We start from the raw sequence: 72089 nt of genomic DNA on the forward strand, positions 1-72089 counted from the left end.
TCCTCTGTTATTGGGGTTCAGTAACGTCAGCTGTTTCCCAGCTGTGTGTGTGGCAATCCCTCCTATCTCTTCCACCTCCTCCTCCTCCTGTCCCTGGGCTCCAACACCGCTAGTTGTTGCCTGGTAGTGCTGTACGCACAGTCAACAGTCCCTCCTCTGTTATTGGGGTTCAGTAACGTCAGCTGTTCCCCAGCTGTGTGTGTGGCAATCCCTCTTATCTCCTCCACCTCCTCCTCCTCCTCCTGTCCCTGGGCTCCAACACCGCTAGTTGTTGCCTGGTAGTGCTGTACGCACAGTCAACAGTCCCTCCTCTGTTATTGGGGTTCAGTAACGTCAGCTGTTCCCCAGCTGTGTGTGTGGCAATCCCTCCTATCTCCTCCACCTCCTCCTCCTGTCCCTGGGCTCCAACACCGCTAGTTGTTGCCTGGTAGTGCTGTACGCACAGTCAACAGTTCCTCCTCTGTTATTGGGGTTCAGTAACGTCAGCTGTTCCCTAGCTGTGTGTGTGGCAATCCCTCCTATCTCCTCCACCTCCTCCTCCTCCTCCTGTCCCTGGGCTCCAACACCGCTAGTTGTTGCCTGGTAGTGCTGTACGCACAGTCAACAGTCCCTCCTCTGTTATTGGGGTTCAGTAACGTCAGCTGTTCCCCAGCTGTGTGTGTGGCAATCCCTCCTATCTCCTCCACCTCCTCCTCCTCCTCCTGTCCCTGGGCTCCAACACCGCTAGTTGCCGTCCAGAAGTGCTGTCCGCACAGTCCCAACAGTCCCTCCTCTGTTATTGGGGTTCAGTAACGTCAGTTGTTCCCCAGCTGTGTGTGTGGCAATCCCTCCTATCTCCTCCACCTCCTCCTCCTCCTCTTGTCCCTGGGCTCCAACACCGCTAGTTGATGTCCAGAAGTGCTGTCCGCACAGAGCCAAACACCTCGCCAATGTGTTAGTGGGGTTCAGCACCGCCAGCTGTTCCCCTGCTGTGTATACGGCAACGTGTCCTGCGACCGCCACGCAGGCACAACAAGTTAAATTTAAGGGAACCTGTCCCACCCCCCCAGGCGTTTGTTACTGAAGGAGCCACCTTGTGCAGCAGTAATGATGCAAAGGGAAAAAGTGCCTCTTTTCGTGGTGCTCCTTGCACATGCTGAACCTAACACTTATGAAATGTGTCCCCTCCTACCGTGATACCGTCCGGTAGGTGGAACTTTCCTTTGTGATGTGACGCAGCACAGCCGTCATTCTTACCCCCTTGGCGCCGTGCGCCGCCTCCTCAGCGTTGTTTGAATCAGTCCCGGAGCCTGCGCTGTTAGGTTAGCCCTTGGCCATGCACACATTTTGCGCTGCCCGTCTTCTGACATCATTTGGTGTCAGGCTGGCTGCGCCTGTGCGGCCGCGCTGGACGAGATCCCGCCTCGTAGTGTCTTCTGATTTAATCCCACTGGGGGCCTGAGATCCATGGACATGCGCAGTGCATATCTGAACCTCCACCTCTCACTCATCTCCCTACGGCTTCTTCAGACTGTGCGGTGTCAGCTGATCCCTAATAGCATGCCACGGCCGTGACACCGCACAGTCTGAAGAAGCCGTAGGGAGGGGAGTGAGAGGTGAGGATATGCACTGCGCATGGCCACGGATCCCAGGCCCGCGGTGGGATTACATTAGACGACACTGCGAGGCGGGATCTCGGCCAGCGCAGCCGCACAGGCGCAGCCAGTCTGACACCAAATGATGTCAGAAGACGGGCAGCGCAAAATGTGTGCATGGCCAAGGGCTAACCTAACAGCGCAGGCTCCGGGACTGATTCAAACAACGCTGAGGAGGCGGCGCACGGCGCCAAGGGGGTAAGAATGACGGCTGTGCTGCGTCACATCACAAAAGAAAGTTCCACCATTTGGACGGTATCACGGTAGGAGGGGACACTTTTCATAAGTGTTAGGTTCAGCATGTGCAAGGACCATAATTAGAAGAGCTAAGTTTACCTTTTCCAGCATTAGTGCTGTACACGATGGCTCTTTCAGCTACAAACGCCTGGGCGGGGGGGTTAAAGTTTCCCTTTCAACTTGCTCCAGTGCAGGCTTCGGCCTACACTCTGCTCCCTCTCCTCCTCTTGCTGACCCTGGGCTCTAACACCGCCAGTTGGGGCCCAGATGTGCTAGCTGCACAGAGCCAAACACCAGCCAATGTGTCAGTGGGGTTCAGCACCGCCAGCTGTTCCCCTGCTGTGTAGCCGGCATCGTGTCCTGAAACAGCCACGCAGACACAAAGCTGCCACCAGTGCAGGCTTCGGCCTACACTCCGCTCCCTCTCCTCCTCCTGCTGACCCTGGGCTCTAACACCGCCAGTTGGGGCCCAGATGTGCTGGCTGCACAGAGCCAAACACCTCGCCAATGTGTCAGTGGGGTTCAGCACCGCCAGCTGTTCCCCTGCTGTGTAGCCGGCAACGTGTCCTGCGACAGCCACGCAGACACAAGAACTGAAATTGAAGGAAACCTGTCCCCCCTCCCCCAGGCGTTTCTACGTTTTACAGCCACCTTGTACGACAGTAATGCTGCATGTGTGCAAGGTGGCTCAGAAACTTATTCTCCTTGCCCATGTTGAACTGAACACGTCTAAAATGAGTCCTCTGCGACCATTAAAACGTCCCTCAGGTGTGATTTTCCTTTCTATTGACACGCAACAAGCTCCTTGGTAGCGCTGCCCGTCTTCTGGCAACATTGTTTGGCTGCCTGCGCCTCTGCGGCCGCCTTGCCCCACACAACGCCCCTCGGTGTCTTATTTATTTGGACTGCGAGGGTGTGATTGATGGGCATGAACGGTGCATTTCTTCGCCTGTCCCTCATCTCCTTCCGCCTTCTTCGGACTGTGCGTCTTCATGGCCGTGGCATGCGATAAGGGATCAGCTGACGCCGCATAGTCTGAAGCGGGTGTAAGAACCCAAGCGAGAGGCGAACATATGTACTGCGCCAGGCCATGAATCCCAGCCCCGCAGTGTTTTAACAATGTTAAGACACTGCGGGGCTGGGATTCATGGTCATCGCAAACCGCAACGGCCGACATTACATGATGTCAGAGGATGGACAGCGCTAACAGCGCAAGGCCAAGGGATAACAGGAAAGCGCAGACTCCTGTGCAACAAATAACGATGCTCAGGAGGCCGCGCAAAGCACCAAGGTGGCATTTTTGCCAGCTGTACTGCGTCTCTTTACAAAGGGAACTCACGCCTCAAAATGAGTTTGACTGTGTAAGGGCCTAAATGTTATACGTGTTCCTTTCAGCGTGTGCAAGGAGCAAAATTAAAAGAGCAACCTTTGACTTGTGCAGCATTACTGCTGCATAAGCTGTGGCTCTTCTAGTTTGTAACACCTGAGGGGGGGTTAAAAGTTACCTTTGAAATTGGTTCAATTAGGCTTCGGCCTACACTCCGCTCCCTCTCCTCCTCCTGCTGACCCTGGGCTCTAACACCGCCAGTTGGGGCCCAGATGTGCTGGCTGCACAGAGCCAAACACCTCGCCAATGTGTCAGTGGGGTTCAGCACCACCAGCTGTTCCCCTGCTGTGTAGCCGGCAACGTGTCCTGCAACTGCCACGCAGACACAACAGACCCAAAGCTGCCACCAGTGCAGGCTTCGGCCTACACTCTGCTCCCTCTCCTCCTCCTGCTGACCCTGGGCTCTAACACCACCAGTTGGGGCCCAGATGTGCTGGCTGCACAGAGCCAAACACCTCGCCAATGTGTCAGTGGGGTTCAGCACCGCCAGCTGTTCCCCTGCTGTGTAGCCGGCAACGTGTCCTGCAACAGCCACGCAGACACAAGAACTGAAATTGAAGGGAACCTGTCCCCCCTCCCCCAGGCGTTTGTATGTTTTACAGCCACCTTGTACAGCGGTAATGCTGCATGTGTGCAAGGTGGCTCATAAACTTATTCTCCTTGCACATGTGGAACTGAACACGTCAAAAATGTGTCCTCTGTGACCATTTAACCGTCCCGGAGGTGTGACTTTCCTTTGTAATGACACGCTGCAACCCCCTTGGTAGCGCTGCCCGTCTTCTTGCATCATTGTTTGGCTGGCTGCGCCTCTGCGGCCGCCCTGACCCACACAACGCCCCTCGGTGTCTTATTTATTTTGACTGCGAGGGTGTGATTGATGGGCATGAGCAGTGCATATGTTCGCCTGTTGTCACTCATCTCCTTCCGTCTTCTTCAGACTGTGCGGCTTCATGGCCGTGGCATGCGATAAGGGATCAGCTGACGCCACACAGTCTGTAGCAGGTGTAAGGACACGAGCGAGAGGCGAACCTATGTACTGCGCCAGGCCATGAATCCCAGCCCCGCAGTGTTTTAGCTATGTAAAGACACTGCGGGGCTGGCATTCATGGGCATCGCGAACCGCACCAGCCGACATGAAATGATGTCAGAAGATGGGCAGCGCATGGCCAAGGGATATCGCAACAACGCAGACTCCTGTACAGCAAAATGCGATGCTCAGGAGGCCGTGCCACGCACCAAGGTGGTGTTTTTGCCAGCTGTGCTGCGTCTCATTATGAAGGGAACTCCCGCTTCCAAGACAGATTGACTGTATAAGGGCCAAAATGTTGTACGTGTTTCATTCAGCTTGTGCAAGGAACAAAATTAAAAGAGCAACCTTTGACTTGTGCAGCACTACTGCTGCATAAGGCGTGGCTCTTCTACTTTGTAACACCTGAGGGGGGTTTAAAGGTTACCTTTAAAATTGGTTCAATTAGGCTTCGGCCTACACTCTGCTCCCCCTGCAGATCCTGGGCTCTAACACCGCCAGTTGGTGCCCGGTACTGCTAGCTGCACAGAGAAAAACACCAGCCAATGTGTCAGTGGGGTTCAGCACCGCCAGCTGTTCCCCTGCTGTGTAGCCGGCAACGTGTCCTGCAAATGCCACGCAGACACAAAGCTGCCGCCAGTGCAGGCTTCGGCCTACACTCTGCTCCCTCTCCTCCTGCTGACCCTGGGCTCTAACACCGCCAGTTGGGGCCCGGTACTGCTAGCTGCACAGAGAAAAACACCAGCCAATGTGTCAGTGGGGTTCAGCACCGCCAGCTCTTCCCCTGCTGTGTAGCCGGCAACGTGTCCTGCAAATGCCACGCAGACACAAGAACTGGAATTGAAGGGAACCTGTCCCCCCTCCCCCAGGCGTTTGTATGTTTTCCAGCCACCTTGTACAGCAGTAATGCTGCATGTGTGCAAGGTGGCTCATAAACGTATTCTCCTCGCACATGTGGAACTGAAAACACGTCTAAAATGTGTCCTCTGTGTGACCATTTAACCGTCCCGGAGGTGTGACTTTCCTTTGTAATGACATGCTGCAACCCCCTTGGTAGCGCTGCCCGTCTTCTGGCATCATTGTTTGGCTGCCTGCGCCTCTGCGGCTGCTCTGACCCACACAACGCCCCTCGGTGTCTTATTTATTTGGACTGCGAGGGTGTGATTGACGGGCATGAGCAGTGCATATCTTCGCCTGTTGTCACTCATCTCCTTCCGCCTTCTTCAGACTGTGCGGCTTCATGGCCGTGGCATGCGATAAGGGATCAGCTGACGCCGCACAGTCTGAAGCGGGTGTAAGGACCCGAGTGTGAGAGGTGAACATATGTACTGCGCCAGGCCATGAATCCCAGCCCCGCAGTGTTTTAACAATGTTAAGACACTGCGGGGCTGGGATTCATGGTCATCGCGAACCGCACCGGCCGACATTAAATGATGTCAGAAGATGGGCAGCGCTAACAGCGCTAGGCCAAGGGATAACACGACAGCGCAGACTCCTGTACAGCAAATAACAACGCTCAGGAGGCTGCACCCAGCACCAAGGTGGGATTCTTGACATCTGTGCTGCGTCTCATTACGAAGGGAACTCGCGCCTCCAACACAGTTTGACTGTATAAAGGGCTAAATGTTATATGTGTTTCATTCAGCGTGTGCAAGGAGAAAAATTAAAAGAGCAACCTTTGACTTGTGCAGCACTACTGCTGCATAAGCTGTGGCTCTTCTAGTTTGTAACACCTGAGGGGGGGTTTAAGGTTACCTTTGAAATTGGTTCAATTAGGCTTCGGCCTACACTCCGCTCCCTCTCCTCCTCCTGCTGACCCTGGGCTCTAACACCGCCAGTTGGGGCCCAGATGTGCTGGCTGCACAGAGCCAAACACCTCGCCAATGTGTCAGTGGGGTTCAGCACCGCCAGCTGTTCCCCTGCTGTGTAGCTGGCAACGTGTCCTGCAACTGCCACGCAGACACAACAGACCCAAAGCTGCCGCCAGTGCAGGCTTCGGCCTACACTCTGCTCCCTCTCCTCCTCCTGCTGACCCTTTGCTCCAACACTGCTAGTTGGGGCTCTAGGAAGACAAGCTTGAATAGGTCCCCATCCTGGTTCCAGCACCGTCAGCTGGTTCCGGGCAGAGCCTTTGGCTTAGGTGCCTCCTTCTGGGTATCCGAGTTCCACCAACGTCAGGTGGTCCTTGGTAGTGCTTTCAGGCACGGGTACCTCCTACTTAGTAACCGGGTTCCAGTAACGTCAGCTGGTCCTCGGTAGTTCCATTGGCTCTTGGACCTTCAGCTACCCATCCGGGTTCCAGCACCGTCAGCTGGTTCTCGGCAGTGTCTTTTGCTCTTGTACCTTCTGCTCCCCATCCTGGTTCCAGTACCGTCAGCTGGTTCCGGGCAGAGCCTTTGGCTTAGGTGCCTCCCTCTGGGTATCCGAGTTCCACCAACGTCAGGTGGTCCTTGGTAGTGCTTTCAGGCACGGGTACCTCCTGCTTAGTAACCGGGTTCCAGTAACGTCAGCTGGTCCTCGGTAGTTCCATTGGCTCTTGGACCTTCGGGTAGCCATCTGAGTTCCAGTTCCATCAGCTGTTTCTCGGCATTTTCTCAGCCTTCTTGTACCTTCTGCTACATTTCCAAGTTCAAGACCCTAAAGACGATGACCCGGAAGACCACCCCTAAGATGACGACAACACCAGAGACGACACCCACTGAGATGACGACGACCCTGGAGACGATGACCCTGAAGACCACCCCGATGACGACGACCCCGGAGACGACGACCCTGGAGACGACGACGACCTGGAAGACCGAGAAGCAAAAGAACAAGAGGCTGCAGAACAAAGAGCAGAAGAACATTAAGCATAAGACTAAATATCAGAGCAAAAGATATTATCTAAATTATAAGCAGAAGAAGACTAAGCAGTGTATGGGGGTGAGTCCGTTCCTCCTCGTGGTGCCCCTGGATAAAGCCTGATGCTGCAGGCCAAACTGAACGCGGACAAATGTAACTTTTTTGTGACAGGCAGAACGGAAGGTGTAATCTTCAAACTTTTATAGATAACAACTACGGGAATGCCTGTCACAAATAAGAATATGATGAAGAAGTTGAATATGAAGAAGATAATAGTTAAATAAAAAGAATATGAACAATGTAACAAAAAAATAATAGGTAGAAGATGAAGAAGAAGATGAATAAGGTGAAGAAGTTGATGTCAAAGAAGCTGATGATGAGGATAATGAAGAAGAAAGTGTGGGAGAAGTAAAAAAGAAGGTGAAGGGCGTGGAAGTAGTGAAACATCAATATCTGACAAAATAAATAAAAAATTAACATAGTCAAAATCTTTCTAACGCCGAACGTCATAAAAAAAAATAAAAATCCTGCTATTCTATTTGATTGGGCTAAAACCTCTGTGCCTTTAACCCCTTCACCCCCAAGGGTGGTTTGCACGTTAATGACCGGGCCACTTTTTACAATTCTGACCACTGTCCCTTTATGAGGTTATAACTCTGGAATGCTTCAACGGATCTTGGCGATTCTGACATTGTTTTCTCGTGACATATCGTACTTCATGATAGTGGTAAAATTTCTTCGATGTAAGTTGCGTTTATTTGTGAAAAAAACGAATATTTGGCGAAAATTTTGAAAATTTCGCAATTTTCCAACTTTTAATTTTTATGCCCTTAAATCACAGACATATGTCACGCAAAATACTTAATAAGTAACATTTACCACATGTCTACTTTACATCAGCACAATTTTGGAACCAAAATTTTTTTTTGTGACGGAGTTATAAGGGTTAAAATTTGACCAGCAATTTCTCATTTTTACAACACCATTTTTTTTTAGGGACCACATCTCATTTGAAGTCATTTTGAGGGGTCTATATGATAGAAAATACCCAAGTGTGACACCATTCTAAAAACTGCACCCCTCAAGGTACTCAAAACCACTTTCAAGAAGTTTATTAACCCTTCAGGTGTTTCACAGGAATTTTTGGAATGTTTAAATAAAAATGAACATTTAACTTTTTTTCACACAAAATGTATTTCAGATCCAATTTGTTTTATTTTACCAAGGGTAACAGGAGAAAATAGACCCCAAAATTTGTTGTACAATTTGTCCTGAGTATGCTGATACCCCATATGTGGGGGTAATCCACTGTTTGGGCGCATGGCAGAGCTCGGAAGGAAAGGAGCGCCATTTGACTTTTCAATGCAAAATTGACTGGAATTGAGATGGGACGCCATGTTGCATTTGGAGAGCCCCTGATGTGCCTAAACATTGAAACCCCCCACAAGTGACACCATTTTGGAAAGTAGACCCCCTAAGGAACTTATCTAGATGTGTGGTGAGCACTTTGACCCAACAAGTGCTTCACAGAAGTTTATAATGCAGAGCGGTAAAAATAAAAAATCATATTTTTTCACAAAAATGATATTTTCGCCCCCAATTTTTTATTTTTCCAAGGGTAAGAGAAGAAATTGGACCCCAAAAATTGTTGTGCAATTTGTCCTGAGTACGCTGATACCCCATATGTGGGTGTAAACCATTGTTTGGGCGCAGGGCAGAGCTCGGAAGGGAAGGAGCGCCATTTGACTTTTCAATGCAAAATTGACAGGAATTGAGATGGGACGCCATGTTGCATTTGGAGAGCCCCTGATGTGCCTAAACATTGAAACCCCCCACAAGTGACACCATTTTGGAAAGTAGACCCCCTAAGGAACTTATCTAGATGTGTGGTGAGCACTGTGACCCAACAAGTGCTTCACAGAAGTTTATAATGCAGAGCGGTAAAAATAAAAAATCATATTTTTTCACAAAAATGATATTTTCGCCCCCAATTTTTTATTTTTCCAAGGGTAAGAGAAGAAATTGGACCCCAAAAATTGTTGTGCAATTTGTCCTGAGTACGCTGATACCCCATATGTGGGTGTAAACCATTGTTTGGGCGCAGGGCAGAGCTCGGAAGGGAAGGAGCGCCATTTGACTTTTCAATGCAAAATTGACAGGAATTGAGATATGGACGCCATGTTGCATTTGGAGAGCCCCTGATGTGCCTAAACATTGAAACCCCCCACAAGTGACACCATTTTGGAAAGTAGACCCCCTAAGGAACTTATCTAGATGTGTGGTGAGCACTTTGACCCAACAAGTGCTTCACAGAAGTTTATAATGCAGAGCCATAAAAATAAAAAATCATATTTTTTCACAAAAATGATCTTTTCGCCCCCAATTTTTTATTTTCCCAAGGGTAAGAGAAGAAATTGGACCCCAAAAATTGTTGTGCAATTTGTCCTGAGTACGCTGATACCCCATATGTGGGTGTAAACCATTGTTTGGGCGCAGAGCAGAGCTCGGAAGGGAAGGAGCGCCATTTGACTTTTCAATGCAAAATTGACTGGAATTGAGATGGGATGTCATGTTGCGTTTGGAGAGCTCCTGATGTGCCTAAACATTGAAACCCCCCACAAGTGACACCATTTTGGAAAGTAGACCCCCTAAGGAACTTATCGAGATGTGTGGTGAGCACTTTGACCCAACAAGTGCTTCACAGAAGTTTATAATGCAGAGCCGTAAAAATAAAAAATCATATTTTTTCACAAAAATGATCTTTTCGCCCCCATTTTTTTATTTCCCCAAGGGTAAGAGAAGAAATTAGAGCACAAAAGTTGTTGTGCAATTTGTCCTGAGTACGACGATACCCCATATGTGGGGGTAAACCACTGTTTGGGCGCATAGCAGAGCTCGGAAGGGAAGGAGCGCTATTTTACTTTTCAATGCAAAATTGACTGGAATTAAGATGGGATGCCATGTTGCGTTTGCAGAGCCCCTGATGTGCCTAAACATTAAAAACCCCCACAAGTGACACCATTTTGGAAAGTAGACCCCCTAAGGAACTTATCTAGATGTGTTTTGAGAGCTTTGAACCCCCAAGTGTTTCACTACAGTTTATAACGCAGAGCCGTGAAAATAAATTCTTTTTTATTTTCACAAAAATGATTTTTTAGCCCCCAGTTTTGTATTTTCACAAGGGTAACAGGATAAATTGGACCCCAAAATTTGTTGTCCAATTTGTCCTGAGTATGCTGATACCCGATATGTGGGGAAGAACCACTGTTTGGGCGCATGACAGAGCTCGGAAGGGAAGGAGCGCCATTTGGAATGCAGACTTAAATGGATTGGTCTGCAGGCGTCACGTTGCATTTGCAGAGCTCCTGATGTACCCAAACAGTACAAACCCCCCACACGTGACCCCATATTGGAAACTAGACCCCCCAAGGAACTTATCTAGATGTGTTGTGAGAACTTTGAACCCCCAAGTGTTTCACTACAGTTTATAACGCAGAGCCGTGAAAATAAATTCTTTTTTTTTTTTCACAAAAATGATTTTTTAGCCCCCAGTTTTGTATTTTCACAAGGGTAACAGGATAAATTGGACCCCAAAATTTGTTGTCCAATTTGTCCTGAGTATGCTGATACCCGATATGTGGGGAAGAACCACTGTTTGGGCGCATGACAGAGCTCGGAAGGGAAGGAGCGCCATTTGGAATGCAGACTTAAATGGATTGGTCTGCAGGCGTCACGTTGCATTTGCAGAGCCCCTGATGTACCCAAACAGTACAAACCCCCCACACGTGACCCCATATTGGAAACTAGACCCCCCAAGGAACTTATCTAGATGTGTTGTGAGAACTTTGAACCCCCAAGTGTTTCACTACAGTTTATAACGCAGAGCCGTGAAAATAAATTCTTTTTTTTTTTCACAAAAATGATTTTTTAGCCCCCAGTTTTGTATTTTCACAAGGGTAACAGGATAAATTGGACCCCAAAATTTGTTGTCCAATTTGTCCTGAGTATGCTGATACCCGATATGTGGGGGGGAACCACTGTTTGGGCGCATGACAGAGCTCGGAAGGGAAGGAGCGCCATTTGGAATGCAGACTTAAATGGATTGGTCTGCAGGCGTCACGTTGCATTTGCAGAGCCCCTGATGTACCCAAACAGTACAAACCCCCCACAAGTGACCCCATATTGGAAACTAGACCCCCCAAGGAACTTATCTAGATGTGTTGTGAGAACTTTGAACCCCCAAGTGTTTCACTACAGTTTATAACGCAGAGCCGTGAAAATAAAAATTCTTTTTTTTTTTCACAAAAATGATTTTTTTAGCCCCCAGTTTTGTATTTTCACAAGGGTATCAGGATAAATTGGACCCAAAAAGTTGTTGTCTAATTTGTCCTGAGTATGCTGATACCCCATATGTGGGGGGGAACCACTGTTTGGGCGCATGACAGAGCTCGGAAGGGAAGGAGCGCCATTTGGAATGCAGACTTAAATGGATTGGTCTGCAGGCGTCACGTTGCATTTGCAGAGCCCCTGATGTACGCAAACAGTACAAACCCCCCACAAGTGACCCCATATCGGAAATTAGACCCCCCAAGGAACTTATCTAGATGTGTTGTGAGAACTTTGAACCCCCAAGTGTTTCACTACAGTTTACAACGCAGAGCCGTGAAAATAAAAAATCCTTTTTTTCCCACAAAACTTATTTTTTGGCCCCCAGTTTTGTATTTTCCCAAGGGTAGCAGGAGAAATTGGACCCCAAAAGATGATGTCCAATTTGTCCTGAGTACGCTGATACCCCATATGTTGGGGTAAACCCCTGTTTGGGCACACGGGAGAGCTCGGAAGGGAAGGAGCACTGTTTTCCTTTTTCAACGCAGAATTGGCTGGAATTCAGATCGGATGCCATATCCCGTTTGGAAAGCCCCTGATGTGCCCGAACAGTGGAAACCCCCCAATTATAACTGAAACCCTAATCCAAACACACCCCTTACCCTAATCCCAACATTAACCCTAACCACTCCTCTAACCCAGACACACCCAACCCTATTCCCAACCGTAAATGTAATCCAAACCCTAAGGCCGGAGACACACTGGTGCGAGAGACGGCCGAGTCTCGCTGGTTAAAAGCAAGCTGTGGCACCTGCATTCCGGAGCTGAGCATGCAGCTCCATGTATTGCTATGGAGCCGCACGCTCCGCTCCAGAGTGCAGGTGCCACAGCTTGCTTTTAACCAGCGAGACTCGGCCGTATCTCGCACCAGTGTGTCTCCGGCCTTACCCTATCTTTAGCCCCAACCCTAACTGTAGCCCCAACCCTAGCCCCAACCCTAGCCCTAACCCTAGCAATAACCCTAGCCCTAACTCTAGTCCTAACTCTAGCCCTAACCCTAACCCTAATGGGAAAATGGAAATAAATAAATTTTTTAATTTTTTTATTTTTCCCTAACTAAGGGGGTGATGAAGGGGGGTTTGATTTACTTTTATAGCGGGTTTTTTAGCGGATGTTTATGATTGGCAGCCGTCACACACTGAAAGACGCTTTTCATTGCAAAAAATATTTTTTGCGTTACCACATTTTGAGAGCTGTAATTTTTCCATATTTGAGTCCACAGAGTCATGTGAGATCTTGTTTTTTGCGGGATGCGTTGACGTTTTTATTGGTAACATTTTCGGACACGTGACATTTTTTGATCGCTTTTTATTCCGATTTTTGTGAGGGAGAGTGATCAAAAACCAGCTATTCATGAATTTCTTTTTGGGGAGGCGTTTATACCGTTCCGCGTTTGGTAAAATTGATAAAGCAGTTTTATTCGTCGGGTCAGTACGATTACAGCGATATCTCATTTATATCATTTTTTTAATGTTTTGGCGCTTTTATACGATAAAAACTATTTTATAGAAAAAATAATTATTTTGGTATCGCTTTATTCTCAGGACTATAACTTTTTTATTTTTTTGCTGATGATGCTGTATGGCGGCTCGTTTTTTGCGGGACAAGATGACGTTTTCAGCGGTACCATGGTTATTTATATCAGTCTTTTTGATCGCGTGTTATTCCACTTTTTGTTCGGCGGTATGATAATAAAGCGTTGTTTTTTGCCTCGTTTTTTTTTTTTTTTTCTTACGGTGTTTACTGAAGGGGTTAACTAGTGGGCCAGTTTTATAGGTCGGGTCGTTACGGACGCGGCGATACTAAATATGTGTACTTTTATTGTTTTTTTTATTTTATTTAGATAAAGAAATGTATTTATGGGAATAATATTTTTTTTTTTTTTTCATTATTTTGGAATATTTTTTTTTTTTTTTTTTTTTTTACACATTTGGAAATTTTTTTTTTTACTTTTTTACTTTGCCCCAGGGGGGGACAATACAGATCGGTGATCTGTCAGTTTGCATAGCACTCTGACAGATCACCGATCTGAGAGAAGTGCAGGCTGCTTCACAGTGCCTGCTCTGAGCAGGCTTCTGTGAAGCCACCTCCCTCCCTGCAGGACCCGGATCCGCGGCCATCTTGGATCCGGGTCTGGAGCAGGCAGGGAGGGAGGTAAGACCCTCGCAGCAACGCGATCACATCGCGTTGCTGCGGGGGGCTCAGGGAAGCCCGCAGGGAGCCCCCTCCCTGCGCGATGCTTCCCTGCACCGCCGGCACATCGCGATCATGTTTGATCGCGGTGTGCCGGGGGTTAATGTGCCGGGGGCGGTCCGTGACCGCTCCTGGCACATAGTGCCGGATGTCAGCTGCGATATGCAGCTGACACCCGGCCGCGATCGGCCGCGCTCCCCCCGTGAGCGCGGCCGATCGCGTATGACGTACTATTCCGTCCTTGGGAAGTAGGGCCCACCCCACATGGACGGAATAGTACGTCTAATGACAGAAAGGGGTTAATGTCTCCGCCACCTCCCCCAATACATCCTACATTATTCTTAGTTGTTTTTCTTCATGTAGAATTAACCTACAAGGAAAGAAAGGGTTTATTTTAATTCCGATATTTTCGTCCCATTGACTTGCATTGGGATCGGGTATCGGTATCGGATTAGATCCGATACTTTGACGGTATCGGCCGATACTTTCCGATACCGATACTTTCTGATATCGGAAGGTATCGCTCAACACTAGTAATAACCTATCTTGGTATTGCAGACCCCCCAGTCCTCTAATGACCTTGGTCGCTCTTCTCTGCACCCGCTCCAGTTCAGCTGTCTTTCTTATACACCGGAGACCAGAACTGTGCACAGTATTCTAAGTGTGGTCGAACTAGTGACTTGTATAAAGGTAAAATTATGTTCTTCTCATGAGCATCTATGCCTCTTTTAATGCATCCCATTATTTTATTTGCATTTGTAGCAGCTGCCTGACACTGGCCACTGAATATGAGTTTGTCATCCACCCATACACCCAGGTCTTTTTCAATGATGGTTTTGCCAGAGTTTTAGAATTAAGCACATAGTTATACATCTTATTGCTTCTACCCAAGTGCATGACCTTACATTTATCCCCATTAAAGCTCCTTTGCCATTTATCAGCCCAAGCTTCTAGTTTACATAAATCATCCTGTAATATAACATTGTCCTCCCCTGTATTGATTACCCTGCAGAGTTTAGTGTCATCTGCAAATATTGAAATTCTACTCTGAATGCCCCCTACAAGGTCATTAATAAATATGTTAAAAAGAAGAAGGCCCAATACTTACCCCTGTGGTACCCCACTGCTAACCGCGACCCAGTCCGAGTGTGCTCCATTAATAACCACCCTTTGTTTCCTATCCCTGAGCCAGCTCTCAATCCACTTACACATATTTTCCCCTATCCCCATTATTCTCATTTTATGTAACAACCTTTTGTGTGGCACCGTATCAAAAGCTTCGAGTCCGGAACTTACCTCTTCATAGAAGCTGATCAAATTAGTCTGACATGAACGGTCCCTAGTAAACCCGTGCTGATACTGGGTCATGAGGTTATTCCTCTTCAGATACTCCTGTATAGCATCCCTTAGAAAGCCCTCCAGGATTTTACCCACAGTAGAGGTTAAGCTTACTGGCCTATAATTACCGAGTTAAGTTTTTGTCCCCTTTTTGAATATTGGCACCACATTTGCTATACGCCAGTCCTGTGGTACAGACCCTGTTATTATGGAGTCTTTAAAGATTAAAAATAATGGTCTATCAATGACTGTACTTAATTCCTGCAGTACTCGAGGGTGTATCTCATCCGGGCCCGGAGATTTGTCAATTTTAGTGATTTTTAGACGCCGCCTTACTTCCTGCTGGGTTAAGCAGGTGACATTTAATTGGGAATTTTTATCACTAGTCATTTCGGCTGCCATGGGATTTTCTTTTGTAAATACTGATGAAAAAAAGTCATTTAGCATATTGGCTTTTTCCTCATCCTCATCCACCATTTCACCCAGACTATTTTTAAGGGGGCCAACACTATCATTTTTTAATTTCTTACTATTTATGTAGTTAAAGAATATTTTGGGATTATTTTTACTCTCTCTGGCAATGAGTCTCTCTGTCTCAATGTTTGCTGCCTTGATTTGCTTTTTACAGAATTTATTAAATTTTTTTGTATTTATTTAATGCCTCCTTACTACCTACTTCCTTTAATTCTCTAAATGCTTTCTTTTTGTCACTTATTGCGCCCCTTACAGCTCTATTTAGCCATATTGGTTTCCTCCTATTTCTAGTATGTTTATTCCCATACGGTATATACTGTGCACAAGTCCTATCCAGGATGCTAAGGCGCCTTTTATCCTATATAGAGCAGAAGACAGCCAGGGACCTCTAGCCCTGACGAAGAAGGTCCGGTGACCTTCGAAACGCGTAGGCAATAGAGGCCCTGTTCGGCATCCGTCTTCTGCTCCATTTTTTCGTAGCTCCGGGTGACGTCACCCAGACCACGCCCCCCTATTCCTCGTTGCAGTGTAACGGCATCCCTGGCCAGGACGCCGCTTGTCCACACTCTCGGCGTGCACGCAGCAGCTTGGCGCCCATAGTGAGGACGCTCCCCCCCAGGTCTGCCACCTCACGCTGCCGTCCGGACTTCCCCATCTTGGACTCACGGAGGAGCAATCACCTTCACCTTTGCAGCGCTCCACTAAACGCCCGCAGTCCAAGTTTTTTGGCACTTCAAATAATTGGTAAGTGCTTTATTTTATCCCCTTTGTGGGTACCTTGCAGCTTCTTATATTTATTATCTAGGAGATAGGTAGCGCGGTGACCTAATTCCTAGTTTCACCCTCTTTTGTATATATATGACAGGCTTGACGCAGTAGCCGTCTAGGCACCAGCAGCTTCCCCCACTCCTATATCCAATAACTTTTGGAGCGCCGGTGTATCTACTATTTTATTTTTTAATATTAGGTCTAGCAGTGCCCCCCTTCTTGTTGGGTCCTGAACCAGTTGTGAAAGGTAATTGTTTCTCATAGTTGTCAAAAACCGATTACCTTTGCTGGAACTGCAGGTTTCTGTTCCCCAATCTATTTCAGGGTAGTTGAAGTCCCCCATAATAATGACTTCTCCTTGTGTCGCAGCTTCATCTATTTGCTTTACGAGGATATTCTCCATTGCTTCCATTATTTTTGGAGATTTATAACAAACCCCTATCAGTAATTTATTATTTTTACCCCTCCCCTTATCTCCACCCACAGGGACTCTACATTTTCATTAAATTCACCTATATTATCACGCAGGATGGGTTTTAAGGACGATTTTACATATAGACACACCCCACCCCCTCGCTTATCTGTACGGTCATTTCTGAACAGGCTATAGCCCTGCAAGTTAACAGCCCAGTCATGGCGCTCATCCAGCCATGTTTCAGATATCCCCACCATGTCATAATTATGCTCCAACAACATTAGTTCTAATTTGTCCATTTTGTTGGCGAGGCTTCTGGCATTAGTATACATGCACTTGATGTTCCTCTCTGTACCTCTATTCTTTCTTAAATTATTAACTGTTCTAACACCACCTCCCATGCCACCGCCACCTGCAACTTCCTTATTTGTGCCCAGGTTTCTATCTGCACTATCTTCCCCTCCTATAAATTGAATACCCTCCCCCCCAAAATCCCTAGTTTAAACACTCCTCCAACCTTTTAGCCATTTTCTCCCCCAGCACAGCTGCACCTTCCCCATTGAGGTGCAGCCCGTCCCTAGCATAGAGCCTGTAGCCAACTGAGAAGTCGGCCCAGTTCTGCAGGAACCCAAACCCCTCCTTCCTACACCAATTCTTGAGCCACTTATTAACCTCCCTAATCTCCCATTGCCTCTGGCGTGGCACCTGGTACAGGCAGTATTTCGGAAAATACCACGTTGGAGGTCCTTGCTTTCAGCTTGCAGCCTAATTCCCTGAAATCATCTTTAAGGACCTTCCACCTACCTCTAACTTTGTCATTTGTGCCAATGTGCACCATGACCGCTGGGTTCTCACCAGCCCCTCCCAGTAATCTGTCAACCCGATCAGCGATGTGTCGGACTCGAGCGCCAGGTAGGCAGCACACCGTTCGACGATCCCTGTCTTTGTGACAGATTGCCCTATCTGTTCCCCTAATAATTGAGTTTCCCACTACCAGTACCTGTCTGGCCTGCCCTGCTCTCCTATTTCCCTCCTTACTGGAGCAGTCACTCCTCTGGCTTTCAGAGGACATGCCTGGCTGCAGCAGTGCTACCCCTGTACTGGCATCCCCCTCATCTGCCAACTTAGCAAACTTGTTAGGGTGTGCCAGATCAGGACTAGCCTCCCTGGCACTCTTCCCTCTACCCTGCTTCCTAAATGTCACCCAGCTTGCTACGTTACTGTCCTGTGGCTTCATCCTACCAATCCCCCCCTCATCTATCCCATTGAGCGTCTGCTCAGTGAGCAGAAGACTCCTTTCCATGTTGTCAATGGATCTCAGTGTTGCCAGCTGCACATTTAGATCCAGAATCTGGGCTTCCAAATGCTCAACGTGCTCACATCTCGCACAGCAGTATGCACCCTCGACCGGCTGATCAAGGATTGCATACATGTGGCAAGATGTGCACCGGATGGCATTAACAATAGTGGAGCACATTTTCTAATGGGGATTGCACCACACAGAAATGTTAAATAAAAAGTAAATACAAAGTATTAATAAAAAACAGACAGCAATTCCTCCCTTGGAAACTCCCTGAATCCAAAGTCACTGAATCACAAGTCACACTTACCGCCGTTCACACTTACGCTCAGGTCACACTCAGCTCGCTCACACTCGCTATGCTGAAGATTTATAGATTTTTTTTCTCCATTTCCGCTCAACAGCAATCCACCTTGCTGTTCAAATGCACTTCCAAAAAGGACTTGAGCCCCAAACAGCTGCCCCTTATAACCCCTTAATTATGAGCCCCCACCCTAAGTTAACCCCCTGTGAATATAGCTACTCCCAATTCAGCAACTCACACCAATTCACACAAGTATTTGTTAAAGGCTTTCCAAATACCTCTTCACTGAATCACAAGTCACACTTACCGCCGTTCACACTTACGCTCAGGTCACACTCAGCTCGCTCATACTCGCTATGCTGAAGATTTATAGATTTTTTTTCTCTATTTCCCCTCAACAGCAATCCACCTTGCTGTTCAAATGCACTTCCAAAAAGTACTTGAGCCCCAAACAGCTGCCCCTTATAACCCCTTAATTATGAGCCCTGTTGTGAATTCCGTTCTGGAGCTCCCTCCTGTGGTTGCTAATGGTATTTTTGTGAGTTCTGCCCTTGGGCTCCCTCTGGTGGTTTCGAGTGGAACTGCTGCTCCTTTGGGTAGCTGTAGCAGCTGCCTCCACTGATCGCCTTGCCTGGGTTTGTTATTTAAACCTGCTCTGGGCTTTAGTTCATGCCTGCTGTCAATGTTCTGGGTTGGATTTGGTTCTCTCCTTGGATTTCTCATATGCCCTGTCCTTGTCAGCAAAAGATAAGTTCTTGCTAGTCCTTGTTTGTCCATTTGTTTTGGACTCTATTGCTTTGCAAATATGTCTCTTTTTGTCCAGCTTGTCACTATGTCATATTCAGGCTAGCTGGAAGCTCTGGGAAAGCAGATTTGCCCCTCCACACCGCGAGTCAGTGTGGAGTTCATTTTTGTAAACTCTGCGTGGATTTTGTAGTTTTTAATACTGACCACACAGTATCCTTTTCTCTCTATCAAGTTTAGTATTGGCCTCCTTTGCTGAAGTCTGATTTCATTTCTGTGTACGTCATTTCCCTCTCATCTCACAGTCAATATTTGTGGGGGGCTATCTTTCCTTTTGGGGTTTTCTCTGAGGCAAGATAGCTTTCTATTTCCTACTTTAGGGGTAGTTAGTTCTTAGGCTGTGACAAGGTGTCTAGGGAGAGTCAGGAACATCCCACGGCTATTACTAGTGTTGTTGTTAGGATTAGGGACTGCGGTCAGTAGAGATACCACCTTCTCAGAGCTCGTCCCATGTTGTGTTTTAGCCACCAGGTCATATCAGTATGGCCTCTTAACCACCAGGTCATAACAGCGCCCCCACCCTAAGTTAACCCCTTGTGAATATAGCTACTCCCAATTCAGCAACTCACACCAATTCACACAGGTATTTGTTAAAGGCTTTCCAAATACCTCTTCACTGAATAACAAGTCACACTTACCGCCATTCACACTTACGCTCAGGTCATACTCAGCTCGCTCACACTCGCTATGCTGAACATTTAAAGATTTTTTTTTCTCTATTTCCCCTCAACAGCAATCCACCTTGCTGTTCAAATGCACTTCCAAGAGTTGTTGAGCCAGCATCATCGTCTGGCTACACAAGGCCTCGAAGGCTCCCTTATCTGGGAGTAGGAAAACCGCTGTTAAAGCCGGAGCAGCAGGAACAAGTTTTGGCTTTTCTTGCTGACTCGGCCTCTAGCTCTTTAGCCTCCTCTTCAGAAAGTTCCAAATATAAAAGCAGCGAGTCGTCAGTGAATGCTCCCGGTCAGGAACAAGTCGCTTCCTTGTGTCCTTCACCCAAACCAAAAGTGAAGGATGCGTCAGGCGACACTACAGGTTACTCCATGGAGCTCTTTACACATACCGTGCCTGGGTTAGAAAGGGAAATTGTTAACAGCCCATTACAAGATGAATCGGACATGGAGTGCACTGATGCACAGCCACAGCTAGATTATTATGCTGTTCCATTGACTCAGATCACTACATTGCCCTCGCAGTGTACTGAGCCAGAAACTGACCCTGATGAGACTATGGTGCCCCGTCCCGAATGCTTTAGCACCTTACACGGTGACACAGAGAAAGGTGCACATGACATTGAAGAGGAGGTGATAGATGACCCAGTTGATGACCCAGATTGGCAGCCATTGGCAGAAGAGGGTTCCGCTGACAGTAGCTCAGAAGCGGAGGAGGATGATCCGCAGCAGCCATCAACATCACAACAGCTTTCATCTGGCAGGCCCGTCTCAGGCCAAACACGTTTGTCAACAAAAAAACAGATTTAGGACAGCGTGGCCATCTGGTGAAAGTAGCTGTTAGGGGTCGAGTTCCCGCCTCTGCACAGGGGGAATCTCGGGCCATCTTCGCTGTGGTCTCCCATTCTTCTTCTGCCGCAGTGGAGTCTGCTCAGCGGAGACGTCAGTCCCAGTGTCTCGCTCAGTCTGACTCTGTACAGAGAGTAACTGCTGCTTTTCCTGCTTCTGCCATTGAAGTCAGTGCTGGGCAGTGGCGAGCAGACACTTCTGGGACTAAGTCCTGCTTTTCTCGTTCTGAGCATGCCCAGAGTAAGATCTCTCAGTGGAGATCGAGGGTCACATGATCAGACACTGCAGCTAAGGTCCTGTACGTGCTCACGCTCTGTGGCAGCCTCTCATTGGTCCTTCCAGGAAGGTCCTGTACGTGCTGCAACTATTTAACCCTCCGTCAGGGGCAATATGTTTCATAACGAGTTTAGGGGCATTGCGTCTGTCCGGCACAGGCTAGAAAATTGGCTATATTTTCCTTTTTTAAAAATTTCAATGCTCTAAAAGTGATCAGTTACCTTAATAGGAATGTAATAAATGAGAATACACATAATCAGGTGGAAAAAATTGTTTAATAACCAGAAAAGTAATATGTTTCTATGTCTTGAGCATCCTCCTCACTCTCTCCATCTTGATCTGTATCAGACACATCTGGACATTCTTCCACATCATCTTCTGAATCAATGTCACTTTCTTCCCCTAAATCTTCTAGCTGTAAGGGGTCTGTCTCATCATCAAGCAGTATATTTTGCACTTGCTCAACATGAAGGGCATTGGACAAGTCAAATATTCTTCTCGCCATTTCAGAAGAAAAGCTGAAGCAAGAGAGAGAACATGTGTTAGGGCACAATGTGCCTGAGAAGCACACTCTTATTTCTAACAAAACCTTCTATGACAAATCCACAAATTTAACACTAGCTATTCATAAAACAAGCTAAAAAAACAACTGGGATGAATAAAAACAGCAAATTCTAACCATCAAAGGTGTGACGCATTCAGGGGCAATGAGTCAGAGAAGCCAAAACACTGATATCTGATCTCCTGCAGCTCTGCAGCACAAGAGGCTTCTCAGGTTTCACACAGCCTTTAAAGTTAGGAAGGTACTGGGAGGAGGGTGTTTCCCAGACAAACCACTGAAAATAGAGAAATGAAACTAAGTTAGCTGCGCTTGTCACATCAGTTGCCCCTGACAGAGGGTTAAGGCTCGCATGGCCGCACGGCCATGCTCTAGTATTGCTCTTTATATATGTACTTTGCGCCAGTGTGTTCTTGTATGAGTGTGTTCAGGGACCCGGCTGAAATAAACCCCTAGAATGCTGGCACCTCCAGCGAGGAGTTTGTATGCTTGGGTATTCAGGGACCTGGCCGAAATAAGCTCTTAGAATGCTGGCACCTCCGGCGAGGAGTTTCGTGTGCATGCATGACCACTGACTGCTCTTGTTTAGGCAGTTAGCCTGTGCCTCTGTGGAGTCTAACAGGGCGCAGTGCTTTGGGTTCACGGCTGCTCTGTGAAGTAACAGAGTTAGCTAACACCGTCATTTAGTTCCGCTATTTGCTAGCAGCAGGTTCTCCTGCACGGTGGACCCCGGGCTGCGAACGCATCTTTCATAATAAAATCTATATATTCATTTGGTGCATTCCTCTAGCCCTAACAGAATACTAGCGCCAGGGTCTGGCTAGTAAATGGCGGACATACAGCAATCTTTGCGGTATATCCAGCAGCAAGAGGGTAGGTCGGCGGCTCTCGAGAGCTCAACCTCAGCTGTGGATATTTCCGCAGTTGCTGTGCAGGCTGCTAGCATGGCTGCAGCAACCTTGTCCACTGCCACCCCTGTTCTGACATTTTCGCGCCTCCCGCTGCCAGAAAAAAATTTCTGGAGAAAGCAGATCTTGTAGGGGATTCGTGAGTCAGTGCTCTATTCACCTCGAGCTACTGGCTGCACGTTTTCCCACAGAGCGGGCTAAGGTGGGATTTATTGTGTCCCTCTTGTCGGACAGGGCGTTGGAATGGGCTACGCCGCTGTGGGAGCCTGACGATCGTGTGGTGCAGAGTGCTCCGTTGTTTCTGAGCACTCTGAAACAGGTCTTCCTAGGACCTCAAGTCACCCATGATATGGCGCTCCAACTGCTGGCATTAACTCAGGGTGAGTCCTTGGTCAGCCAATTTGCCATCCGTTTCCAACCTTAGCTTCAGAGCTGGAGTGGTCAGATAAAGCCCTTACCCCCATATTTTGGAGGGGGCTGGCTGATCACGTTAAGGACGCTCTGGCCACTAGGGAGATTCCAGCCACACTGGAGGAGTTAATAACTGTCTCTACCCGTATTGACCTCCGTTTTAATGAGCTGAGGTTAGAGCGAGCCCAGTGTAGGCAGAGGTTTCGGCTGGCTCCCACCTTCGCCAAGCCTCTGGAATTTCCGGTCCAGGTTCCTGAGTCACATGAGTCCAGGGAGGTGTCTCGACTCTCGAGCGAGTTCTAAGTCCCGGACCGCTTGGGCACCCAAGGTCTGTCATGTTTGCCAGCAGTCTGGACATCTTGCCATCAGATGTTCCCAGCGATCGGGGAAACGACAGCCTCTAGTGGTAGTCGGTGGAGGTACACTAGATATGGCGACGTTTGCCTCAAAATTGTCCATTAAGGGGACAATTATTATTGGCTCATCTTCCCACTCAGTAGGGCTCTGCGTGGATTCTGGGGCGGAGGCCAATTTTATGTCTTCCGCCTTCGCCCAACGTCACGCAATACCCCTGGTTATGCTAGCGCAACCAGTTACGGTACGAGTGGTGAATGGGTCGACACTACCCTCACAGATAACTCACCAGACCATTCCTTTTACTCTGTCCATGTCGCCATCCCATCAGGAGACAATATCTCTGCTCGTCATACCTGAGGGAATTGATGAGGTCCTGTTGGGAATATCTTGGTTACGGTACCACTCTCCACATATCGAGTGGTCCTCAGGCAGAATTTTGGGATGGGGTGAGTCTTGTGAGGGTAGGTGTCAAAGGGAGTGCGTTCAGGTTGCTACTACAGAGGTACCCGCAGATCTATCCTCTCTCCCCAAGCAATACTGGACCATTCCGCCTCACCGCTCCTATGATTGTCCTATTGACCTCTTGCCTGCTGCTGAGACTCCCCGGGGTCGCGTTTATCCGTTATCTCTCCCGGAGACGGAGGCTATGTCTCAGTACATCCAAGAGAATCTGGCAAGAGGGTTCATCAGGAAGTCCGTGTCGCCTGCTGGGGCTGGGTTCTTCTTTGTGCAGAAGAAGAATGGAGAACTGCGTCCATGTATTGATTACAGGGGTCTTAACTCCATCACCGTTAAGAACAAATACCCATTACCCCTGATATCTGAGCTTTTTGATAGGCTACGGGGAGCAAGGGTATTTACAAAATTAGATCTGCAGGGTGCTTACAACCTGATTCGCATCCGTGAGGGGGATGAATGGAAGACGGCTTTTAACACCAGGGATGGGCACTATGAGTATCTGGCGATGCCCATCGGGCTCTGTAATGCCCCAGCCATTTTCCAAGACTTTGTGAAAGACATCTTCCGGAATATGTTCACCACCTCGGTCGTAGTCTATCTGGATGATATTCTCATCTACTCTCCAGATATTGACTCCCATCGGAGAGATGTTCACAAAGTCTTTGACCTCTTATGAGCAAACTCCCTCTACGCCAAGTTGGAGAAGTGTGTGTTTGAGCAGGAGTCCTTGCCATTTCTTGGTTATATCATCTCTGCCCAGGGTTTGGCTATGGATCCTGCCAAGCTACAGGCTGTGATGGACTGGCAGGAACCCCATTCTCTTAAAGCGGTGCAGCTCTTTATGGGGTTCATTAACTACTATCGACAGTTCATTCCACACTTCTCAACTTTGGTAGCTCCCTTGGTTGCCCTTACCAAAAAGCAAGCAAATCCAAAATTGTGGTCTGAGGAGGTCTCCAAGGCCTTTAATTCCATAAAGTCACACTTCGCTAGCGCTCCCATCCTACATCGCCCCGATGTAGACAAACCATTTATCATGGAGGTGGATGCCTCATCTGTTGGTGCTGGAGCAGTCCTCTTCCAAAAAGATGCTTAAGGTTGGAAGCATCCTTGCTTCTTCTTTTCTAAGACCTTCTCACCAGCAGAGAGGAATTATTCCATCGGGAACAGGGAGTTGCTGGCCATGAAGTTGGCTTTCTCGGAGTGGAGACATCTCTTGGAGGGAGCTCGTTTTCCTTTCCAAGTCTTCACAGACCATACAAATTTGGTGCACCTGCAGACAGCCCAGCGGTTAAATTCTCGCCAGGCTAGATGGTCCTTGTTCTTCTCCCGGTTCCATTTCATCCTCCATTTTCTTTCGGGGGAGAAGAACATTCGTTCCGACGCTCTCTCTCGCTCCGTTGTGTCATCTGTGGAGGAGGAAGAGGAGCCTCGGCTTATTGTCCTCACTGAGAGTCTGAGAACCATAGCTCCAATTTCGCTAGAGTCTGTGCCTCCGGGCAAGACTTTTGTACCCATTAGTTTGCGACCGGAGGTTCTCTTGGGGCTCATTCGTCCAGGGTGGGTGGACATTTTGGGACAAAAAGGATATCTGAGCTGTTGGCGAGGACGTACTGGTGGCCACATATGGTCCGTGATGTCAGGGATTATATTCAGGCGTGTGTCTCCTGCGCCAAAAATAAGTCTCCTCCACAACGGCCAGCTGGGTTACTCTATCCATTGCTGGTGGCAGACAGGCCCTTAGAGATGGTCGGGATGGACTTTGTGGTGGGTTTGCCCACGTCTCGGGGCTGTACCATCATTTGGGTTATCACTGATCATTTTTCCAAAATGGTGCATTTGGTGCCGCTTCCACGGTTACCTTCGGCATGGGCCTTGGCAGCTTTGTTCATAAAGCACATCTTCCGCCTACATGGTATGCCAGACAAAATTGTCAGTGACCGGGGTCCCCAGTTTGCGTCTCGGTTCTGGAGAGAGCTTTGTCGTCTTCTCAGCATTGAGATAAATCTCTCTTCCGCATATCATCCCGAGACGAATGGATTGGAAGAGAGGGCCAATCAGACCTTGGTCACATATCTGCGACATTTTGTCTCAGCCAGGCAGGATGACTGGGCATCCTTGCTACCGTGGGCAGAGTTTGCGCTGAACAATGCGGTAGCCGACTACACTGGACAAACCCCATTCCTCCTTAACTATGGTCAGCATCCGCGGGTACCTGTGCCTATGCCCGTGTCTTCTGCCGACTCCAGGGTGGCAGACTGGGCTGTGGAAGCACAGGATATTTGGGACCACACTCAGGATGCCATTCTGGCCTCCAAGGAGAGAATGAGGTCCTCCGCCGATGCACATCGGCGCCCCACTCCGACCTTTGCTCTTGGCGACTTAGTGTGGCTCTCCGCCCGTGACATCAGGCTGCTTGTTGAGTCCACTAAGTTTGCACCTCGCTACTTGGGTCATTTCAAGGTCCTCAAAAAGGCTAACCCTGTGGTCTATCGTTTAGCCCTTCCGCCACGCCTGGTTTTTGTTAAGAAACACTGTATGTAGGTCAACATCAAGAATAGCCTCACCAACCCTCTCTCAATCCGCCATGTCCACCACCACCACCGCTAGTTCCACTATATGCACCTCTCCAGTGAAGCTCACCCTACAAGAGACTCTCGTTAGGAAAATAAACTACTCATCCTCTCATCCGCGTTCACAGGGTTTGAACGCCCACATTGCTAGACTAATCTCGTTAGAGATGATGCCCTACCGGTTGGTTGAAAGCGAAGCTTTCAAAGCCCTGATGGCCTACGCAGTACCACGCTATGACCTACCCAGATGGCACTTCTTTGTGAGAAAAGCCATCCCAGTCCTCCACCAGCATGTCAAAGACCGCATTGTCCATGCACTGAGGCAATCAGTCAGTAGAAAGGTGCACCTCACAACAGATGCAAGGACCAGTAGGCATGGCCAGGGACGTTATGTGTCCATCACGGCACACTGGGTTAATGTGGTGGATGCAGGGTCCACAGGGGACAGCCATATTGGGACAGTTCTGCCTAGCCCACGGTCTAGGAAACAGTTGGCTGTAGGCGTTCGCCAACCCTCCTCCTCCTCCTCTAGCAGAAGCGAAAGCTCGTCCACAGAGCGCAGTCGCACGATCACTACATCCACAGCTGCCAGTGTTGCACACGAAGTGTCCCATTATGGAATAGCTAGTGGTAAGCGTCAGCAGGCTGTGTTGGAAATGAAGTGTTTGGGCGACAACAGACACACCGCGGAAGTACTGGCCGAGTACTTGCAGCTAGAAACTCAGTCATGGCTGGGCATTGTATATCTTGAGGCAGGCAAGGTAGTCAGTGATAACGGAAGGAATTTTATGGCTGCCATAGCCCTTTCAGAACTGGAACACACACCTTGCCTGGCTCACGCCTTGAACCTGGTGGTGCAGTGCTTCCTGAAAAATTATCCGGGGTTACCAGCCCTGCTCCTGAAAGTGCGAAGACTTTGCTTTCACATCTGCCGGTCGCCCGTACACTCCAGCCGTATGCTGAACCATAAGCGATCGCTGAATCTTCCCCAGCACCGCCTAATAATCGACGTTGCAACAAGGTGGAACTCCACACTGCACATGCTTCAGAGGCTTTACGAACAGAGGCGTGCTGTAATGTATTTGTGGGAGGATACACATACACGGGCAGGCAGTTGGATGGCAGACATGGAGTTGTCAGGTGTACAGTGGTTGAAGCTATAAGACCTCTGTCAAGTCCTTCAGTGTTTTGAGGAATGCACATGGCTGGTAAGTGCAGACGACGCCATCATAAGCATGAGCATCCCACTAATGCCTCTGCTAATGCAATGTTTGATGCACATTAAGGAGCAGGTGTAGACCGTTTGGTTCAGGCATTCCCAGCACACAGTGGCGGTGATGGTTCTCACACGAGCTGTAGGGGGCAACATGGCAGAGGTGTTAGAGGTGCACAAATCAGAAGTTGCATTGGACAGAGGGGTTTTATGACCAGGTTGTGGAGTGATTTCGCAATGACCGCAGACACGAAAGGTACTGCTGCATCAATTCAAAGCGACAGGAGACTGCATTTGTCCAGTATGGTTAAGAACTATTTTTCCGCCCTTATCTATGTTCTCCCTCACAGGTCATTCCCCTTTGATTACTGGTCATCTAAAATAGACACCTGGCCTGAATTGGCTGAATGAATTGGCATTACTGGAGCTCGCTTGCCCTGCTGCTAGTGTGCTATCAGAAAGAGTCTTCAGTGCTGCTGGTTCAATACTGACCGAAAAGAGGACTCGTCTGGCTACCCAAAATGTTGATGATCTAACCTTCATTAAAATGAACCAATCATGGATTTCAAATTATATTGCCACACCCTCCCCTGCTGACACGTACCTTGCCTGAAAAATGTCTTGCTTTTGGCCTCGTCTTACTGACTGCTCCAATTCCTCCATTTGCAGCTGCTGAATGTCCACCACAGGCCATTTTTATACCTCCCTAAATGGGCTGACTCCCCCCACAGGGCCGTGGTCACCACTTGGCGCAAGCACCCGTGCGAGTGGTATTTGCCTGGACAGGTGAGTGTGCCCACTCTTGGGCAGTGGCATTGGCACAGGATCGCTCATAGTACAAAGAAGTGTCTCTGACGGTGGTGGTACACAACCAACGTCAGACACACCGTTGTAATATGAGGGGCCCTGTGCCAGTACCGCCGCCCACGAGAGAGTGTTCCCCCTGTTTAAACAGTGCTCTACCACTTGCAATACTTACCTCTCCCTGCTCCACCACGATGTAGTCTGTGCTGTTAAATCGTTCAATGGCACTGCCAATACAAATTTGTTGAAATGATAGATGATAGTTAAAATACACAGGGGCCCTGGCCTCCATTTAGACCAGTTAATACTTTGCGTCTACTACCACTGACTGCTACTCAGCAGAGGAGCCTACCACTGTACCTAGCTATGCCACCATTTTACTTATGAACAATTTTTTGGCAGACATTTAGCCCACTTTATTATTTGGGCCTACTAACTTAGTCTTCTACTCATTACAATTTTCCGACACTGAACAAAGCAATGCCGCCAGTTTACTCCAGTTACCAATTTTGAACTGCATTTAGCCTACTTTTTTATTTTAGGCCTACTACATGTGTCTGTCTGTGCCACTCAATACAGCTGTCCTCCACTGAACAAAGCTATGCCGCCTGTTTACTCCTGTTACCATTTTTGAACTGCTTGGAGCCTACATTTTTAATGCGGGCATCCACAAACTGTGTCTGCGCCACTCCTTACAATTGTCCTCCGCTGAAAAAAGCTATGCCGCCTGTGTACTCCTGTAACCAATTTTGAACTGCATTGAGCCTACTTTTTTATTTTAGGCCTTCTAAGTCTGTCTGCGCCACTCCTTACAATTGTCCTCCGCTGAAAAAAGCTGAGCTGCCAGTTTTATCCTGTGTCAAATATTAAACTGCATTTGGCCTACTTTTTTGGTTGGGCCTACTAACGGTGTCTGTTGCTCCTTGCTTTTCTCCTCCACTGAACAAAGCTGAGCCGCAATTTTCATCCTGTGTCGAATATTAAACTGCATTTGGCCTACTTGTTTGGTTGGGCCTACTAACGATGTCTGCCGCTCTTTGCTTTTCTCCTCCACTGAGCAAAGCTGTGCCACAATTTTCATCCTGTGTCGAATATTAAACTGCATTTGGCCTACTTCTTTGGTTGGGCCTACTAACGGTGTCTGCTGCTGCTTGTTGTTCTCCTCCACTGAACAAAGCTGAGCCACAATTTTCATCCTGTTTCGAATATTAAACTGCAGTGGCCTACTTGTTTGGTTGGGCCTACTAATGGTGTATTCCGCTGCTTGTTGTTCTCCTCCACTGAACAAAGCATTGCCGCCTGTTTACTCCTGTTACCAATTTTGAACTGCATTTAGCCTATTTTATTATTTGGACCTCTATCTCTGTTTTTCCTCCTCATCCTGCCCATTGCCCAGCTACTGCTAGATGAGTCTGCTGGTACATTGACCCAGACCACTACTGTTATGATCCTTAGTGGTTGAGGATCACAAATTACTCCAGCTAAGTAACAAACATAGGACAAGCTCTAGGGAGGTGGCAAACTGGACTGATCGCAAATCTGAACCTATCCAAACACACTAGAAGTAGCCGGTGAACGTGCCTAAAAATCCTAGACGTCTCGAGCCAGCCTGAGGAACTCACTACCCCTAGAGAGAAAGAAAGACTTCTCTTGCCTCCAGAGAAATAATCCCCAAAGAAATAGAAGCCCCCAACATATAATAACGGTGAGATAAGAGGAAGGCACATACACAGGGTTGAAAACAGGTTCAGCAAATGAGGCCCACTAATACTAGATAGCAGAAAATAGGAAAGGGGTCTGTGCAGTCAGAAAAAACCCTTACAAAATATTCACACTGAGATTTCAAGAACCCCCGCACCAACTAACGGTGTGGGGGGAGAGCAACCTGTCCCCTAGAGCAACCAGCAAGCGAGGAAATCACATTTTAGCGAGCTGGACTAAAAACATAATGAATGCTGATAATCAAAAAATGATCAAACAAAAACTTAGCTTGTCTTGGAGAGACTGGGAGCAAGGTAGTCACAAGGAATCTGAAGAGCACTGAATACATTGAGAGCAGGCAAGGAACTGAGTATCCAGGTGAGCTAAATAGGAAACCAACCAAGGATAACGAACCAGCTGATGCTGCCACCTGCAGAAAGACAACACTACACAGTACCGCTTGTGACCACTAGAGGGAGCCGAAAAACAGAGTTCACAACAGTACCCCCCCCCTTGAGGAGGGGTCACCGAACCCTCATCAAGACCCCCAGGGCGATCAGGACGAGCCGCGTGGAAGGCACGAACCAAATCGGCCGCATGAACATCAGAGGCGACAACCCAGGAATTATCCTCCTGACCATAGCCCTTCCACTTCACCAAATACTGGAGCCTCCATCTAGAGATACGAGAATCCAAAATCTTCTCCACCACGTACTCCAATTCGCCCTTGACCAGCACCGGAGCAGCAGGCTCAACAGAAGGAACCACAGGTTCCACATACCTCCGCAACAAAGACCTATGGAACACATTATGAATGGCAAACGATGCTGGGAGATCCAAACGAAAAGACACCGGGTTAAGGATTTCCAAGATCTTATAAGGACCGATGAAGCGAGGCTTGAATTTAGGAGAGGAGACCTTCATAGGAACATATCGAGAAGACAGCCACACCAAATCCCCAACACGAAGTCGGGGACCCACACCGCGGCAGCGGTTGGCAAAGCGCTGAGCCTTCTCCTGTGACAACCTCAAATTGTCCACCACATGGTTCCAAATCTGCTGCAACCTATCCACCACAGAATCCACCCCAGGACAGTCAGAAGGCTCAACCTGACCCGAGGAAAAACGAGGATGGATGAAAACCAGAATTGCAGAAAAAAGGCGAAACCAAAGTAGCAGAACTAGCCCGATTATTAAGGGCAAACTCGGCCAATGGCAAAAAAGTCACCCAATCATCCTGATCAGCAGAAACAAAACATCTCAAATAAGTTTCCAACGTCTGATTAGTTCGCTCGGTTTGGCCATTAGTCTGAGGATGGAAGGCCGACGAAAAAGACAAATCAATGCCCATCTTAGCACAAAAAGTCCGCCAAAACCTGGACACAAACTGGGATCCTCTATCAGACACAATATTTTCAGGAATGCCATGCAAGCGAACCACATTCTGAAAAAATAGAGGAACCAAATCGGAGGAAGAAGGCAACTTAGGCAAGGGCACCAAATGGACCATCTTGGAAAAACGATCACACACCACCCAGATGACAGACATTTTCTGAGATACCGGAAGATCCGAAATAAAATCCATGGAAATGTGCGTCCAAGGCCTTTTCGGAATAGGCAAAGGCAAAAGGAAACCGCTGGCACAAGAACAGCAAGGCTTAGCCCGAGCACAAATCCCACAAGACTGCACAAAGGAACGCACATCCCGCGACAAGGAAGGCCACCAGAAGGACCTAGCCACCAAATCTCTGGTACCAAAAATCCCAGGATGACCCGCCAACACCGAAGAATGAACCTCGGAAATAACTCTGCTGGTCCATCTATCCGGGACAAACAGTCTCTCTGGTGGACAACGGTCAGGTCTATCCGCCTGAAATTTCTGCAGCACTCGTCGCAAATCTGGGGAAATGGCAGACAAAATCACTCCCTCTCTGAGAATACCAGCCGGCTCAGAAACTCCCGGAGAGTCAGGCACAAAACTCCTAGAAAGTGCATCAGCTTTCACGTTCTTCGAACCAGGCAGATATGAGACCACGAAGTTGAAACGGGAGAAAAACAACGACCAACGAGCCTGTCTAGGATTCAGGCGCTTGGCAGATTCAAGGTAAATTAGATTTTTGTGATCAGTCAAGACCACCACACGATGTTTAGCTCCTTAGAGCCAATGTCGCCACTCCTCAAATGCCCACTTCATAGCCAACAACTCCCGATTACCAACATCATAATTCCGCTCGGCAGGCGAAAACTTTCTTGAAAAGAAAGCACATGGCTTCATCACAGAGCCATCAGAGCTTCTCTGCGACAAAACAGCCCCTGCTCCAATCTCAGAAGCATCAACCTCGACCTGGAAGGGGAGAGAGACATCTGGCTGACATAAGACTGGAGTTGAAGAAAACCGGTGCTTCAGCTCCCGAAAGGCCTCCACGGCCGCAGGAGACCAATTAGTCACATCAGAGCCCTTCTTGGTCAAATCCGTCAAAGGTTTAACCACGCTAGAAAAATTAGCGATGAAACGACTGTAAAAATTAGCAAAACCCAAGAACTTCTGGACACTTAACAGACGTGGGCTGAGTCCAGTCATGAATAGCCTGGACCTTGACCGGGTCCATCTCCACAGTAGAAGGAGGAAAAATAAAACCCAAAAAGGAGACCTTCTGTACTCCGAAGAGGCATTTTGAGCCCTTCACAAATAAAGCATTAGCACGCAGGACCTGAAACACCATCCTGACCTGCTTCACATGGGACTCCCAATCATCAGAAAAGACCAAAATGTCATCCAGATAAACAATCATAAATTTATCCAGATATTCTCGGAAGATGTCATGCATGAAGGACTGAAACACAGAAGGGGCATTAGAGAGTCCAAAAGGCATCACCAAGTACTCAAAATGGCCTTCAGGCGTATTAAATGCTGTTTTCCATTCATCTCCCTGCTTAATGCGCACAAGGTTATACGCACCACGGAGATCTATCTTGGTGAACCAACTGGCACCCTTAATCCGAGCAAACAAATCAGACAATAGTGGTAAAGGATACTGAAATTTGACTGTGATTTTATTCAGAAGACGATAATCTATACAAGGTCTCAAAGACCCGTACTTCTTGGCCACAAAAAAAAATCCTGCACCAAGAGGGGAAGAGGATGGGCAAATATGTCCCTTCTCCAAAGACTCCTTTATATAACTCCGCATCGCGGCATGCTCTGTTATAGACAGATTAAAAAGTCGTCCCTTAGGGTATTTACTACCAGGAATTAAATTTATAGCACAGTCACAATCCCTATGAGGGGGAAGGGCACTGGACCTGGGTTCATCAAATACATCCTGGTAGTCAGACAAAAACTCAGGGACCTCAGAAGGAGTGGAAGAAGCAATAGACACCAACGGAGCATCGCCATGAATTCCCTGACAACCCCAACTTGACACAGACATAGCTTTCCAATCTAAAACTGGATTATGAGTCTGCAGCCATGGCAGACCCAAAACGACAACATCATGCAAATTATGCAGAACAAGTAAGCGAATCACCTCCTGATGTATGGGAGTCATGCACATGGTCATTTGCGTCCAATACTGAGGCTTATTCTCAGCCAATGGCGTAGCATCAATTCCCCTCAGAGGAATAGGAAATTCCAAAGGCTCCAGGACAAAACCACAGCGCCTGGCAAACGACAAATCCATCAGATTCAGGGCAGCACCCGAATCCACAAGAGCAATAACCGGGTAGGATGACAAAGAACAAATCAAAGTAACAGACAAAATAAATTTAGGCTGCATAGTACCAATGGTGACAGGTTTAGCGATTTTTTTTTAAGCGTTTAGAGCATGCTGAGATAACATGAGTAGAATCACCACAGTAAAAGCACAACTCATTTTGACGTCTATGACTTTGTCGCTCAATTCTGGTCAGAGTTCGGTCACATTGCATAGACTCAGGTCTCTGTTCAGAAAATACCGCCAAATGATGAGCAGATTTGCGCTCCCGCAAACGCCGATCAACCTGAATGGCTAAAGCCATAGAATCACTCAGACTTGTAGGGGTGGGAAACCCCACCATAACATTCTTAAAATTTAGAAACCTAGATCTATCCCCAGAAAACAACTCAGGAATGGGTATCTTTGGTTCAGACATAGGGCTATGAATAACAAAATCCTGAATACTTTGCACTCGTGCAGCAAGATGATCCACATTAGAAGCCAGAGTCTGAACATTCATGTCTGCAGCTGAGCTCAAAACCACCCAGAGTTCAAGGGGATGAAAGAAGCTAAACAGACTGCAGCAAAGGAAAAGCGGGAGGGAAAAAAAAAAAAAATGTACTCAAGTCTTCTTTTTACCCCACTTCTGCGATGCATTAAACACTTTTTGGCCTGCTCTACAGTTATGATCCTTAGTGGTTGAGGATCACAAGTTACTCCAGCTAAGTAACAAACATAGGAGAAGCTCTAGGGAGGTGGCAAACTGGACTGACCGCAAATCTGAACCTATCCAAACACACTAGAAGTAGCCGGTGAACGTGCCTAAAAATCCTAGACGTCTCGAGCCTGAGGAACTCACTACCCCTAGAGAGAAAGAAAGACCTCTCTTGCCTCCAGAGAAATAATCCCCAAAGAAATAGAAGCCCCCAACATATAATAACGGTGAGGTAAGAGGAAGGCACATACACAGGGTTGAAAACAGGTTCAGCAAATGAGGCCCACTAATACTAGATAGCAGAAAATAGGAAAGGGGTCTGTGCGGTCAGAAAAAACCCTTACAAAATATTCACACTGAGATTTCAAGAACCCCCGCACCAACTAACGGTGTGGGTGGAGAAACTCAGTCCCCTAGAGCAACCAGCAAGCGAGGAAATCACATTTTAGCGAGCTGGACTAAAAACATAATGAATGCTGATAATCAAAAAATGATCAAACAAAAACTTAGCTTGTCTTGGAGAGACTGGGAGCAAGGTAGTCACAAGGAATCTGAAGAGCACTGAATACATTGAGAGCAGGCAAGGAACTGAGTATCCAGGTGAGCTAAATAGGAAACCAACCAAGGATAACGAACCAGCTGATGCTGCCACCTGCAGAAAGACAACACTACACAGTACCGCTTGTGACCACTAGAGGGAGCCCAAAAACAGAGTTCACAATACACTACATTCCCCTTGCACTCTACACAGCCAGAATCTGACCCTGCTGAAAGTCAGGTTCCCCTTCCCGCATACTATACCACATTACACGGGGACAAAGAGGAAGGTGCAGATGAAAGTGCAGGTTCCTTCATCAGGTGGGGGGGCATACTCGTTGGTGACGTCACTGGCACAGGGCCCCTCATAGTACGCAAAAGTGTCTCTGCCGGTGGGAGGCACCACCACCATCAAACACACCGTTGTACTTTGAGGGGCCCTGTGCCAGTGCCAATGTTAACGAGTGGGCCCCCCTGCTTGCTCAGGATCACAGCACTTGCAAAGTTGAAATACTTACCTCTCCCTGCTCCACCGCCGTGACGTAGTCCGCGTTTCCTGGGCCCACAAAAAACTTAAACCAGCCCTACCCCCCCACAACTTTAGCCAAATGACCCCCAATTTTCAATGCCTAACTATTATTATAAGGTAAATTAAGATTGACAAGCTTAAGTAACAAGAATTGATGTTTTTGGCATTAAAATGGGCACCGTAGGTGTTTCCTGTCCTCCACTCACTGCCGACTTTGATTCCCCATTCACTTGCATTGGGTTTCGTGTTTCGGTCGGCCCCCGACTCTTCGCAATAATCGGCCGATTTCACCCGACCCGACCTTTGAGAAAGTCAGGTTTCGCGAAACCCGACTCGATCCTAAAAAAGTAAAAGTCGCTCAACTCTAGTATGGGATGTTGTTGTTTTTTTATTTTGGAATTTTTTACAGGAGAACGAGGGATTCACTTGGATTGAGAGTGCCATAAAGATGTTAAAACCTGTGTGCTTAATTATTTCATTAAAATACTTAATTCCTAATGTGTGTATTTTTAACCCTTTCATACTAATAGATTAATAATGGATAGGCGTCTTATTGACACCTCTCCATTATTAACCAGGCTTGATGTCACCTTACAAAAGCAAGGAGACATTAGACCCTTATTACCCCATATGCCAATGTTACAGGGCAGTGGGAAGAGAGACGCTAAGTGACAGAATAGGCACATTTTACAGGAGAACCTTTTCTGGGGTGGTTGGGGCAGATGTTTTTAGCCAGGAAGGGGGGCAATAACCATGGTCCCTCTCTAGGCTATTAATATCTGCCCTAAGTCACTGGCTTTCCCTCTCTGGCGGAGAAAATTGTGCGGGAGCCCACACCAGTTTTTTTCCATGAATTAATCCTTTAATTTAACACCTACAGCTCCAAAATATTACACACACACACTACTAACATTGTTAGGGAGGGATATATAAAAATATAATGGATATGCAAAGGTTTGCTGTATGTAAACCATGTATCATATCCTTGTTGGGGTCTGCAATGATTTTACAGAACCCGACAATTGAATTATCGGCTATTCTGCTATCTAACTCTCTATGTGTATATATATATATATATATATATATATATATATATATATATATATATATATATATGTATATATAGTTGGAGCGCCCCCAAATGCAGGGCCGCGGGGTACTCGGTACCGGGCCTCTCAGTCTCGGTCCTGGGGTTGTCACGGTGGCTAGACCCGGTCCGTGACCCTGCTAAGGGGCGTCCAATGAAAGGTGATGGTGTGTGGTGCGAGGCGTGATGAATAACGAGGACACAGGGTTGCAGTCTCTTTACCTCTTTACTGTAGGCTTCGGGATCCGCAATCCAGAGTACTGCTAACAGGGCTGGCTGAGACCGGCCGGTCCGAAGGCACATCCAGAGTTTCCTTTGCAGGTGGAAATCAGTGCCTACCTTCTAGCACCTGTGTGTTGTAGTACCTCCCTGCTGAGCACCACGGGATAGTCCTCACAAGTGTTGTGTCTGTGTCTGATGTTCTTTCTCACAACTCGTATCTGTTCTGATGTTCTTCTCCGTCCCCCAGATGATATGGCTAGGACGCACCCGTATGACGGGTAGGCCTGGAGTTTTTCCGGGACCCTAGCGTCGCCCCTCTCCCACAATTGCCCCCTATGTCTGCTTAGGTGTTTTAGGTGAGACAGCCAACCTATAATCAACTGTCCTGCCACTGTTTGAAGTACTGCTTGGAGCCCAATACTTCCTCGGCGTTCCGGCCACCGGCTACGCGCCTCAGTAGGATGTTGCCGATCTCGGGGCAAGACTCCTACTGGCTTTATCTCCTTTTTGCTGCGATCTCGTTTCTCACTTCTCCACAACATATCTCGCTTCGTATCCTCTCTTAAGATGCCGCCGCATTCAAGTGCAGGTGCGGCTCCGTAACGTTCTGTCCTGTTCGCTAGGTCACTGCCAGTGTCCCACCCCTGACAGAGACCCCCTGAATCTTCACCCGCAACACCCTCTGCCACAGGATGTTGCCTGGATCGAACCCAGTCAGCTTCTAACTTCCTATCCAGCCCCCAGTTTTACCAGATTGTGAGGAGTGGCCTAATACATAGAACCCTTTGCTCCCCCTGGTGGCTGAAGTGTGAAATATAGTGTGTGACTGTGATACCTGGTCAGGGGAACTCCTTTTGTGCAATCAGACATAACATCACTCCCCTTAGTGGCAGAGCAACATTACTGCAACGACCAGATCTCTGGGGCGCTGCATATACAGTACAGACCAAAAGTTTTGACACACCTTCACATTTAAAGATTTTTCTGTATTTTCATGACTATCAAAATTGTAAATTCACACTGAAGGCATCAGAACTATGATTTAACACATGTGGAATTATATACTTAACAAAAAAGTGTGAAACAACTGAAAATATGTCTTATAGCCCGGTTCACTATGTATTGATTTAGGCCTTCGCCGGAATTTTTTGGAGAGTCTGAAAACTATACATTTTTGGAAAGGTTATAGTATAAGCAATACGAAAAACAATGTTTCCATTTGCCCCGAGTCCCACGTGACCGCCATATTGGATTTTACAAAATGGCTGACGTAAAACCAATTTTCGTTAATATCTCAGCTTATAAATAACATAAAAATAAAATTTGACAGCTAAACATACATTTTAGGGCTAAGAAATGCAATATTACTAGTTGCAGATGTGTTTTAGATATTTACTACAGCAGTTTTTTATAATTAATTAGTATTGACATAATAATACATAATGACAGGAATCACATGTTTTTTTTTTTCTTTTATTACAGAAGTTGAACATGACAGACAAACCACAAGCTACTGAAGTCACTTGTGAAGGTGAGGCACCTATCAACTGGAAGCTATGTATGCTCTGTCAGTCTTCCAATGGCAATGAGAAGTTGGTGCAAAATCCTCGGATACAGTCTTACCAGCGCGTTTTGGACATAGTAGCAGAGAGGGCAAGTTTACAAGATGGCAACTATGTTGATATCCATCGACGGATTAGCAACAGGAAAGACACAATCGCTACACATCAGGCAGTCTACCATCGAAGTTGTTACACAAATGCAATTAACAACGACCAAATACAACGAGCCCGGGACCGTTATGCACATGCATTAGCTACTGGTAGCCACATTACCAAGAAACGAGGATTAAAAAGAGGACGTGCTGAAATGGACGAATCAGGTTCATTAACATCTGACTCTTCATCACCATTCACGAGGTCACATACATGGCCACTGGATAAGGAAAAATGTTTCTTTTGTCAGAACGATGAGAATGAGAAGCTTTATAATGTGAGGACAGTCAACGCAGGGAAATCGTTGAAACAAGCTATTGAAACATCAGATAATTTAACACTGAAAACAAGACTGAACACATGCATTGCACCAGGGGATGCACATTCTATTGACGTCCGGTACCACAAAAGCTGTTGGACAAAGCATGTTTTTCATGGACAACGAGAACGTAGTACCAACAGAACAGACCACAAAGAACCCTTATTACAACGTGCAAGTCTGCTAGAGTTGCTAAACCTAGTGGATATTCAAACACAGAACCAATCATATCTATCTATACAAGATATCGAAACCACTTATTTGAATATGCTTGGTATAGAAGGCGTGGAAAATCACAAACCTACATTCACTAGAAAGTGGCTCAAAGAAATTATAATGAATGCCTTGCCACATCTGAAATCCTGTCTTTCAAAAAACAGAAGGGAATCAGCAGTTCTTTATTCACCAGAAGCCTGTGAGGAAATCATGGTTAATTCTGCAATGGAATGTCGTAGTGATGATGCAGACAACATGCAGACAATCTACAAAGCAGCACAGTTAATTAGGAAAAGCATTGCTAATTTTACAACGGAAGTCAATGATAAAAACACCATAACGGTCACTAGTGACATACACGACGTTCCAGCAGAATTATATTCCGCTATCCGTTGGATCATAACAGGGCCGATTAACAGCCTTGAAACTCAAAGAAGGACCAAAATTGTTGACCGAGCAGCACTCACTATGAGTCAGAACATCATGTATGAATTCAAATCAAAACGCCAGGTCAACTACAAGCCAAAAACCGAATCATCAGTATTCAGACAACCCAACGCACGAGAAAACCCACAGGTCCTGGGGCTAGCTCTGACTGTTCATCACACCACTCGCGATAAGAAATTAATGAATCTTCTTAGTTCACATGGGTTTTGTGTTCCCTATGGCCGTACCCTACGAATGGAAACTGCTTTGGCTAATGCTGTTGTAGAAAACACCCGAGAGTTAAAAGTAGGGTTGAGCGACTTTCATTTTTTTAAGATCGAGTAGGGTTTTGGGAAACCCGATTTTGTCCAGAGTCGAGTCGAGTGCAGTCGGCCGATTATCGCTAAAAGTCGGGGATCGACCGAAACACGAAACCCAATGCAAGTCAATGGGGAAGCATAGTCGGCAGTGAGTGGAGGCCAGGAAAACACCTACAGTGCCCATTTTAATGCCAAAAACATCCATTCTTGTTTCTGAAGCTTGCCAATCTTAATTAACTGTATAATAATAGTTGGGCATAAGGAATTGGGGGAAAGTTGTGGGGGGAGTAGGGCTGGCTCAAGTTTTTCGTGGGCCCAGGAAATGCGGACTACGTCACGGCGGTGTTGCAGGGAAAGGTAAGTATTTAAAAGTTGCAAGTGCTGTGATCCTGAGCAAGCAGGGGGGGCCCACTCGTTCGCATTGCCACTGGCACAGGGCCCCTCAAAGTACGGCGGTGTGTTTGCATGGCGGGGGCGCCTCCCACCAGCAGCGACACTTTTGCGTACTCTGAGGGGCCCTGTGCCAGTGACGTCGCCAACGAGTATGCCCCCCCACCTGATGAAGGAACCTGCACTTTCATCTGCACCTTCCTCTTTGTCCCTGTGTAAGGTGGTATAACATGCGGGAAGGGGAACCTTACTTTCAGCAGGGTCAGATTCTGGCTGTGTAGAGTACAAGGGGAATGTAGTGGTCTAGGTCAATGTACCAGCAGACTCATTTAGCAGTGGCTGGGCAATGGGCAGGATGAGGAGGAAACAGATATAGGGCCAAAGAATAAAGTAGGCTACATGCAGTTCAAAATTGGTAACAGGACTAAACAGGCGGCATTGCTTTGTTCAGTGGAGTAGCAAACCCAAGAGCAGCAGACACTGTTTCAAGGGCCTAACCACACTAGTAGGCCAAATGCAGTTTAATATCTGATAGTATAGGGCGAAAGCCAGAATGTGGAAGCTCAGCTTTGTTCAGTTGAGGACAACACCAGGGAGGGGCAGACACCTTTAGTAGGCCGGAAAAGCCTATTGCATTTTTTAAAATGGTAATTTGGAGCAGAAGGTTGAAGCTCAGCTTTATTTAGTTGAGGGCAACACCAGGGAGGGGCAGAAGCCGTTAGTAGGCCCTAACCACCATTTTTTTTTTTTTTAAAACCACTTAATGAGAGCCGGAAGGTTGAAGCTCAGCTTTATTTAGTTGAGGACAACACCAGGGAGGGGCAGAAGCCGTTAGTAGGCCCTAACCACCATTTTTTTTTTAAAACCACATAATGAGAGCCGGAAGGTTGAAGCTCAGCTTTATTTAGTTGAGGACAACACCAGGGAGGGGCAGAAGCCGTTAGTAGGCCCTAACCACCATTTTTTTTTTAAAACCACTTAATGAGAGCCGGAAGGTTGAAGCTCAGCTTTATTTAGTTGAGGACAACACCAGGGAGGGGCAGAAGCCGTTAGTAGGCCCTAACCACCATTTTTTTTTTTTTTAAAACCACATAATGAGAGCCGGAAGGTTGAAGCTCAGCTTTATTTAGTTGAGGACAACACCAGGGAGGGGCAGAAGCCGTTAGTAGGCCCTAACCACCATTTTTTTTTTAAAACCACTTAATGAGAGCCGGAAGGTTGAAGCTCAGCTTTATTTAGTTGAGGACAACACCAGGGAGGGGCAGAAGCCGTTAGTAGGCCCTAACCACCATTTTTTTTTTTTAAACCACATAATGAGAGCCGGAAGGTTGAAGCTCAGCTTTATTTAGTTGAGGACAACACCAGGGAGGGGCAGAAGCCGTTAGTAGGCCCTAACCACCAATTTTTTTTTTTTTAAAACCACTTAATGAGAGCCGGAAGGTTGAAGCTCAGCTTTATTTAGTTGAGGACAACACCAGGGAGGGGCAGAAGCCGTTAGTAGGCCCTAACCACCATTTTTTTTTAAAAACCACTTAATGAGAGCCGGAAGGTTGAAGCTCAGCTTTATTTAGTTGAGGACAACACCAGGGAGGGGCAGAAGCCGTTAGTAGGCCCTAACCACCATTTTTTTTTTTAAAACCACATAATGAGAGCCGGAAGGTTGAAGCTCAGCTTTATTTAGTTGAGGACAACACCAGGGAGGGGCAGAAGCCGTTAGTAGGCCCTAACCACCATTTTTTTTTTTTTTAAAACCACTTAATGAGAGCCGGAAGGTTGAAGCTCAGCTTTATTTAGTTGAGGACAACACCAGGGAGGGGCAGAAGCCGTTAGTAGGCCCTAACCACCATTTTTTTTTAAAAACCACTTAATGAGAGCCGGAAGGTTGAAGCTCAGCTTTATTTAGTTGAGGACAACACCAGGGAGGGGCAGAAGCCGTTAGTAGGCCCTAACCACCATTTTTTTTTTAAAACCACTTAATGAGAGCCGGAAGGTTGAAGCTCAGCTTTATTTAGTTGAGGACAACACCAGGGAGGGGCAGAAGCCGTTAGTAGGCCCTAACCACCATTTTTTTTTTTTAAACCACATAATGAGAGCCGGAAGGTTGAAGCTCAGCTTTATTTAGTTGAGGACAACACCAGGGAGGGGCAGAAGCCGTTAGTAGGCCCTAACCACCAATTTTTTTTTTTTTAAAACCACTTAATGAGAGCCGGAAGGTTGAAGCTCAGCTTTATTTAGTTGAGGACAACACCAGGGAGGGGCAGAAGCCGTTAGTAGGCCCTAACCAAAGTTGAAGGCCAAATGCAGTTTAATTTCTGATACTATAGGCCGAAAGCCAGAAGGTGGAAGTTCCGATTTAGACAGTGGAGGACAATTTGAATTAGGGACTGCAGACAGACTTAGTAGGCTGTCCCCTGTGGACCATGCATCCACCACATTAACCCATTGCGCCGTAATGGACACGTAATCTTCCGTGGCCATGCCTACAGGTCCATGCGTCTGTTGTCAGGTGCACCTTTGTACTCACAGATTGCCAGAGTGCATGGACAATGCGGTCTTCTACATGCTGGTGGAGGGTTGGGATGGCTTTTCTCGCAAAAGAAGTGTCGACTGGTTAGCTTGTAGCGTGGTACAGCGTAGTCCATCATGGCCTTATTAATAGTAAATAAAATATATAACTAGGCTCTATGAACTTTTAAATAGGTTCCAGGGGTACACGGGCAGCATTGGTGTGGTCAGTGGAGGAGTATTGCAAGTAGGGGCTGCAGACAGGCTATCAAAGGCCTAAAATAACAAACAGTAGGCAGTCATGGCAGTTTTACATCGGTTACATGGATACACAGGCAGGCACTCCAGGCAGCATTGTGCTCAGTGGAGGAGTATTGCAAGTAGGGGCCGCAGACAGGCTATCAAAGGCCTAAAATAACAAACAGTAGGCAGTCATGGCAGTTTTACATCGGTTACATGGATACACAGGCAGGCACTCCAGGCAGCATTGTGGTCAGTGGAGGAGTATTGCAAGTAGGGGCCGCAGACAGGCTATCAAAGGCCTAAAATAACAAACAGTAGGCAGTCATGGCAGTTTTACATCGGTTACATGGATACACAGGCAGCTAGGTGGTGAGTGGAGGAGTATTTAAAGTAAGGACCGCAGACAGGCTATCAAAGGCCTAACATAACAAACAATAGGCTCATGGCAGTTTTACAGCGGTTACATGGATACACGGGCAGGCAGCTTGGTGGTGAGTGGAGGAGTATTTAAAGTATGGACCGCAGACAGGCTTCGAAGGCCTAACACAATAAAATGGGCTGGCTGTAGGCACTTTAAAATTGGTTCCAGGGGTACACGGGCAGCAGTGGTCTGGTCAGTGGAGGACTAGTGGAAGTATGGACCGCAGACAGGCTTCGAAGGCCTAACACAATAAAATGGGCTGGCTGTAGGCACTTTAAAATTGGTTCCAGGGGTACACGGGCAGCAGTGGTCTGGTCAGTGGAGGCCTAGTGGAAGTATGGACCGCAGACAGGCTTCGAAGGCCTAACACAATAAAATGGGCTGGCTGTAGGCACTTTAAAATTGGTTCCAGGGGTACACGGGCAGCAGTGGTCTGGTCAGTGGAGGCCTAGTGGAAGTATGGACCGCAGACAGGCTTCGAAGGCCTAACACAATAAAATGGGCTGGCTGTAGGCACTTTAAAATTGGTTCCAGGGGTACACGGGCAGCAGTGGTCTGGTCAGTGGAGGCCTAGTGGAAGGAGGGACCGCAGACAGGCTTCGAAGGCCTAACACAATAAAATGGGCTGGCTGTAGGCACTTTAAAATTGGTTCCAGGGGTACACGGGCAGCAGTGGTCTGGTCAGTGGAGGCCTAGTGGAAGGAGGGACCGCAGACAGGCTTCGAAGGCCTAACACAATAAAATGGGCTGGCTGTAGGCACTTTAAAATTGGTTCCAGGGGTACACGGGCAGCAGTGGTCTGGTCAGTGGAGGCCTAGTGGAAGGAGGGACCGCAGACAGGCTTCGAAGGCCTAACACAATAAAATGGGCTGGCTGTAGGCACTTTAAAATTGGTTCCAGGGGTACACGGGCAGCAGTGGTCTGGTCAGTGGAGGCCTAGTGGAAGGAGGGACCGCAGACAGGCTTCGAAGGCCTAACACAATAAAATGGGCTGGCTGTAGGCACTTTAAAATTGGTTCCAGGGGTACACGGGCAGCAGTGGTCTGGTCAGTGGAGGCCTAGTGGAAGGAGGGACCGCAGACAGGCTTCGAAGGCCTAACACAATAAAATGGGCTGGCTGTAGGCACTTTAAAATTGGTTCCAGGGGTACACGGGCAGCAGTGGTCTGGTCAGTGGAGGCCTAGTGGAAGTATGGACCGCAGACAGGCTTCGAAGGCCTAACACAATAAAATGGGCTGGCTGTAGGCACTTTAAAATTGGTTCCAGGGGTACACGGGCAGCAGTGGTCTGGTCAGTGGAGGCCTAGTGGAAGGAGGGACCGCAGACAGGCTTCGAAGGCCTAACACAATAAAATGGGCTGGCTGTAGGCACTTTAAAATTGGTTCCAGGGGTACACGGGCAGCAGTGGTCTGGTCAGTGGAGGCCTAGTGGAAGGAGGGACCGCAGACAGGCTTCGAAGGCCTAACACAATAAAATGGGCTGGCTGTAGGCACTTTAAAATTGGTTCCAGGGGTACACGGGCAGCAGTGGTCTGGTCAGTGGAGGCCTAGTGGAAGGAGGGACCGCAGACAGGCTTCGAAGGCCTAACACAATAAAATGGGCTGGCTGTAGGCACTTTAAAATTGGTTCCAGGGGTACACGGGCAGCAGTGGTCTGGTCAGTGGAGGCCTAGTGGAAGGAGGGACCGCAGACAGGCTTCGAAGGCCTAACACAATAAAATGGGCTGGCTGTAGGCACTTTAAAATTGGTTCCAGGGGTACACGGGCAGCAGTGGTCTGGTCAGTGGAGGCCTAGTGGAAGTATGGACCGCAGACAGGCTTCGAAGGCCTAACACAATAAAATGGGCTGGCTGTAGGCACTTTAAAATTGGTTCCAGGGGTACACGGGCAGCAGTGGTCTGGTCAGTGGAGGCCTAGTGGAAGGAGGGACCGCAGACAGGCTTCGAAGGCCTAACACAATAAAATGGGCTGGCTGTAGGCACTTTAAAATTGGTTCCAGGGGTACACGGGCAGCAGTGGTCTGGTCAGTGGAGGCCTAGTGGAAGGAGGGACCGCAGACAGGCTTCGAAGGCCTAACACAATAAAATGGGCTGGCTGTAGGCACTTTAAAATTGGTTCCAGGGGTACACGGGCAGCAGTGGTCTGGTCAGTGGAGGCCTAGTGGAAGGAGGGACCGCAGACAGGCTTCGAAGGCCTAACACAATAAAATGGGCTGGCTGTAGGCACTTTAAAATTGGTTCCAGGGGTACACGGGCAGCAGTGGTCTGGTCAGTGGAGGCCTAGTGGAAGGAGGGACCGCAGACAGGCTTCGAAGGCCTAACACAATAAAATGGGCTGGCTGTAGGCACTTTAAAATTGGTTCCAGGGGTACACGGGCAGCAGTGGTCTGGTCAGTGGAGGCCTAGTGGAAGGAGGGACCGCAGACAGGCTTCGAAGGCCTAACACAATAAAATGGGCTGGCTGTAGGCACTTTAAAATTGGTTCCAGGGGTACACGGGCAGCAGTGGTCTGGTCAGTGGAGGCCTAGTGGAAGTATGGACCGCAGACAGGCTTCGAAGGCCTAACACAATAAAATGGGCTGGCTGTAGGCACTTTAAAATTGGTTCCAGGGGTACACGGGCAGCAGTGGTCTGGTCAGTGGAGGACTAGTGGAAGTATGGACCGCAGACAGGCTTCGAAGGCCTAACACAATAAAATGGGCTGGCTGTAGGCACTTTAAAATTGGTTCCAGGGGTACACGGGCAGCAGTGGTCTGGTCAGTGGAGGACTAGTGGAAGGAGGGAGCGCAGAAAGGCTTCAAAGGCCTAAAATAACAAACAATAGGCTCATGGCAGTTTTACAGCGGTTACATGGATACACGGGCAGGCAGCTTGGTGCTGAGTGGAGGAGTAGTGCAAGGAGTGTCTGTCCCAGTACTCCCAAAATATAAATAGATGTTAATGTCTCGCAAAACAACCAAAACAAAAAAAAAGATGGCATACTTAGGTACAGGGGTGGGCTCATCTGCTGTGTTTCTGACATAGTAATTTGGCAGTAACTATTTAATGGTGCCAATATAGGACACAGACACAGACTACTTTAAGTTGCATCATAGATGTCTACAAATTTGTATTGTCAGTGCCAGACATTGAATGATGTCAGCGAATAGACTAAAGATTGGTGGAGCTGTGCGACATAATTTTGCACGTAGTACAGCCCAGTTTGAGCTGGGGTAGGGGGGAACTCTCTTGAGGCCGGCGGGACCGCCCCAGGGCCACTCATGTTACAACGGTGTGTCTGACGTTGGGTGCGCACCACCACCGCCAGAGACACTACATTGTACTATGAGGGACCCAGTAGCAATGCCGTCAACCAAAAGCGAGCACACCCACCTCTTCAGACAAACAGCAGTCTCACGGGTGCTTGCGCCAAGTCGCGATACCACGGCCCCGTGTGGGGAGTTTGGCCATTTAGGGAGGTGTAAACATGTCGTATGCTGTACAATCTGCAGCAGCAAATTAGACATTAGAAAAGTAATTCACAGGCAAGAGCTTTTCATAGGAAAGCTAGGTGTCGGCCGGGCAAGGTGGGGCAAAAGATTTTGAAATCCAGTTGTGGTTCATTTTAATGAATGTTAGATCGTCAACATTTTGGGTAGCCAGACGAGTCCTTTTTTCGGTTAATATTGACCCTGCAGCACTGAATACTCTTTCTGATAGGACACTTGCTGCCGGGCAAGCAAGCTCCTGCAATGCATATTCTGCCAATTCTGGCCAGGTGTCTAATTTGGAGGCCCAGTAATCAAATGGGAATGACGGTTGAGGGAGAACATCGATAAGGGATGAAAAATAGTTAGTAACCATACTGGACAAATGTTGTCTCCTGTCACTTTCAATTGATGCAGCAGTACCTGTCCTGTCTGCGGTCATAGCAAAATCACTCCACAACCTGGTCAGAAAACCCCTCTGTCCAACGCCACTTCTGATGTGTGCACCCCTAACACTCCTAGTCTGCTGCCCCCTGGAGCTCGTGTGAGAACGATCACGTGCGCTGTGTGCTGGGAATGCCTGAAGCAAACGGTCAACAAGAGTTGATTGTTTGGTTGCTAATATTAGTTCCAAGTTCTCATGTGGCATAACATTTTGCAATTTGCCTTTATAGCGTGGATCAAGGAGGCAGGCCAACCAGTAATCGTCATCGTTCATCATTTTCGTAATGCGTGTGTCCCTTTGTAGGATACGTAAGGCATAATCCGCCATGTGGGCCAAAGTTCCACTTGTCAAATCTCCGGTTGTGATTGGTTGAGGGGCAGTTGCAGGCAAATCTACGTCACTTGTGTCCCTCAAAAAACCAGAACCCGGCCGTGACACGCAACCAATTTCCTGTGCCCCCGTGAAAGTTTCCGCATTAAAAATATACTCATCCCCATCATCCTCCTCGTCCTCCACCTCCTCTTCGCCCGCTACCTCGTCCTGTACACTGCCCTGACCAGACAATGGCTGACTGTCATCAAGGCTTCCCTCTTCCTCTGGTGCAGACGCCTGCTCCTTTATGTGCGTCAAACTTTGCATCAGCAGACGCATTAGGGGGATGCTCATGCTTATTACGGCGTTGTCTGCACTAACCAGCCGTGTGCATTCCTCAAAACACTGAAGGACTTGACACATGTCTTGTATCTTCGACCACTGCACACCTGACAACTCCATGTCTGCCATCCTACTGCCTGCCCGTGTATCCTCCCACAAATAAATAACAGCACGCCTCTGTTCGCACAGTCTCTGAAGCATGTGCAGTGTTGAGTTCCACCTTGTTGCAACGTCTATGATTAGGCGATGCTGGGGAAGGTTCAAAGACCGCTGATAGGTCTGCATACGGCTGGCGTGTACAGGCGAACGTCGGATATGTGAGCAAAGTGCACGCACTTTGAGGAGCAGGTCGGAGAACCCAGGATAAGTTTTCAATAAGCACTGCACCACCAGGTTTAAGGTGTGAGCCAGGCAAGGAATGTGTTTCAGTTGGGAAAGGGAGATGGCAGCCATGAAATTCCTTCCGTTATCACTCACTACCTTGCCTGCCTCAAGATCTACTGTGCCCAGCCACGACTGCGTTTCTTGTTGCAAGAACTCGGACAGAACTTCCGCGGTGTGTCTGTTGTCGCCCAAACACTTCATAGCCAATACAGCCTGCTGACGCTTGGCAGTAGCTGGCCCATAATGGGACAACTGGTGTGCAACAGTGTCATCTGCCGATGGAGTGGTTGGCCGACTGCGTTCTGTGGAAGAGCTGTAGCTTCTGCAGGAGGACGAGGAGGAGGAGGAGGGGGTGCGAACGCCTACAGCCAACTGTTTCCTAGACCGTGGGCTAGGCACAACTGTCCCTAAATTGATGTCGCCTGTGGACCCTGCATCCACCACATTCACCCAGTGTGCCGTGATGGACACATAACGTCCCTGGCCATGCCTACTGGTCCATGCATCTGTAGTCAGGTGCACCTTTGTACTCACAGATTGCCTGAGTGCATGGACGATGCGCTGTTTAACATGCTGGTGCAGGGCTGGGATGGCTTTTCTGGAAAAAAAGTGTCGACTGGGTAGCTCGTATCGTGGTTCAGCGTACTCCATCAGGGCTTTGAAAGCTTCGCTTTCAACTAACCGGTAGGGCATCATCTCTAACGAGATTAGTCTAGCTATGTGGGCGTTAAAACCCTGTGTACGCGGATGCGAGGATAAGTACTTCCTTTTTCTAACCAGAGTCTCATGTAGGGTGAGCTGGACTGGAGAGCTGTAGATCGTGGAACTTTCGGGTGTGCCGGTGGACATGGCAGACTGAGAGACGGTTGGAGACGGTATTGTTTCCGCCGGTGCCCTACATGCAATATTTCCTCCTACAAAACTGGTGATTCCCTGACCCTGACTGCTTTTGGCTGGCAAAGAAACCTGCACAGATACTGCCGGTGGTGCGGAAAATGGTGGCCTTACAGTGACGGAAGGGATGTTGCGTTGCTGACTAGCTTCATTGGCCGAGGGTGCTACAACCTTGAGGGACGTTTGGTAGTTAGTCCAGGCTTGAGAATGCATGGTGGTTAAGTGTCTATGCATGCAACTAGTATTTAGACTTTTCAGATTCTGACCTCTGCTTAAGCTAGTTGAACATTTTTGACAGATGACTTTGCGCTGATCAGTTGGATGTTGTTTAAAAAAATGCCAGACTGCACTCTTCCTAGACTCTGATCCCTTTTCAGGGATTGCAGACTGAGCTTTAACCGGATGGCAACGCTGTGCTCCAACAGGTTTTGGCTTTGACACGCGTTTTGGTCCAGATACGGGCCCGGCAGATGGAACCTGTTGCGATGTTGATGCCTGCTGCGGCCCCTCCTCCACCTCCGCTTCTGAACTACTGCCGCCTGCACCCTGTTCCCCCAATGGCTGCCAATCGGGGTCAATAACTGGGTCATCTATTACCTCCTCTTCGAGCTCGTGTGCAACTTCGTCTGTGTCACTGTGTCGGTCGGTGGTATAGCGTTCGTGGCGGGGCAACATAGTCTCATCAGGGTCTGATTGTGGATCTGTACCCTGAGAGGGCAATGTGGTGGTCTGAGTCAAAGGAGCAGCATAGTACTCTGGCTGTGGCTGTGCATCAGTGCACTCCATGTCAGAATATACTTGTAATGGGCATGGCCTGTTAAATGTTTCACTTTCTAAGCCAGGGACGGTATGTGTAAAGAGCTCCATGGAGTGACCCGTTGTGTCGCCTGCTGCATCCTTCTCTCTTGTTGTAGTTTTTGCTGAGGAGGACAAGGAAGCGACTTGTCCCTGACCGTGAACATCCACAAGCGACGCGCTGCTTTTACATTTACCAGTTTCGGAAGAGGAGGCAAAAGAGCTAGAGGCTGAGTCTGCAATGTAAGCCAAAACTTGCTGTTGCTGCTCCGCCTTTAAAAGCGGTTTTCCTACTCCCAGAAAAGAGAGCGTTCGAGGCCTTGTGTAGCCTGACGACGAAACTGGCTCCACAGCTCCAGACTTAGGTGGAATATTTTTATCCCCACGACCACCTGATGCTCCACTACCACTACCATCATTACCAGCTGACAATGAACGCCCACGACGACCTCTTGCACCAGACTTCCTCATTGTTTTAAAATCTTAACCAAAGTAACTTTATTTGTTGCTATCAAACAACTTACACGGTGAGCTATAACTTCAGTATGATTTCAATATCCCTTAACAGGTTGGTGAGACCACAAGGAAAATCAGGCACAATGTTACACACTCTGTTTTCTGTGGCACAAAATCACAGAGATGACACACACGCAGGACTGTCACTCAAGCACTAATGTCAATATTAATCTCCCACCTAATTTATTTATTTTTTTTTCTCAGGGAGACTTTAGAAACCAAATAATATTAAAAAAAAAAAAAAAAAGGCTTTCTATGGCCCACAATTAGAGAGAGAGAGGTGGCACAACCAGGAGTCAAGACTGGCGCACAAGCTGAAAGGGCAATATTACTCTCCCACTGTTTTTTATGTTTTTTTTGTTTTTTTCAGGGAGACTTTAGAAACCAAATAATATTAAAAAAACCAAAAAAAAAAAAGGCTTTCTATGGCCCACTGAATGAGAGGGAGAGAGGTGGCACACCCAGGAGTCAAGACTGGCACACAAGCTGAAAGGGCAATATTACTCTCCCACTGTTTTTTTAGGTTTTTTTTTTTTTTTCAGGGAGAATTAGAAACCAAATAATATTAAAAAAAAAAAAATAGGCTTTCTATGGCCCACTGAATGAAAGGGAGAGAGGTGGCACACCCAGGAGTCAAGACTGGCACACAAGCTGAAAGGGCAATATTACTCTCCCACTGTTTTTTTATGTATTTTTTGTTTTTTTCAGGGAGACTTTAGAAACCCAATAATATTTAAAAAAAAAAATAAATAGGCTTTCTATGGCCCACTGAATGAGAGGGAGAGAGGTGGCACACCCAGGAGTCAAGACTGGCACACAAGCTGAAAGGGCAATATTACTCTCCCACTGTTTTTTTATGTATTTTTTGTTTTTTTCAGGGAGACTTTAGAAACCCAATAATATTTAAAAAAAAAAATAAATAGGCTTTCTATGGCCCACTGAATGAGAGGGAGAGAGGTGGCACACCCAGGAGTCAAGACTGGCACACAAGCTGAAAGGGCAATATTACTCTCCCACTGTTTTTTTAGGTTTTTTTTTTTTTTCAGGGAGACTTTAGAAACCAAATAATATTAAAAAAAAAAAAAAAAAAAAAAAAAATAGGCTTGCTATAGCCCACTGAATGAGAGATAGCACACACAGCAGTGGCACACAAGCCCTTACTGAGGCCAATATTTTTCTCCCACTGATTGATGTAGTGTTTTTGTGTTGAGGTAGAATTTAGAACACAAATCACGGAAAAAATAAATAGGCTTTCTATGGCCCACTGAATGAAAGGGAGAGAGGTGGCACACCCAGGAGTCAAGACTGGCACACAAGCTGAAAGGGCAATATTACTCTCCCACTGTTTTTTTATGTATTTTTTGTTTTTTCAGGGAGACTTTAGAAACCCAATAATATTTAAAAAAAAAAAAAAATAGGCTTTCTATGGCCCACTGAATGAGAGGGAGAGAGGTGGCACACCCAGGAGTCAAGACTGGCACACAAGCTGAAAGGGCAATATTACTCTCCCACTGTTTTTTTAGGTTTTTTTTTTTTTTTCAGGGAGAATTAGAAACCAAATAATATTAAAAAAAAAAAAATAGGCTTTCTATGGCCCACTGAATGAAAGGGAGAGAGGTGGCACACCCAGGAGTCAAGACTGGCACACAAGCTGAAAGGGCAATATTACTCTCCCACTGTTTTTTTATGTATTTTTTGTTTTTTTCAGGGAGACTTTAGAAACCCAATAATATTTAAAAAAAAAAATAAATAGGCTTTCTATGGCCCACTGAATGAGAGGGAGAGAGGTGGCACACCCAGGAGTCAAGACTGGCACACAAGCTGAAAGGGCAATATTACTCTCCCACTGTTTTTTTATGTATTTTTTGTTTTTTTCAGGGAGACTTTAGAAACCCAATAATATTTAAAAAAAAAAATAAATAGGCTTTCTATGGCCCACTGAATGAGAGGGAGAGAGGTGGCACACCCAGGAGTCAAGACTGGCACACAAGCTGAAAGGGCAATATTACTCTCCCACTGTTTTTTTAGGTTTTTTTTTTTTTTCAGGGAGACTTTAGAAACCAAATAATATTAAAAAAAAAAAAAAAAAAAAAAAAATAGGCTTGCTATAGCCCACTGAATGAGAGATAGCACACACAGCAGTGGCACACAAGCCCTTACTGAGGCCAATATTTTTCTCCCACTGATTGATGTAGTGTTTTTGTGTTGAGGTAGAATTTAGAACACAAATCACGGAAAAAATAAATAGGCTTTCTATGGCCCACTGAATGAAAGGGAGAGAGGTGGCACACCCAGGAGTCAAGACTGGCACACAAGCTGAAAGGGCAATATTACTCTCCCACTGTTTTTTTATGTATTTTTTGTTTTTTCAGGGAGACTTTAGAAACCCAATAATATTTAAAAAAAAAAATAAATAGGCTTTCTATGGCCCACTGAATGAGAGGGAGAGAGGTGGCACACCCAGGAGTCAAGACTGGCACACAAGCTGAAAGGGCAATATTACTCTCCCACTGTTTTTTTAGGTTTTTTTTTTTTTTTCAGGGAGAATTAGAAACCAAATAATATTAAAAAAAAAAAAATAGGCTTTCTATGGCCCACTGAATGAAAGGGAGAGAGGTGGCACACCCAGGAGTCAAGACTGGCACACAAGCTGAAAGGGCAATATTACTCTCCCACTGTTTTTTTATGTATTTTTTGTTTTTTTCAGGGAGACTTTAGAAACCCAATAATATTTAAAAAAAAAAATAAATAGGCTTTCTATGGCCCACTGAATGAGAGGGAGAGAGGTGGCACACCCAGGAGTCAAGACTGGCACACAAGCTGAAAGGGCAATATTACTCTCCCACTGTTTTTTTAGGTTTTTTTTTTTTTTCAGGGAGACTTTTGAAACCAAATAATATTAAAAAAAAAAAAAAAAAAAAAATATAGGCTTGCTATAGCCCACTGAATGATAGCGCACACACAGCAGTGGCACACAAGCCCTGACTGAGGCCAATATTTTTCTCCCACTGATTGATGTAGTGTTTCTGTGTTGAGGTAGATTTTAGAACACAAATCACGGAAAAAATAAATAGGCTTTCTATGGCCCACTCAGTGAGAGATGGCACACACAGGGATGGCACTGTAGCAGAAATGCCAATCTTAATCTCCCACAAAAAAAAAACAAAAAAAAAAAAAAACTGTCCTACAATTACTATCTCCCTGCAGTAATGTAAGCCAGGTATGGCAGGCAGCAATAGGAGTGGACTGATGCACAAATTAAATAAAAAGTGTGGACAAACAAAAAAGATAGCTGTGCAGAAAGGAAGGAACAAGAGGATATGTGCTTTGAAAAAAGCAGTTGGTTTCCACAGTGGCGTACACACAGCAATACAGCTATCACGGAGCCTTCTAGGGCAGCCCAATGAGCTACAGCGCTGAGGGGAAAAAAAAAAAAAAATAGCTTCCACTGTTCCTGCACACCGAAGGTGGTGTTGGACAGTGGAAATCGCTGCAGCACAAGCGGTTTGGTGGTTAGTGGACCCTGCCTAACGCTCTCCCTGCTTCTGACGAAGCGGCAGCAACCTGTCCCTAAGCTCAGATCAGCAGCAGTAAGATGGCGGTCGGCGGGAACGCCCCTTTATAGCCCCTGTGACGCCGCAGACAGCAAGCCAATCACTGCAATGCCCTTCTCTAAGATGGTGGGGACCAGGATCTATGTCATCACGCTGCCCACACTCTGCGTTCACCTTCATTGGCTGAGAAATGGCGCTTTTCGCGTCATTGAAACGCGACTTTGGCGCGAAAGTCGCGTACCGCATGGCCGACAAGCACAGGGGTCGGATCGGGTTTCATGAGACGCCGACTTAGCCAAAAGTCGGCGACTTTTGAAAATGATCGACCCGTTTCGCTCAACCCTAGTTAAAAGGTCTTTACGTGCCACCATTCTTGAAGAAGGGTACCTTTGTGTTCTTTGCAGTTGATAACACAGACTTTGCAGAGGATACCCCTGATGGGAAAGGAACCACACATGGAACTATTACTGCTGTATATCAGCAAGTAGATGCTGTTGGAGAACCAGTTGCACCACCCTTGAAGATAACAGATGCCCACACTTTATCTGTCACTCCATACCATGTACATATGTTGCACTGTGACAAGCCAAAAGTACAACATACCCAAAGATCAGAACACTTTGTCACAAACAAGGAAATATCAGGTTCTTCCCAACTTTCACAATTTGGATGGATTGTTGCTACTGCTGTATCCAGAATGCAGCAACTAGAGAAAGCATCGAGCAAAATTCCTGGATGGTCAGGATACAACTCACTGTTGTCCGAAAGCAAGCGATTTACCAACGTTGGAGCCTTACCACTGCTACCAGAGCTAGCACACGAGTGGTCAACCTTGCTGACTGTGATTATGCAAGCAAGTGAACTGAGGAAGTTGACTGTTGGTGAAGATCATCCCACTGTTATTTCATTTGATATGGCTCTGTATGAGAAGGTTGTCCAACTTCTAGATGCAAGACCTGATCTGAAACGCACCGTTGCTCCACGACTGGGAGAGCTACATGTTGTAATGGCTGCCCTGCGCGCTCTGGGTACCTCTACGGAGAACTCGGGTATTGATGATGCATGGATAGAAGGTGATGTGTATGGGTCTGCAACAACAAGGCAAATACTGAAATGTACCCATTACAAGCGTGCTCTTCGTGCTCACACATATACATATGTTGCTCTGTATGAACTGTTGCTGGACGAGTTCTTCATTGATAATCCAGAACTAAAACAGGTGTGTTTGATGGCAACAGAGGGAATTGAAGCTGCCTGTTCTGAGGAAAACAAGAACACAAAAAGTAAGTCAGTGAAACAAGCAAGCACTTCCCTACTAGAGGCCTTGACCACTGCTGACATAATCACAGTCTTTCAAACATGGGTGAAACAGAGATCCAAAAATGCAATGTTCAAGTCAATGATGAACTACCTACAGCGAGTGGAAACAATCCTTTTATTTGTTGCTGCAACTAGTAATGCAGACCTTGAGCTTCATCTTCAAGCCGGAGAGCAGCTCAGCAAGCTCTTCTTTGCATTTGACCGGATGAAATACAAGCGATTGTGGCCAAGGTATATCACGGACATGCATGACCTTAAAATAAATCACCCTCAAACATGGGAAGAAATGAAAGCGGGTAACATTTCAGTCACGAAAAGTGCTATCCCATTTGTATCCATTGGGGCGGACCATGCATGCGAGCATCTGAACAAGCTGATGAAAATCCATGCTGGCATAGTCGGCATCTCGAACAATGCCAATGCTCGTCAGAGATTCTTCATGGCCACACCTGAACTCTCCCGAGTTGTCAAAGAATATACCAGACAGTTTGATTTAGAACGTGACAAAACCAGAGAGCATCACGATCTTGGGCCAAGTGCAGTCAAGAAGTGTCATCATGTTATTGACAAGATTAAGGAAGCAATTTTGAAACATGGCAACCCATTTGCTGTTGTAGGTGACAAGTTGCACAATGTAATCACCCATGCCTACATCCCTGATGAGTACGTAAAAATGATCCTGAATGCAGATGAGACAGGTCAAAAGCTGTATGAAGACTATGTGTTGGCGCGAATCAATGGGGATGTTAGCCTATGGGCACCAGTAAAGAAGGAGAACAACAGGATGTTCATGTCGGCAAACAAGAAAACCACAGTAAAACTCCGAGACAAGACTGTTGATCTTAAGGAGACCAAGGACTTGTATGGAAGAATGATGGTTTTGGCAAGGTCCAACAGAGACATAAACCAGAAAGTGGCCATTGGGAACTACGAATTCACTCTGACCCCAAGAGCCTTTTTTGCTCCAGATGGTACAATGTTACCATGCCATGACAAATCAAAACTGATCAGTCTCCTTAACAAGTTGGTTATAGTAGAAACTCCACAGAAAGATCTGCAGCCAGAAGATAGGATGGACACAAGATCAGATGCTCCAAGTCGCAAGATAGCCCTGGTAGATGGAATGGTTCTTCTGCAAAAGATGGCCAAGAAACCGGCAACACTAGTGACAGTCAAAGATCTCAGTTACTGCTTCAATGACAGGCTTATGTCTCTCACAGAAAATTACGATGAAATAATCCTTGTGTTTGATACGTATAGGGAAAATTCTCTCAAGGATGCTACCAGGGATAAAAGAAGAAAAGGAAAGGCACCAATTCAGTACCAGGTCAGAGATGAAACAAACATTAATCATATTCCAATGAACAGGTTCCTTTCACATGACAAGACAAAGGCTGACCTGACCAACTATCTTGCTGCAAAGACTCTAGAGTTCAACAGTTCATCACAAAAACTGGTCATCACTTGTTCTTCAGGGTGTACCAGGAGCAACAAAAACTTAGTTTTCGACGACAACAATCACGAAGAAGCAGACACACTGTTGATCTACCAAGCTGTCTTGGCAACACAACGAAACCCACCGGATGCAAGGATGGTTTTCTTCTCCCCTGATACCGATGTACTGGTGTTGGTCATAGCTAACTATGACCTCATGCTGAAGAATACATCGATTTCAATGGTCTCTGGGATGATCGAGATAGAGCCAATAAGGAGAGTCATAGGGGCAGACAGAGCAAAGGCTTTGACAGCCTTCCATGCATTCACTGGTGCTGACACAACTGGAAGGTTCTCTCGAATTGGCAAAGCAATCTGGCTGCAAGCTTACATGAACGCAACACCAGATGTAATCAGTTCTCTGCAGATGCTTTCGACTGAAAAAGAAGTGAGCGAAACTATGTTGTCAACTCTTGCTACCTTCGTATGTTTTGCTTACTCTCCAAAAGGCATTTTTATTAAGAATATTCCCGAACTGCGATGGCATCTATTTTGCAAGCATATGGCAGAAAGTGACAGGTTACCTCCTACACTCGGAGCTCTAAAACAACATGTCCTCAGAGTCCATATCCAAGCCAGAGTGTGGGGACAAGCTAACATTGCTTTGCAGGATTCTCAGCTGGATCCCGAGAAGAATGGCTATCACAAAGGGTTGGATGGACAGTTGAAACCAACCATGACAGATGTTCTTCCAGCTCCAAAAGCAATAATCGAGATGATTAGTTGTCAATGCAAACATGACTGTTCTTCTTCAAGGTGTTCGTGCCGAAAAAATAACTTATCCTGTACCGATCTTTGTCAGTGTGACAGCGAGTGTATGAATGACGAGGACACTCAGACCAAATATGAAACTGATGATGACAGTGATGGTGGCGATATGTAAAGACACTCTGGTTATTCAAAAGTTAAAAACATTAACTCTCTGCTTTTCGAGTTCGAAAATTTGTTCAAATATAAACCGATACAATTTGTAGTCGTATATAGAGTATTTATTTGGATACCACTGCATTTCTTAGTACTCAAAATGTATGTTTAGCTGTCAAAATTTAAGTTTTACGTTACTTACAAGCTGAGATATTAACGAAAATCGATGTAAATCAGTCATTTTGTAAAATCCAAGATGGCGGCCACTTAGGACTCGGGGCAAATGGAAACATTGTTTTTCTTATTGCTTATACCATAGCCTTTCCAAAAATGTACATATTTGAAACTCTCCAGAAAATTCCGGCGAAATTACATAGTGAACCGGACTATTATATTCTAGGTTCTTCAAAGTAGCCACCTTTTGCTTTGATGACTGCTTTGTCATCTGTTCTAAAAGAAATGTCCACAAAAGTTTTCACACACATTTCTCTGTAGATACTTCTCCCTACATTATTGTTCAGTAAAAGACAGTTTATTTTTGAATGGTGGTCTACCTCATTGAACTCTACAACATCTGGTCCTAGTCAGCTGAAGTCACCAGCATCATGTAGCCTGCAAGGGCATACTCCCTTTATAGCTAAAGCTCACACACGTAGCCAGGATCCCCATTTTCATATAACGTACCGGGGCGTGAAACTACATCATCCACGGCTACTGCCTCATGCCACGTTACATAAAAACAATAATTGGACAGTAATCACAGATTATGATATTGTGTTTAATTATATACTTTCTGTATATGAATCTAACCTTCTGTAGTGTTATTCAGCCCTCTCTTCAATTAGAAGGCCTCACTATGATAAGATGATCCCTGAAAAGTGACATCTGCAAAACTGTAACCATGTTATTAAGTTCAGTTGTCATGAAAACTCAAAGTTTTTTTTTTCATATAAATTGTGACATGGACATTTTTTTAAATTGCAAAAATTCTAAAAAAAAATGTCTAACTTAAAAATAACTTTATTTAAATATTGGGTCATTTTCTTAAAATTATTTTTTGTCATTGTAAACCTGCTTCTGATGCTCAGGCATCTACTCATAAGTAATTAAGAGTTAAAAAATTGTAAATGTGGGGGCGTGTCCTGGCCATGATGAAGGAAGGCTGCTAGTCCCTGAGCTCCTGCTTCCCCGGCTGAATAAAGCCCTGCAACAGCCCAGAAACTGATTTTACCGGAGTCTATGCCTGCTAAACGGAGGCCTGCACGCCCCAACACCCCTTCTGGACCCCCTGTGGAGTTCTCTGCGAGTATATCTCGCTTCTTAAGAAGCTCTGGGAAGGGGCCTTGGAGCTGCACTGATCCTAAGATGGCTGATCCCTCCCCCAAGCCCTGCAGCACTACACATGAGGCAAAAAACAAACAGAGTGAGAAAGAGACATCACAGGCCCGCATGTAGGATTCCAGAGCGTCGGTGACCAGACTGTTTACTCAGGAGAGGCCCCTGGAGGCCCCCCTGCAGGGGGTCTCAGATGAAGGTACTGGAGGGGAGAGGGAGGATGGTGGGGGCTCGGATTATGAGACTGTACAAACAGAGGGAGAAGCGGTGAGGTCCTGGACACAGAGAGCTGAGCCCTACCCCTCCCAAACTGAGTGGCCTGTGTTGCAGGAGACTCGGCTGCCTCCTAGCCTGTCACCTCGGCCACTTACACATACAGAGGGAGTGCTTCAACAACTCTCTATTCAGAAACCGGGCTGTGGAGCAGGTTATCTCCCCCCTTTACTAAACCACCCCACAGAAGCAACAGGGGGTGAGCGACGAGTGGAGCCGACCATCAGTGGAGGGCCCAGTGGTTCCCCTATTTTACCAAATATGCGGCCACAAGATAGCCCTGACCCAGACATGTGGGAAGCTTTTAAGGCCCGTATTAGCAACGTTCCAACTAAAGAGGAACTTGAGGGCTTTATCTCCAGGGTGGAGAACTCCTTTAAAGCTGAAACGGTGGCCCTGAGAGGGGACGTCTCTGCTCTAGCGGGCAGAGTCACACTTACTGACACTACCATGGAAAATCTCTCCAACAAGATCCTAGCCCTTGAGGATAAACTGTCAGCCCAGACGTCCACCTTTGAGAGCTTTCTAGATCATATGGAGGACTTGGAGAATCGGGAGAGAAGGCAAAATCTGAGAGTGAGGGGTCTACCGGACTCAGTCCAAGCCAGTGACCTAACTGCGACTCTTCAAGCTTTGTTCAACTCCGTTAGGAACACTGCCCCAGAGTTGGGTATTGAATTTGACAGAGCTCATAGGTCGCTGGGTCCTCCCCCTGAGGATGGAGGTCTGCCTAGAGACGTGATTTGCCATTTTCATAGATACCAAGTGAAGGAAGAAATCCTCAACTGTTCCAGAAAGACCCAGGAGATCCGATTCCAAGATTACCAATTACAGTTCCTCTCGGATCTGTCACAGAGAACCCTCCAAAAGAGGAGAGCTTTGCGACCTCTACTTAACCTCCTTCGCCAGAGCCAGATCCCCTATTCTTGGGGATATCCGTTCCGCCTTCAGGTTCGGCGGGGAACCCAGATGGTGTCCTTATCTCACCCCAGGGAGCATCGTTCATTTCTCTCCCTCCTGAATCTCGAGGATCCGGGCCTACAATTCCCTGACTGGCCTTATTCCGTTGGTCAGGATATGGGCCCTATACCGCAGCACCGAAAGAGGGCGCGTCGCAACCGTGGAAGAGGCCGCACTAGCTCTCGTGGTAGAGGACAGAACTGTAATGATGTATCTGAAGACGGCTGATATGCAAGCGTCCAGTATTTTTGGTTCAGTCGGTTGTAGACCCTTAGGTCTTTGGTCTAGCTTTAGGCAGTAATGGCCGTGCTGATGATATATGCCTTGATCTTTTCCCTTGGTCATTTTCCCTTCCCTCTCCGCTATTCCATTCTCTCCCTTCCCCCTTCTTATTCCTCCCCTTCCCTCTCCTCTCCTTTGATTACCCCTTCCCCCCCACCCCCCTTTTTTTTTTTTCCCTCCCTTTCCCTCCCCCTCTGGTAGTTCGGTTGTACTGGGTAATTTTGTGCATTTTTTTGTCTCAGGGATGTTCGCCGGGGAACATGGTGTGTTATACAGCTATATTGTTTATCGAATCCGTCGGTATACAATTTATTTTATTACATATTGTTTTGACTTTCTTCCTTTCTTCAGTGGAAAGGACACGACCCGTTAAGGGGTTGACGGTTGGTCCAAACCGTGATATTCGTGAAACGACTATACCCCATATCTTAAGTAAGAGTTTTTAATTTTCAGCTCCCCCGGGGGTACAATTTACTGCTATATTCCTTTTTTTCTTCTATATTTGCCTACTCTTTTTCTCTTCTTTTTCTTCTAATTTGCTGCATCTTGTTTTCTGCTCTCATCTCTCAGGTGGCAGGATTACCCCTTTTTGGGGCCTAACAGTTGGGTATTTGACGTTCTATTGAAAAATGGGTTCCTTGAAATTTGGTTCCCTAAATGTACGGGGATTCAATACTCCCCGAAAACGAAGCCACATACTTTCAGATATGCACAAGCTAGGGGTTCAGATACTATTTCTTCAAGAAACTCACTTTAGAGCTGACCGGATACCAGTTGTCGGGAGTAAACTTTATGATAGATGGTCCCATAGTTCCAACCCCGAATCGAGGACAAAAGGTGTCTCAATAGACTTTTGTAAGAATTTAAGTATCATATTGATAGACAAGGTCATAGATGAAGGGGGACGCTATATTTTTATGAAATTTAAAGTTGCTGAACGGATCCTGACCCTAGTTAACTGGTATCTCCTGAACCGGGAACAGCCTTAGGTCTGCAAGTCTCTATTGTTGAAATTGTCTTCATTTGCGGAGGGCCAGGTTGTGATAGGTGGTGATTTTAACTCCGTCTTTGATCCCAAACTAGATACCTCCTTTGGTCGGGGGGCGGTCCCATCGAGAAAGGTGAGAGCCCTACAAAAATTCTTACTTAAACTTCATCTGATAGATGTTTGGAGAATCCTCAATCCTAGAGGTAAGGATTACACTTTCTATTCTACTCCACATAACTCCTACAACAGAATTGACCTTTTTCTGGTCAGCAGGGGGGTTTTATCTTGGAGGCCTGATGCCAAGATTGGTAATATGGTTCAGTCAGATCATTGCCCTATTTTTTAATCCTTGGAGATACCCGGGCTGGCTATGAAAAAATTCTCATGGAAATTGAATGGCAACCTTTTACGAGACACCACCTGTTTGAGTGATTTGAAATCTGACATTGCAACGTTCGCCCATACTCATGCGTCAGATCCCACACCTCAGGCAATTAAATGGGAAGCACTGAAGTGCGTAATGAGAGGCACCTTAATCAAGCATGGGGCTAGAATCAGACTGAGGAAATAGATGCTTTGCTGTCACAAATTCAGACCCTGGAAAGCAGGCATAAGAATTCGAGGTCCTCTGTGACTTTGGTCGAGCTCACTTCAAAAAGGCTTGAACTTAAAGGCCTGCTGGATAGACGGTTTATGGGTGACAAGGAAAGAACAAAAGAGCTAATGTTTGTGGGCGCCCTCTAGCACGACTGCTTCATCCCAGATCGGGTCCCACCCTTATCTCATCACTCAAAAATGATAAGGGCCAACTGGTCCATAGTAATGAGGAGATCCTGGAGGTCTTTCAAAGGTTCTATAAATCCCTGTACAACATTAGGGTCAGGTTCGCTGATTTGGATCCCACCACGTTGAAGAATAAAATTAAATCTTATATGAATAGGATCAAGGTCCCATCCCTCCTTGAGGCGGACTTGGCGGTCCTGGAAAAGGACATAACCCTTGAGGAGCTGGCAGAAGCTGTTAAATCCACGTCCACTGTTTTGGACCTGGTGGTTAGGTGCACCAGGAATGACCTGATAGTTAAACACGGAATCGGGACGAGCTCTGGGGAAATGGGAACTCTGCTGACCGCAAGCCCTACTCCTATCAACACAACTAGAAATAGCCGTGGAGCGTGCCTGACTCTGCCTAGACGCCTCTTCACAGCCTAAGAGCTAACTACCCCTAAAGAAAGGAAACAAAGCCTCACTTGCCTCAGAGAAATTTCCCCAAAGGTAAAAGCAGCCCCCCACAAGTATTGACTGGGAGTTAAGAGGAAATCACAAACACAGGATGAAATAGGCTTTAGCAAAGAGAGGCCAGTCTAACTAAACAGATTGAGGATAGAAAAGGGATCTTTGCGGTCAACACAACAAACTACAAAAACCACGCAGAGTGTGCAAAAAATACCCCCGCACCGACTCACGGTGTGGTGGTGCCACTCTGCACCCCCAGAGCTTCCAGCTAGCCAGGCAGTTTCATGATAGCAAGCTGGACTAGAACTTAGCAAGAAAAACCATAAGTAACAAATGAACAAGCCGGAACTTAGCTTTTGCTGCAGTAGACAGGTCCTCAGAAAGATCCAGGAGAGATCTGAACCAGTACTAGAACATTGACAGCTGGCATGGAGTAAAGATCTGAGTGGAGTTAAATAGAGAATCTTAGCCTAGCCCTAAACGAGGGCAGCTGGGGAAGGAATCTCAGAACCAGCAGCTCCCCTCACAGCGACCAGAGGGAGTCCAAGGACAGAACTCACCGAAGTACCATTCATGACCACAGGAGGGAGTTCGAGAACGGAATTCACAACAGTACCCCCCCCTTGAGGAGGGGTCACCAAACCCTCACCAGAGCCCAGAGGCCGATCAGGACGAGCCAAATGAAAGGCACGAACTAAATCGGCAGCATGGACATCAGAGGCAACAACCCAGGAATTATCCACCTTACCATAGCCCTTCCATTTGACCAAGTACTGAAGTTTTCGTCTCGAAATACGAGAATCCAAAATCTTCTCCACCACATACTCCAACTCCCCCTCGACCAATACCGGAGCAGGAGGATCAACGGAGGGAACCATAGGCACCACATATCTCTGCAGCAACGACCTATGGAACGCATTATGGATGGCAAAAGAAGCAGGAAGGGCCAAACGAAATGATACAGGATTAAGAATTTCAGAAATCTTATAAGGACCAATGAAACGAGGCTTAAACTTAGGAGAAGAAACCTTCATAGGAACATAACGAGATGATAACCAAACCAAATCCCCAACACGAAGTCGGGGACCAACACGGCGACGGCGGTTAGCGAAACGTTGAGCCTTCTCTTGGGACAAGGTCAAATTGTCCACCACATGAGTCCAAATTTGTTGCAACCTGTCCACCACAGAATCCACACCAGGACAGTCCGAAGGCTCAACCTGCCCTGAAGAAAAACGAGGATGAAAACCAGAATTACAAAAAAAAGGCGAAACCAAAGTAGCCGAACTGGCCCGATTATTAAGGGCGAACTCAGCCAATGGCAAGAAGGTCACCCAATCATCCTGATCCGCAGAAACCAAACATCTCAGATAAGTTTCCAAAGTCTGATTGGTTTGTTCGGTTTGGCCATTTGTCTGAGGATGGAAAGCCGAAGAAAAAGACAAATCAATGCCCATCTTAGCACAAAAGGACCGCCAAAACCTTGAAACAAACTGGGAACCTCTGTCAGACACGATGTTCTCCGGAATGCCATGCAAACGAACCACATGTTGGAAAAATAATGGAACCAAATCAGAGGAAGAAGGCAATTTAGGCAAGGGTACCAAATGGACCATTTTAGAGAAGCGATCACAAACCACCCAGATGACCGACATCCTTTGAGAAACAGGAAGATCTGAAATAAAATCCATGGAAACATGCGTCCAGGGACTTTTTGGGACCGGCAAGGGCAAAAGTAACCCACTGGCACGAGAACAGCAGGGCTTAGCCCGAGCACAAGTCCCACAAGACTGCACAAAAGAACGCACATCCTGCGACAAGGAAGGCCACCAAAAGGACCTAGCCACTAAATCTCTGGTACCAAAAATCCCAGGATGACCAGCCAACACCGAACAATGAACCTTAGAGATAACTCTATTAGTCCATCTATCAGGGACAAACAGTTTCTCCGCTGGACAACGGTCAGGTCTATCAGCCTGGAACTCCTGCAGCACCCGCCGCAAATCAGGGGAGATGGCAGACAGAACTACCCCCTCTCTGAGAATACCAGCCGGCCCAGGAACCCCAGGAGAATCAGGCACAAAACTCATTGAAAGGGCATCAGCCTTCACATTCTTAGAACCCGGAAGGTACGAAACCACAAAATTGAAACGGGAGAAAAACAGTGACCAACGAGCTTGTCTAGGATTCAACCGCTTGGCAGACTCGAGAAAAGTCAGATTCTTGTGATCTGTCAAGACCACCACACGATGCTTGGCTCCTTCAAGCCAATGTCGCCACTCCTCGAATGCCCACTTCATAGCCAACAACTCCCAATTGCCAACATCATAATTACGCTCAGCAGGCGAAAACTTTCTCGAAAAGAAAGCAAATGGCTTCATTACAGAGCAATCATAACTTCTCTGAGACAAAACAGCCCCTGCTCCAATTTCAGAAGCATCAACCTCGACCTGAAAAGGGAGCGAAACATCTGGCTGACACAACACAGGAGCCGAAGAGAAACGACGTTTCAACTCCTGAAAAGCCTCAACGGCCGCAGAGGACCAATTCACCACATCAGCACCCTTCTTGGTCAAATCAGTCAACGGTTTAACAACACTAGAAAAATTAGCGATGAAGCGACGGTAAAAATTGGAAAAGCCCAGAAATTTCTGAAGGCTCTTCACAGATATAGGCCGAGTCCAATCATAAATAGCTTGGACTTTAACAAGATCCATCTCGATAGTAGAAGGGGAAAAAATGAAGCCCAAAAAGGAAACCTTCTGAACTCCAAAGAGACACTTAGATCCCTTCACAAACAAGGAATTAGCACGAAGGACCTGGAACACCATTCTGACCTGCTTCACATGGGACTCCCAATCATCCGAAAAGACCAAAATATCCAAATATACGATCATTCATGAATCTATCCAGATACTTTCGGAAGATGTCATGCATAAAGGACTGAAACACAGAGGGAGCATTAGAAAGGCCGAATGGCATCACCAAGTACTCAAAATGGCCCTCGGGCGTATTAAATGCTGTTTTCCATTCATCGCCCTGTTTAATACGCATGAGATTATACGCCCCTCGAAGGTCTATCTTGGTGAACCAACTAGCCCCCTTAATCCGAGCAAATAAATCAGACAGTAGAGGCAAAGGGTACTGAAATTTGACCGTGATTTTATTAAGAAGGCGGTAATCTATACAAGGTCTCAGAGAACCATCCTTCTTGGCCACAAAAAAGAACCCTGCTCTCAATGGTGACGACGACGGGCGGATATGCCCTTTCTCCAAGGACTCCTTTATATAACTCCGCATAGCGGCGTGTTCTGGCACAGACAAATTGAAAAGTCGTCCCTTAGGGAACTTGCTACCAGGAATCAAATTAATAGCACAATTACAATCCCTATGAGGAGGTAGGGTACTAGACTTGGGCTCATCAAATACATCCCGGTAATCCGACAAAAACTCAGGGACTTCAGAAGGAGTGGAGGAAGAAATTGACAACAATGAAACATCCCCATGTACCCCTTGACAGCCCCAACTGGACACCGACATTGATTTCCAATCCAATACTGGATTATGGACCTGCAGCCATGGCAAACCCAACACGACCACATCATGCAGATTATGCAACACCAAAAAGCGAATATCCTCCTGATACGCAGGAGCCATGCACATGGTCAACTGGGTCCAGTACTGAGGCTTATACTTGGCCAAAGGCGTAGCATCATTTCCCCTCAAAGGAATGGGATGCTGCAAGGGCTCCAAGAAAAAACCACAGCACCTGGCAAACTCTAAGTCCATCAAATTCAGGGCAGCGCCTGAATCCACAAATGCCATAACAGAATAGGATGACAAAGAGCAAATCAGAGTAACGGACAAAAGAAATTTAGGCTGTACAGTACCAATGGTGACAGACCTAGCGAACCGCTTAGTGCGCTTAGGACAATCAGAGATAGCATGAGTGGAGTCACCACAGTAAAAACACAGCCCATTCTGACGTCTATGTTCTTGCCGTTCAGCTCTGGTCAAAGTCCTATCACATTGCATAGGCTCAGGCCTCTGCTCAGAAGATACCACCAAATGGTGCACAGTTTTGCGCTCACGTAAGCGCCGATCGATCTGTATGGCCAAGGACATTGATTCATTCAGACCAGCAGGCGTGGGGAACCCCACCATAACATCCTTAAGGGCTTCAGAAAGACCCTTTCTGAAAATTGCTTCCAGGGCACACTCATTCCACTGAGTAAGCACAGACCACTTTCTGAACATCTGGCAATATACCTCCGCTTCATCCTGACCCTGACACAAAGCCAGCAAAATTTTCTCTGCCTGATCCACAGAATTCGGTTCATCATAAAGCAATCCCAGCGCCAGAAAAAACGCATCTACATTACGCAATGCAGGATCTCCTGGCGCCAGGGCGAATGCCCAGTCTTGAGGGTCGCCACGCAACAAAGAAATAATGATTCTCACTTGCTGAATAGGGTCACCAGAAGAGCGGGGTTTCAGAGCAAGAAACAGTTTACAATTGTTTTTGAAATTCAGAAATTTAGATCTATCCCCAGAAAACAAATCAGGAATTGGAATTCTAGGCTCCAACATAGGATTCTGAACTACATAATCTTGAATGTTTTGTACCCTTGCAGCGAGTTGATCTACACTAGAGGACAGACCTTGAATGTCCATATCCACACCTGAGTTCTGAACCACCCAGAGTTTAAGGGGAAAAGAAAGGCAAAACACACTGCAGAGAAAAAAAAAAGGTCTCAGAACTTCTCTTTTCCCTCTATTGAGATGCATTAACACTTTGTGGGCCAGCTGTACTGTTATGGACCTGGTGGTTAGGTGCACCAGGAATGACCTGATAGTTAAACACGGAATCGGGACGAGCTCTGGGGAAATGGGAACTCTGCTGACTGCAAACCCTACTCCTATCAACACAACTAGAAATAGCCGTGGAGCGTGCCTGACTCTGCCTAGACGCCTCTTCACAGCCTAAGAGCTAACTACCCCTAAAGAAAGGAAACAAAGCCTCACTTGCCTCAGAGAAATTTCCCCAAAGGTAAAAGCAGCCCCCCACAAGTATTGACTGTGAGTTAAGAGGAAATCACAAACACAGGATGAAATAGGCTTTAGCAAAGAGAGGCCAGTCTAACTAAACAGATTGAGGATAGAAAATGGATCTTTGCGGTCAACACAACAAACTACAAAAACCACGTAGAGTGTGCAAAAAATACCCCACACCGACTCACGGTGCGGTGGTGCCACTCTGCACCCCCAGAGCTTCCAGCTAGCCAGGCAGTTTCATGATAGCAAGATGGACTAGAACTTAGCAAGAAAAACCATAAGTAACAAATGAATAAGCCGGAACTTAGCTTTTGCTGGAGTAGACAGGTCCTCAGAAAGATCCAGGAGAGATCTGAACCAGTACTAGAACATTGACAGCTGGCATGGAGTAACGATCTGAGTGGAGTTAAATAGAGAATCCTAGCCTAGCCCTAAACGAGGGCAGCTGGGGAAGGAATCTAAGAACCAGCAGCTCCCCTCACAGCCACCAGAGGGAGTCCAAGGACAGAACTCACCGAAGTACCATTCATCACCACAGGAGGGAGTTCGAGAACGGAATTCACAACAGTCCACCTCTAATTGTCCTGGGCCGGATAGGTTCACTCCCTTATTCTATAAATCCCTTCTATCTGATTTGCTTTCCCAAATGGTCCTTACCTTCAATGCGATTTCTGAGGAGAACAGTTTTACCCCCCAGACCCTAGAGGCTCATATTTCTGTTCTGCCAAAGCCTAATAAAGATCCCCTGCTGGCTGGGAGTTATAGGCCAATCTCCCTGATCAACGTCGATGTAAAATTATTTGCTAAGGTATTGGCTGACAGATTGTCGGGACTTCTCCCATCTATTATCGACCTTGATCAGGTGGGCTTTGTCAAGGGCCGGGAGGCGCGGGACAGCATTATCAGGTCTCTTCTCCTTATTGAGAGGACCAAGATGCAAAAGTCCCCTCTTTGTCTTCTGTCGATTGACGCGGTAAAGGCCTTTGATAGGGTCCATTGGGACTTTCTAAGGGAGACCCTGACCCATATTGGCTTACAATCCAATTTCCTGGGGAAAATTATGTCATTATATTCAGAACCCTCAGCTCGTGTTAGAGTCAATGGATCCTTGTCCGATCGTTTTTATATTCAGAATGGTACTAGACAAGGCTGCCCGTTGTCGCCCCTATTATATGTTTTAGTTATTGAGTATTTGGCTAAGGCTATCCGAGTTAATGACAGTATCTCAGGGATTCAGGTTGGAAACTCTAATCATAAAACGGCCCTATTTGCCGACGACATCCTCCTCTTCGTCTCTAACCCAGTATTCTCTTTTCCAGTGCTTATGAAGGAGTTTGAATCCTTCGGGGATTTAAGCAACTTCAAGATTTATTACTCCAAAACTGAGGTCCTTAACATTTCTCTATCTTCTTCCGTGGTGGCTTCCTTGAAGCAGACCTTCCTGTTGTGAATTCCGTACTCGGGCTCCCTCCTGTGGTCATGAGTGGTACTGTGTGAGTTTGTCTTGGGCTCCCCCTGGTAGCCTTTAGCGATATGGCTGGTCTTGGCTGGGCTCAGCTGCTTCATTTCCTGCTATGCTGGGCCTATTTAACTCACCTGGACCTTCATTTGTTGTCTGCTGTCGGTGTATTCAGTCCTGATTCTGAGCTCTCCTGAATATTCCTTGTGACCAGTCTCCTGCTGGGGAAGCTAAGTTTGCTTGTTCATTTTTGCTCATTATTTCCTTGAAAACGTTTCTCAGTATATGATGAGTTCAGTCCAGCTTGCTTTTATGTGATTTCTCGCTTGCTGGTTAGTTCTGGGGTGCAGAGTGTGCCCCTCACATTGTGAATTGGTGTGGGGGTTCTTGTATTCTCTGCGTGGTTTATTTTTGATAGGAATCTGTGCGGTCAGTACAAAAGCTATCTATTTTCTGGCTATCTAGTGTTAGCGGGCCTCATTTGCTAAACCTGTTTCATTTCTATGTTTGTATTTTCCCCTTATCTCACCGTTATTATTTGTGGGGGGCTGTCTGAAACTTTGTGGTTATTTCTCTGAGGCAAGTGAGGTCTTTGCTTTCTCTCTAGGGGCAGTCAGTTTCTCAGGCCGTGAAGAGGCGTCTAGGTTTTTAGGTAACGCTCCACGGCTGCCTTTAGTGTGTTTGGATAGGATCAGGATTGCGGTCAGTATAGCTTCCACATCCCCAGAACTTGTCCTAACATTCTGGTTATATGTATCAGGTCAGTTTTGAGATCCTACCACCGGATCATAACAGTACAGCAGTCCAAAAAGTGTTAATGCAGCAGAAGAGGGAGAAGAGAAATCCTGAAGTCATTTTTTTTTTTCTGCACTGTGTTTAGCCTCTCTCCTCCCCTTAATCTCTGGGTGGTTCTGAATTCAGTTGCAGATATGGACATTCAGAGTCTGTCTTCTAGTGTGGATCATCTCACTGCAAGGGTACAGGGCATTCAGGATTATGTAGTCCGCAGTGCTATGTCAGAGCCTAAAATACCAATTCCTGAGCTGTTCTCTGGAGATAGATCTAGGTTTTTGAACTTTAAGAATAATTGTAAGTAGGGTTGAGCGAAACGGGTCGATCATTTTCAAAAGTCGCCGACTTTTGGCTAAGTCGGCGTCTCATGAAACCCGATCCGACCCCTGTGCTTGTCGGCCATGCGGTACGCGACTTTCGCGCCAAAGTCGCGTTTCAATGACGCGAAAAGCGCCATTTCTCAGCCAATGAAGGTGAACGCAGAGTGTGGGCAGCGTGATGACATAGATCCTGGTCCCCACCATCTTAGAGAAGGGCATTGCAGTGATTGGCTTGCTGTCTGCGGCGTCACAGGGGCTATAAAGGGGCGTTCCCGCCGACCGCCATAATCACTGCTGCTGATCTGAGCTTAGGGAGAGGTTGCTGCCGCTTCGTCAGAAGCAGGGAGAGCGTTAGGCAGGGTCCACTAACCACCAAACCGCTTGTGCTGTAGCGATTTCCACTGTCCAACACCACCTTCGGTGTGCAGGAACAATGGAAGCTATTTTTTTATTTTTTCCTCAGCGCTGTAGCTCATTGGGCTGCCCTAGAAGGCTCCGTGATAGCTGTATTGCTGTGTGTACGCCACTGTGGAAACCAACTGCTTTTTTCAAAGCACATATCCTCTTGTTCCTTTCTGCACAGCTATCTTTTTTGTTTGTCCACACTTTTTATTTAATTTGTGCATCAGTCCACTCCTATTGCTGCCTGCCATACCTGGCTTAGATTACTGCAGGGAGATAGTAATTGTAGGACAGTCCCTGTTTTTTTTTTTTTTTTTTTTTGTGGGAGATTAAGATTGGCATTTCTGCTACAGTGCCATCCCTGTGTGTGCCATCTCTCACTGAGTGGGCCATAGAAAGCCTATTTATTTTTTCCGTGATTTGTGTTCTAAATTCTACCTCAACACAAAAACACTACATCAATCAGTGGTAGAAAAATATTGGCCTCAGTCAGGGCTTGTGTGCCACTGCTGTGTGTGCTATCTCTCATTCAGTGGGCTATAGAAAGCCTATTTATTTATTTATTTTTTTTCTTATTATTTGGTTTCTAAAGTCTCCCTGAAAAAAAAATAAAAAAATAAAAAAACAGTGGGAGAGTAATATTGCCCTTTCAGCTTGTGTGCCAGTCTTGACTCCTGGGTGTGCCACCTCTCTCTCTAATTGTGGGCCATAGAAAGCCTTTTTTTTTTTTTTTTTTTAAATATTATTGGGTTTCTAAAGTCTCCCTTAAAAAACAAAAAATACATAAAAAAACAGTGGGAGAGTAATATTGCCTTTTCAGCTTGTGTGCCAGTCTTGACTCCTGGCTGTGCCACCTCTCTCTCTCATTCAGTGGGCCATAGAAAGGCTATTTATTTTTTTGTTTTTTTTAATATTATTTGGTTTCTAAAGTCTCCCTGAAAAAAAAAAAAACATAAAAAAACAGTGGGAGAGTAATATTGCCCTTTCAGCTTGTGTGCCAGTCTTGACTCCTGGGTGTGCCACCTCTCTCCCTCTCATTCAGTGGGCCATAGAAAGCCTATTTATTTTTTTTTAAATATTATTGGGTTTCTAAAGTCTCCCTTAAAAAACAAAAAATACATAAAAAAACAGTGGGAGAGTAATATTGCCCTTTCAGCTTGTGTGCCAGTCTTGACTCCTGGGTGTGCCACCTCTCTCTCTCATTCAGTGGGCCATAGAAAGCCTATTTATTTTTTTGGTTTTTTTAATATTATTTGGTTTCTAAAGTCTCCCTGAAAAAAAAAAAAAAATAAAAAAACAGTGGGAGAGTAATATTGCCCTTTCAGCTTGTGTGCCAGTCTTGACTCCTGGGTGTGCCACCTCTCTCTCTAATTG

This window comes from Ranitomeya variabilis, chromosome 7, assembly GCF_051348905.1.
Source record: "Ranitomeya variabilis isolate aRanVar5 chromosome 7, aRanVar5.hap1, whole genome shotgun sequence".
Taxonomy (NCBI): domain Eukaryota; kingdom Metazoa; phylum Chordata; class Amphibia; order Anura; family Dendrobatidae; genus Ranitomeya; species Ranitomeya variabilis.